The sequence below is a fragment of the Lynx rufus genome, unplaced genomic scaffold (genome assembly GCF_022079265.1).
Source record: "Lynx rufus isolate CCGP_SWC_20201006 ecotype Redwood Valley unplaced genomic scaffold, mLynRuf1.p SCAF_2, whole genome shotgun sequence".
Taxonomy (NCBI): domain Eukaryota; kingdom Metazoa; phylum Chordata; class Mammalia; order Carnivora; family Felidae; genus Lynx; species Lynx rufus.
The window spans coordinates 188,839,735-188,911,823 of NW_025814834.1; the positions used below are offsets into that span (position 1 = coordinate 188,839,735).

General features: G+C 42.4%; 3 protein-coding genes and 1 pseudogene across 3 annotated transcripts; 2 read left to right on the top strand and 2 right to left on the bottom strand.

Annotated features, from left to right (window-relative positions):
* Nucleotides 1–6,665: 6,665 nt before the first annotated feature.
* LOC124516565 (olfactory receptor 2G3-like) lies at nt 6,666–7,604 on the bottom strand. The gene has a single exon (XM_047085945.1). It carries the CDS (start codon nt 7,602–7,604, stop codon nt 6,666–6,668), a length of 939 nt encoding a protein of 312 aa, XP_046941901.1.
* Nucleotides 7,605–25,407: 17,803 nt separating this feature from the next.
* LOC124516584 (olfactory receptor 2A12-like) lies at nt 25,408–26,355 on the bottom strand. Its single transcript, XM_047085988.1, has one exon. The coding sequence runs from the start codon at nt 26,353–26,355 to the stop codon at nt 25,408–25,410; it is 948 nt and encodes a 315-aa protein (XP_046941944.1).
* A 15,923-nt stretch (nt 26,356–42,278) lies between these two features.
* Nucleotides 42,279–43,255, top strand: LOC124516457 (olfactory receptor 2A12-like). The gene is given in 2 exon segments (XM_047085790.1): nt 42,279–43,221; nt 43,224–43,255. Coding segments are annotated over 2 exon segments (975 nt in total).
* A 13,904-nt stretch (nt 43,256–57,159) lies between these two features.
* Nucleotides 57,160–60,867, top strand: LOC124514367 (olfactory receptor 13-like; annotated as a pseudogene).
* Nucleotides 60,868–72,089: the final 11,222 nt, after the last annotated feature.

The following is a 72,089-nucleotide window of genomic DNA, read 5'->3' on the forward strand; positions in this document are numbered from 1 at the left end:
CATATTCACTATACTGTGCATTAGATCTTTATTTACTCATTGCAAGTTTCTTGATTGGGTCACCACACTTGTCAGTGACAATTTCTACTGGCCAAGGGAGTACAAGATATATATTCCCTTGCCCTCCTTGCAAACCAATTTCCCCTGGTAACAGGAACCAGGCAATATAGCACCCCTCTCCTCCATTTGGTTTACAAGAGTGGCCAGCAAGCAATCTCAGCGTCTAATAGAACCATAGATCTCATTCCTAATGAATGAATTCCTCCTTTGAGCACAAACTCAAAGTTGTAGGGACAGGAAGCAAAACTTCTCTTGAAAGCTATTTCTCTGTGTGTCTGACTTGATGGTTCAGTGGTTATGATAACACAGTTTATGATGGGCTATTTTATTTGCCTAGTCATGTGGTGGGTGACCTGCAGTAAGATTTTCAGCTTCTACCAGGGCATGAGATCTATGAAAAAAACAACAACAACAACATTGTATTTTGAAATAATTTACGATTCACAAGAAGTTGCAAAAATAGTGAATTGAGCTCTTGTGTATCCTTTATCCAGCTTCCCTGCATTATCATATCCAGTAAACTGACATCAGTATACCACTACTAATGAAACTACAGATGTTATTACAATTTCACCCTGTATTACATGTACCCATTTGGGGGGATATATGGTTTTAAGAAAAATTTTTATATTCATAGCTTCATGTAACCACAATAAGGATACAACATTGTTCCATTACCACAAAGAGGGCTGGCACTGATTGTCTATGATCTATTTTGTCACTTTAACTGAAAATGTTACACAAACAGGAGTGAGTGGGTAACTTAGTTGGTTAAACATCCGACTCTTGATTTTAGCTGACTCGGGTCATGATCTCATGGTTGAAGGATCAAGCCCTGCCCAGGGCTCTGCGCTAAGCATGGAGCCTACTTAAGGCTCTCTCTCTCTCTCTCTCTCTCGCTCTCTCTCTCGCTCTCGCTCTCTGTCTCTCTCTCTCTCTCACCCCCTCTGCCCCTCCTCCCTGACCTGTGCTCTCTCTCTAAAATAAACAAACATTAAAAAATAAAATGTTACATAAATGGAATCATACAGTATGTAACTTTTTGAGACTAATAAAAAAAAAAACCCAAAAAACCCAGCCTGATGTCTTTGAGATCCATCTAGATTGTTGTACATATCAATGGTTTGTTCCTTTGTATTGCTGAATAGTATTCTCTTGTATGAAGGTACCACAGTTTATCCATTCACCTGTTGAAGTACATTCAGATTGTTTTTAGTTCTTGACTTTTATGAATAAATCTGCTATGAATATTTGTGTAAAGATAAAAAAACAAGTTATTTTTTTTCTAGAACAAATTCTCAGGAATGTGTTTGCTGGGGTTGTATGATATGTGTATGCTTATAGTAATATTCTAACCCAAACCACAATGAGATACCACTTTACCTACTTGGAAGGCTATAGCTTAAAATACTACATTAACAAGTATTGGTGAGGATGTGGAGAAATTGGAACTCTTACACATCGGTGGTAAGAACATAAAATGGTACTGCTGCTTTGGGAAATAATAGTTCCTCAAAATGTTAAACATAGAGTTATCATATGAGCCATCAATTTCAGTCCTAGATGTATAAGAGAAATGAAGACATATGTTTACACAAAAGCTTGTATATCAATATTCCTAGCATCATTATTCATAATAGCCAAGAAGTGGAATCAATTCAAATGTCCATCAACTAAATGGATAAAAAATATGGTATATCCATACAACGAAATGCTACTTTGCAATAAAAAGGAATGAAGTAATAATACATGCTAAATGATGACCCTTGAAATCAGTGAAAAAAAGCCAGTCAGAAAAGTCTGCATTTTATAGGGTTTCATTTATAGAAAATGTCTAGAATAGGTAAATCTATGGGCAGAAAGTAAATTAGTAGTAGTTGGGTAGACCTGGGGATAAGAGTGGGGGAGAAGGAGTGATTGCTAATCGGTATGGAATTTCCTTTTCGGGTGATGAAATGTTCCAGAATTAGATTGTGGTGTTAGTTATATGGTTCTGTGAATATAATAAAAACCATTGAATTTGCACAGGGCCAGTGGGTGAGTTTTATGGTATATAAGTTATATCTCAATGCAGCTGTTTTACAAAAGCATACACCAAACTGTTCTACAGAGAGGCTATACAATTTTGCATTCCCACTAGCTATGATCCTGTTGCTCTGCATGCTTCCTAGCCTTGAGTGTTGTCAGTATTTTTCATGTAAGCCAGTATAACAGGCTAAATAGTGTAAGAGTATAGTGACACCTCCTCATGGCTGTCGTCTGTATTTGACTAACAGTTCATGATATAGAAAATCTTTTCATGTGCTTAATTGCATTTATTTGCCATCTGTATAACCTCTGTTGAAGTGTTTGTTCAAAATCTTGTCCATTTTCTAACAGGATTCTTTATTTTCTTACAGTCAAGCTTAGAGAGTATTATATATATTCTAGATACAAGTTCTTTGTCAGATATGGGACTTGAGAATATTTTCTCCCAGTATATGGCCTGTCTTTTCATCTTTTAACAGGATCTTTTGCAGAGCAAAAGTTTTCCATTTTGGTGAAGTCCAGTTTATCAGTTTTTGAATTTATGGATTACATTTTGGTATAAACATCTAAGAAATTGTTGCCTAAATCTAGGTCATAAAGATTTTCTCCTATTTTTTAAAATAAGTTTCATAGCTTTACATTTAACACTTAATCAAAACAGTAATGCCTCTGATCCTGCAAAATGACTTTGACCGTTAGATGAAGGAGCTGGTTGGGGCTGGACCCTGCAGGCCACAAAAGACTGGCCATGAAACACCACTTAGTACTAGTGGCACTTTGTCATGGACACAGCATCCTTTGTGTCTATCAGAAAAAGACCTTCGTGCTTCTCTGGTCACCATCCCATCAGCTGTAGCGGCCAGAAGGGCCAAATGAGCCCCAGTAGAGACACCAAGGAATCTGTCACTGCAACCCAAGTCTGATAGGTACCACTCTGGGAACAGGCTGGGACAGAACATTTCATCAGGACCCCTTGTAAGAGGAAAGTAATGCAGGAAGGAGTAATGTGCCTGGCACCCCTGCTCTGCAAATCTCTAGTAATCATGAATCTCAGAACGGGAAGCGATGTCAGAGGTTACCCGGGTTGGCCTCCTGGCCTCTGCAAGCCTCATCTCTGTGGTCTTTCTGACCAGGCTCAGAGTAAGCGACCACTTCTACTACCTCATTTGGCAGCCTGCTTCTGAACATGAGTACTTGACTCACATTCTGTTTGACCACGTGTTCATACTGAGCTGTTAAAACATAGAGTATGAACATGGCTGGCTGCATAGAAATAAATATTTTTTTTTCCTGCAATGCTCTGGCCACAGCATGGACTTTGAGAAAGTTCTGGCTGCCATACAATCAGGATCTGGACTGATCGCTAGTACTTGGTTGTGCAAAATATGAATGTGTTTGGAAAAAAAAAGTGGGTATGAACCAATGGGATTTTTCACTATAATGACATTACTCCCCTATTTGTTGATTGATTTGAGGTATCCCACTCATGATAATGTGCACTGTAGCAGAAAAGATCAAGATTAGGACTGAAAGAACCATCACATACAAAACTTTGTAGGAAGCAGTGAAGGCAGTGTTTAGATGGACATTTATAGCTCTATAGGTATTTATTACAAAACAAGAAAGACTGAAAATACTGAGCTAGTCATTCCCATTCTGTTTACTAGAGTAAATATAAAGAGAGCAGGAGGGAGATAATAAAAACAAAAGCAGAAATCAATTTGTAGAAGGTTAATTAACAAAGCCAAAATCTGTTTCTTTGAAAATACAAAATAGATGCTCCTCTGGCAAGATTGATCAAAGAATAAAGGGATACATATTAAGAATTTGTACATATTAAGATACATATTAAGAATTTAAAAAGGGGGATACAGAGCTACACATACAACAAACTTAAAAAAAAGTTTGATGCCGGTAAACTTGAACACCAAGATAAAATGGACAATTTTCAAGAAAAATTTAAATTGCCAACATTGATTGAAGCAGGAGGAGGAAATGGAAATAGTAAATCACCAGAAGCTCTTTGGAAGAGGGGTTAGTTTACATGCTACAGGGGACAGACATGGTCAGAACTCTGGTTAGAGAAGTTTGAGATTTTCTCAATGGAACTAGCTGGGATGGCTCAGTGGGAAAGCTTGTTCCAGAAATGGAAGAGATTTGCCCTATTTGGAAAAAAAAATAAAGTGTCTGTAACAATGTCAGACTGGACTCTATCAAGGCAAACTGTGTGTCTGTGTTCACTGGAATTTCCTGGGAATCCATGATTTCATCCCTGCTGTGTGAATTTAAGAGAAGAGGCTCATAGAGTGGATTGGGCCATTGAAAGCCTCTACTTGCCAGATGTCTGGACATACTGTGATTGGGGGTGAAATTAAATTGGGGTGAGAGAGGAGCATGAGAACGAATGTGAAAACACAGATAAGGTAAGCTGCCTTAATCAGTTTATTAATTCATTAATTTGAAAAGGTGGGGAGTGTGGCTGTGTGTGTGTGTGTGGGCGTGCACAAGTGTGTACAAAAGTATGACTCAGTGGTACTCTCTCCTATTCTAAGCTTTAATGTGTGACTTCAAGGGTGAAAGGGTATTTACGACTATTAATGGTGTGATCATAACATGCTGTTCACCAGCTGTTTCTTGCTTTTATTCACTTAGCATCTTGTGAGCAGTCATATCATTAAATATTCTTATAAAATACATTTTCAATGGCTATGGAGTACACCATTATACCATAATATATTTAAATCACTCATGATGACAGATGTTTTCTGTTGGTTCCAATTTTTTCCTATGTAAGTAACACAATGAAAATGGTTATGTTACTTTTCCTGCCCTTTTGATGTCTATTTCCTAAAATGTCCTGAAAATAGAAGTATTGGGTAGGAAATTATGGACATGTGTAAGGTTCTTGATACATAAAGCCAAATCACCTTGCAAAAAGATGGGTACACTGGCCATGTACGAGAGTCCATGTTTCAATGGAGCCACCTCTGACTCCATTGTTTAAAAACTCTTCGCCATTTCAAAGGTGAAAAAGTGATATCTCATTGATACTTACATTTGCATTTCTTTGGTGCCTACTGTGATAGGATTTTCCCCACACATCTATTGATGATTTGAATGTCTTTTTTTATGAACTGTTCAGATCTGTTGCCAGTTTCCTGGGGTGTTTGTATTTTTCTTACCAATTTGTAAGAGCTCTTTCTATGTTCATGTCATTATCAACACGTCTGTAAGTATGTTGCAATGATATGCCCTGTTTTGTTATCTGCCTTTTAATTTTGATTCATTATTTATGTGACACTCTGGCTCCTGTGTGGTGGCATAGGGCAATATTTTTGAGGACATAGAGACCTACACCTTTGGCATGGACCCTGGTAACCCATGGAGGACATAGGCATTCATGTTGAATTTTCCGGCCAGTCCAGCTGATTTTTTTTTGCAAGGAGTTTCATAGTCACTGTACATCAGCAAGGGGGTAGGAAAGAACAACCTGAAGGTGTTGCCTGTTAGCCTATGGAACATGTATTGCTTTGTTGGGTGCTGGAGTTCCTATAGCAGCAAACAGAGGCAAAACCAGTAAATACAGTGATGCCCAGTAACATGACCCTGCAGATTAATGAAATTTGGGAAAAAACAATTTATGTTTGTAAAGATTCTATGAGGCATAGGAAGAGTTTCAGGGAAGGTCTCTCTAAGCAAGAGGGAGCAGAAGAGAAACTTCCCCTGGAGATTTTAACCTCTCCTGGACTGCCTAACTTTTGCATCTGGGGGGAACGTTATACCCACTCCCTCCCTAATTTTGCTCACCCTCAAGTGGACAGAGTCTCTCTTCCTTGAGATCACCCAAGACAGGCTGTAGTTTTCCAAAATGGACTTTATTAGAACAAGGGGCAAAGGAAAATCAAGAGGTGTAAAGATACAAAAGCATAAGAACGAATGGCTACAATACAAAGGTAGAAGATGAGTTCAAGGTGCACAATTTGTGGATGGGAGATAAGGGCTCACTTCCTCATTCTCACGTCTCTCACCCTAAGATTCTTCACTTCTCAGTTTTTGAGTTTTTAATACTCCCACTCCCTGCCTTTTTCCCTTTACTCTCTAGGGCTCCAGTTACTTCCACAGCCCAGAAGAAGATCATTGGCTAATTCAAGGTTGACAGTTCATCCCTAAGAAATAAATTTTAAACATTAAAACTAGTATCTGTTGAAAGCTGACTATTGCTAGTCTCGTACTAAATACTTTTCACATAGAATCTCACATCATCATTACAACCTCCCTGTGAGGAAGAGATAGATATAAACCTTAGAGAAGTTAAATGGCTTGCAAAAATTCATATGTCCTGCTAATGGCTAAAATCAAGTCTGTCATCCTGGCTCTACCTTCACAATCACCTCTGTCCCAAACCAGGTCACCACAGATGCTGTGGTTGTCTGAGTACTCAGTTCCTTCTCCCTAGGCCAGGGTGAAGGGTTAGCTTTATGGAGTACAGCCCTCCCAGGTCTCATGGAAGAGTCTTTGAGGGGTTGTGGGTGTGAGTCATGCTTTGTTTGGCTCCCCAGGTCTTCAGCTTTAAGGCCTCACTGTGGGGCCCTGCTCCATCCCATCAATTTGAGGAAAGCCTTTTTCACGTCCTTGTTCCTCAGACTGTAGATGACAGGGTTGAGGAAGGCTGTGGCAATGTTATAAAAAAGGGCCATTTTCTTGCCATTGTTTGACAAAGAGTCAGAGCCAGGGCTCATGTACATAATGATGCATGGAATGGCGAACATGGTGACCACAGTGATGTGGGAGGCACAGGTGGAGAAGGCCTTGACTCGTCCCTGGGCTGAGCGGATCTTCATGATGGTGGCAAAGATGTTGGCATAGACGATGACAACCAGGGAAAGTGGGACCACAATGACATTGAAGCCCGTGATGAAGTCCACCAAATCATTGAGGGATGTGTCTGCACAGGCCAGCTTTAGGACAGCAGGGACCTCACAGAAGTAGTGGTCAATTTCATTAGGGCCACAGTAGGGCAGACTCATAGCAAAGAAGGTATAGCACAGGCCACCCACCACACCATAGGCTGCACAGATGCCCACCATGAGGAGACACATCCAATGGCTCATGATGATCTTATACCGGAGAGGATGGCAGATGGCCACGTACCTGTCCACAGACATGATAGAGAAAAGCCAGGACTCAGTGACCCCAAAGAGGAGGAAGATGTACATCTGGGCCACACATCTAGCAAAAGAGATGGTCCTCTTCTCACTGAGAATATGCACAAGCATCTGGGGCACAGTAGTGGTTGTGTAGCACACGTCCAGCGTGGAGAGGACACTGATGAAAAAGTACATGGGTGTGTGGAGGCGAGAATCCTGGTGAATAAGGGTGATGAGGAGACTGTTGCTTATGAGGATTAGCAGGTAAAAGGTGAGAAAGAAGGTGAAGAGCAGAGGGTTGGTCCTAGGGTTGGGAGCAAAACCCAATAGAATGAATTCTGTCACGGAGGACTGGTTGAGTTCTTGCATTGTCATCTGCCTGTTTAAAGAATTTTGAGGGTATGTAATTTATTGAGTGTCTATGCCAAGGGTGTGTAAGGAATTTTCACACTCATTGTTTCATTTATGTTTCTTAATGGGCAGTTTGGATTGGCAGATGGAAGCACTGTGAGATATGTCCCCATAGTAGCTTGGGTGGTATTGGGGTTGGGTTCAGGATTTAGTTGAGGAATATGGGGATGAAAATGGTGAACACCAAATCAGGGAAGCGCTATATGCTGTTTCCATTCTGGTCTATAGGTATCTGTTTTTCCTTCTGACACAGCCTTGCTTTTCTTTCTTTTTTTTTTTTAATGTTTATTTATTTTTGAGAGAGAGAGAGAGAGAGAGAGAGAGAGAGAGAGCGCAAGCAGGGGAGGGGCAGAGAGAGAGGGAGACACAGAATCTGAAGAAGGCTCCAGGCTCTGAGCGGTCAGCACAGAGCCCAACGTGGGACTTGAACTCGTGAACTCTGAGATCATGACTTGAGCCGAAGTCAGATGCTTAACCAACTGAACCACGCAGGTGCCCCAGAGCCTTGCTTTTCTAGTCATCTTATTTTCTGTTTTCTCTTGTAACTACAGGGGTTGCTAATACTTGGTTTCAGATTAGGATCAAGGTAGGACTATTATACTCATTATTTGGGTTAAGGTTTATCTTTTTTAAAAATCACTATTAGGATTGGGACTAGGGTTAGAATTGGGGATTAAAACCAATACTATGCACAATAAGAATTAGAGTTAATATTTAAGATTTAGCCTTTTCTGGTGAATAAGACTTCACCAATGTTCATTAATTATGTCATTCATTCAACAAATTTTTACCAAATGCTTACTGTAACATTGTCTTCCAAAATATAAGGGATATCTTATAGTTAAGGAAAGGTCATGGGTAAAGTGAGTATAGTTCCATAAACAATTTTTAGAGTTACTAAAATAAAAAGAATAACACCAACACATCATGCAAAGAGGATATAATCTTAACAATGTGTATATTGTACAATTACTCTTCATTTATCATACCTCCTTAATTGGAAACTCTTCAAAGATGCCTTCCTTCACACTGTCCATATGGTGCCAATAAATTGGTTTTGCTTTGTTGGAGACGGTGAACATACTGAGATTTAAAAATTTTCCCTGTGGCTGGTCCATCTTTCAATATTCATTGTCTTTTTGGTCTTATGATTCAGAAAAACTTTTATTTTATTCTGAATATATTAAAAATTCTAGTGATTATAAGAAAATGTTCAGAAGTAAATCCACAAAACCCAGAGTTTTGTGAAAGAGGAATTTGTTGAGAGTGGTTACAATTTGTTGGGAAGGGTTTACTAAGCACATGCACTCTGCCCACGTGGCTACCCCAGCCCACCTCCTTATCCATTTCTGACTTGTACACCCTTTGTTCCTATGGCTTCGTAGATTGCTCTCAACTTTCTGTTTTGTGAACTCTCACAGAGACATTTAATACGGCATCTCCAAAAACTCCTTTGATATTATAAAGAATATTTGTTACAAAGAGCCAGCATCATGCTTACTGCTAAAACTATAGCATAGAGGTCACTTAATGGTCACCTGAAGGCCAAGTATAACCCACAGATATATTTTGTTTGGCTTGTATAGTTTTTAAAAGTTGAATTAATTGTCAATATTTTTAAAAGGTGAGCTTACACATAAAAAAGTAGATTTTTAGCATCACCATCACAAGCTAGACTTGGCAATAATGGGCCCATGTTCCTCCAACCAGCAGGAGGTGAGCATGTGGTTTCCCTTTGGATGGAGTGTGAACCCACAAGTTCACCATATTCCTTGTCCTTCCTTATTATTTTTCATAGACTAGTTTTACTCAGTTACACTGCCTGCTTGCCACACCCCAGCCATGCATTTGAATTTATGATCCCTGTTCTGGTGGTGTGCAAAGTGTTTGCTACTATTACTGCTAGTGTGTAAGATTATTCAGAAAGGTGTAGCCAAAGAAATAGTTTAAGGCGAGGAAATAATATAAAGATCAGAAAAGTATAATGATTTGGAAATATCATACTTGTCTCTTGTAGAAATCCAAGACAACCAACTGATACAGTTCTAGAGCTAATTAAAGAGTTTGGTTGAGTTGGCTTAATATGAAAAAAATTGGGGACCCTGGAGCCTGTGCAACACCAGCAGCTGGGCCCTGATACCTCTCCTGCTGGGTCTCCCCAGGCACCGACCCTGCCCAGCAGCCAGCTGCCTAGTGGGTCTCCCCAGGCCCAGTTCCTCCCTACGTCCTGGCATAGCCCCGGGGAACTGAATTAAATTTTTTAAAAAAGGGAAAAAAAGATTTGAAGAACTATATGCATAGTAAGATCTCATGTGTACAGAGATGCGCATGCACACACATTTTTTAAAAATGTATTTTACATCACATATCAGATGTATAGAAAATGCCGGCTCGTTATACACAGACTTGTCAGATTTTTTTATCATTGAGGACTAAGATTTACCATAGTGGTGAGTGAGCAGCTAGCGATGAATGAAGTTCCTTTTCTTTTTCTTTTTCCATTTCTGTCCTATTTGCTATTTTTCTACAATGAGTATGTGTATTTTTTTAATCATTAAAAAACTAAGAAATACCCCAAAACGTAGAAATGTTTTATACCGGAAAAAAATTTAGAAACATATTGGAAAAAAAGATTTATAAAAGCAGCAAATAAACAAAAATATACAAATACCTAAGGATGAGCCTCACAAGAAATGTTCAGGACCTATGAGAGCAATATGAATGATGACAAAACAAACAGAAGATTCCTTAGAACTTTTCTGAAAGACATAAAGGAAGCTTCGATTAAGTTCAGGGATATACCATATTTCTGCACAGAAAAACTAAACTTGGCTAAAAACAAAACAAAACAAAACAAAACAAAACAAACCTCCCCCAAAACCACAAAAACCAAAACCAAACCTTTATCTCCAAATTTATTTTGTTATGCAAATCTAATTAAAACCAATAGAATGATTTTATAAGAACTTGATAATGTGATTCAGAAGCTCATGAAAGAATAAATAGGTGGGTGTCAGAAAGGCTGACATTAACAACTCAGGCAACCACAGATGTTGGCGAGGATGCAGAGAAAGAAGATCCCTTTTGCATTGCTAGTGGGAACGCAAACTGGTGCAGCCACTCTGGAAAACAGTATGGAGGGTCCTCAAAACACTAAAAATAGAACTACCCTATGACCCAGAAATTGCACTACTAGGTACCTATCCAAGGGATACAGGTATGCTGTTTCAAAGGAACACATGCACCCCAATGTTTCTAGCAGTGCTATCAACAATAGCCAAAGTATAGAAAGAGCCCAAATGTCCATCGATGGATGAACGGATAAAGAAGATGTGGTATATATATACAATGGAGTATTACTCGGCAATCAAAAAGAATGAAATCTTGCCATTTGTAACTACGTGGCTGGCACTAGAGGGTATTATGCTAAGTGAAATTAGCCAGTCAGAGGAAGACAAATATCATATGACTTCACTCATATGAGGAATTTAAGAGACAAAACAGATGAACATAAAAGAAGGGAAGAAAAATAATATAAAAACAGGAAGGGGGACAAAACATAAGAGACTCTTAAATATAGGTTTTGGGAGGGGGGATGGGCTAAATGGGTAAGGGGCATTAAGGAATCCACTCCTGAAATCACTGTTGCACTACATGCTAACTAACTTGGATGTAAACTAAAAAATTAATTAATTAAAAAATACAAAAAAATAATAAATAGGTGGGAATAGTCAAGGAAATACTGAAGGAAAAAAGGGACAATGAAGAGGGAGTCAAGATGTCAGATTTAGCAAATAAAAATAAATCTGAAATTCAAATTTAACTGGTTATCCTGGATTTTATTTGTGACCCTCTTCCAAAGGAGTAAACATAACACCATATATTTATGTATGTATGTATATGTGTGTGTGTGTGTGTGTGTGTGTGTGTGTGTGTGTGGTATATATACCACAAAAATGTAGTGTGAGCTCAGAGACAGCTACACAGATGGATGGGACAGAACAGAGAGCCTGGAAATGGACCTCAGCCAGGGATGAAGAGGTGATTATAAATCAGAGCGCAGGAAGTTATTTAACAAATGTTGCTCAACCAGTTGATGATCTGGGTAGAGAAAGTTCTTTTATGCCGCCTACCAAGATAAATTCTAACTACGTGAAACAGTTAAATGCAAAAAGCAAAAACTATAAAGCATCCTAGGGGAAAATATATGGGTGAATGTTTATTTTATGATGAGACAAAGAGAGACCTTTATAGCATAACCTGAATGTTCGGAGTCGTTCAGCCTCGTGGTGATAACTCTTCCTTTTATAAGTACACAAGGCAACAAGCTCCTCATCCCACCTGCTGTGAGAAGGCAGATTCTTTCCCCTTCTTAGTTTTTTAGTAGTTTTGAGGGTTCCTTGTGTATCCCTGGTTACTTTGTTCTCAAAATTTCTCCTCTCACTGAACCCTTGGCCCCCTGCCTTCCTCGGGTTGGGATGGACCTCTTCCATGGCTCATCCCTATTCTCTTTCACCTTTATGCCCCAAACCTCCCCAACACAAGGTTGTCCTCAGACTTGTTCTGAAGGTGTTGTAAGACAAAGATGTGTTATAAGGAAGCACAATTTAAAATTGAATATTTAATTCCATAAAGTCCCTAGACCCTCCATGCAACAGTTTTTCTTCCTCTAGTCCCGAGACAACCATTATGTCATACGGGGGTCTGGGTTCCTTCTTGGAACCTTGTCTCATCTCCCCTTGTCTCCCTTCTAGGACTCCTTATTCCTGTCACCTGAGCAGCCAGCCATAAACCCCACTTCCCTATCTCCCTGCTTCGTGTATCAGAAGCATCTGGAAGGCTTGTTACACACTACTGTGCTTCACACCCAGAGTTTCCCCAAAATTCAGTAGGTCTGGAGTGGAGCCCCAAAATTTGCATTTGTAACAAGCTCCCAGGGAATGCTCACACTGCCTGCTGGTGCGGCCACACTTTGAGAACCACTGATCCACCTAACTGTGCAGAGAAAGTTGACTCTCTTTCTTTCAATTTCCCTGTGTCCATATTATGCCCAATCTACTCACATTCCCGCTGCCTAAATGCCAGTATTTTTTCCTTTCACATAAACACAAAAACAAAATGGTAAAGGAAAAGACAAATATTTTTGGTGATATAATTTTCTTTAAGTTAAAAAAACTAATGATATTTGTGATATATGTGGAAAACAAGTGTCATTAGAATATATCTTCTAAAACATAAAGAAAAACTCTAGCAACTGAGAATGAAATGTGAAAAATTAATTCACAAAAGAAGAGATCAAGTGGCCAATGAACCCACAGAATAATGGTTAAAGATCACACCTTAAGACCTCAATGAAGTATGTTTTCAACCCATAAAATTGGCAAAAACTACTTTAAAATGATAATGCCTGGCACTGGCCAGTTTACAATAAAACAGGAATTCTCATAATGTATTGTTATGGGAAATAAATTACTATACCTTCCTTTCTGCAGGATGATGTGACAGTATGCAGTTTCACTTTTAAGAATTTCACATAGGGAAAAACATCAGGGATGTGGGGAGAGATTTCATCAAGGGTGTTCACTGCAATATTATTTCTAACAGGGAAAACTGGAAACAACATAAACGTCCTATAATAAGGGACTGGGCTAAATAAATTATGGTATATTGATATGATTGAATACTGTACAGCCTTTAAAATCATATTTTGGAGACTACTTCATGTTGTAGGGAAATGCTCCAATAGATTGTTAAGTTAAGGAAACAGAATGTGAAACTATATATGACCCAATCCTAATAGTGTAAAGATTTACAGGCATACACAAAAAATTGGAAAGGAATGTACCAAAATGTTAACTGGTCATTTCTGGCGCTTAGATTTATAGCTGATATTATTTGTTAAAGTTCTTTGAACTTTATAAATTCTTCACAACAAACATGAATTCATTTTATAATAAGGAATAAAGTTTGGGGCACCTGGATGGCTCGGTCGGTTAAGCATCAGACTTTGGTTCAGGTCATGATCTCACAGTTTGTGAGTTTGAGCTCTCTGCTGTCAGCATGAAGCCTGCTTTGGATCCTCTGTCCCTGTCTCTCTCTGCACCTCCCCTGCTGACACTGTCCCTCCTTCTCTCTCACAAAATAAATGAACAGTAAAAAAATAAGGAATAAAATTCAAAATACTTTGAAGTTAGAATACCTAGGGTTTTGGCTTCTTCTTTCAGTTTAGATCAAAGGGTGGGTACAGAGAGGAAGATGGCAGATGGAGAGAGATGCAGGGACTAGAGAAGGGCCAGAGGGAATGGAAGAGAGAGCCCCTCCTGCTGTCCTAGCTCATCTCCTCCACTGGGCTGCACCTGGAATTAGCTTATGCAGTTTATTTGTTTATTTATTTATTTATTTATTTATTTATTTATATATTTTTTTAACATTTATTTATTCTATGAGAGACAGAGAGAGACATAGCATGAGCAGGAGAAGGGCAGAGAAAGAAGGAGTCACAGATTCCAAAGCAGGCTCCCAGCTCTGTGCTGACAGCTCAGAGCGGGGCTCCAACTCCCCAACTGTGAGATCATGACCTGAGCCAAAGTCGGACATTTAACCAACTGAGCCACCCAGGTGCCCCAGCTTATGCAGTTTAATGCACATACACATCTCTGTTAGGGTAAACGTGTTTTGGATAGGAGATGACTTGGGAGGTGAAAACCCAGCTTGACTCCCCATAAGTGGAGAAGTCAGATTGGGAGACAGAATGGTAACCCCATCCCAACGTGGGATGAGACCAGACCAGCTCGCAGAAGCGGGAAGTGTGATCACACAGGAAAAAGGAAGATGAGCTGAGATTCCAGATTCTTCAGGGCGCTAGACCTCTGGGACTGCAAAACTAGGAGAAGTGAGGCTAGATCTGAGGCCAAGGCAGAGCCCTGGATTTGGAGTTGGGCACACCTGGGCTCCAGGAGTATCTTACTGTTCTCGCTGTGTAACCCGTGCAAATTACTTCACCTCTCTGAACCTGAGCAGCTTCGTCTGTACAGCGGGAACTCTGCAAGATGGTTGGAGGTTGGGTGAAGATAGTCCTGGGTTTATGCCAGTGAACAAAAGAGGTGGCAAATAAATGCCAAAAACACCTGAGGGATTGGTGTTGGTGTCTCTGCCTGAGCCAGCACGGGAGGTGGGGACATAAAGCAGACACGTCTCTGCTTCCTGAACCACCACGAGAGTCCAGAGAATGCTCCAGCTCACGAGAGGAGGAACCCAACTTGCCCTGGGGCAGGTGCTCTGAGCTCTGGCCACTCCCGATCCCCCCCCCCCCCCCCGGCCCAGAGATACATACGGGTTCCCACCTAAGAGGCTCACCTCCAGCTGTAGGTCTTCAGCATGGCAGAAGACCAGAATAAGCCTGCCCAGTACCCCCAGCCTACACCCCACCCTGTTCCCCCGACCCCCCTGTCCACCCTCCAGCTAGGGCAAGAAGGCCATTGCTCATTATTAACCATAAAAGAGACCAGAATTCTTAGCGTGCACACAGGCCTTCACATTTGGGCCCAGCCAACTTCCCCGGTCATTGTCCCTCTGCGTCCTATAAGAGCCGAGCCCTCCTGCTCACTGGAGCACTAGTTGGCTGCATGGCTTTGGGAAGTCGCCCAGCCTCCTGGCTCTCATGATCTCATCTATAAAAGGAGGGTGGTGGATAATCTGTAATGGTTCCTCTAGGACAGACACTTGATGCTTTCCTACTTATGCCTGGATTTGGAGGCAACTGGGGCCAGAGGCTGGAGAGATAGAGCAGGGGGTGCCAGGGCCCCACAATTCCATGCCTCCTCGGTGTCTAGGCTAGATGACACTTAAATGTCCTCCATGGAAGATAGTCGAAGCTGAGACAGCAGGGGAGGCATGTGTGACTGAGGGGACACCGTCCTCTAGATGGGCCGTTCCCTGACAACAGAATTGAAAATGGATGTTGGACCACTGAGGTGTTGGGGAGCAGGTCATGGAGTCTTACAGTTCCCGAGCTATGCATTTTCAGGCTTTGTCAAAGACAGACTTCTGCAGGAGCTCAGAATCTACTCCATTCACACCCTCCTTACCCAGACACACGTGACTGCTGGTGGCTCCTCTTACTAGTTACAGACTTGAAACTCAATTTTATAACCACTAGTACAATCTTCTTGTTTTACCAAAGCCCAGAGAGGGGAAATGACTGGCCCAGGGTCACACAGCAAGAGTGTCTCAAGTATGAGCACCCACATGGCTTGAGCCCTAGTCCAGGCTCTTGCACTGCCAAGTGTTGCTCTCAGAGATGAGCCATGGGCCAGGAATGGGACTTAGGGACAGGGGGAACCTGATGCCGCAAACTACATTTTCTCTCAGTTCCTGAGACATGGAGGTCCTTAAACAAGGGCCATAGTGATGAGAGGCTGCCCGGGTCTTACCTCCGACTTGTGCCTGCAGACTGAGGACAGAGGAAGCAGAGAAAATGTGGGTGGTGGGCCTCTGCCCCCAGGACTCCTTGGCCTTTGATGAATTTGTCTTTGTCCAGAGTGCAGCCTAGGGACTGATTTCTTCTCTCACTTTCCTTGGCTGGTTTGCTGTGTGTCTCAGGGTCAGTTGCTCGGCCTCCCTGAGCCTCAGGTTCTGACTCTCCCACAGCCAGGTTTGATGATGACCTGTACCAGTGAGAGGACAGGAATGGGTTGTCTGATTGCAAGGTCCCGGTAAGGGCTGAGCCTCTAATCCCCAGGTTGTCTGTGGCTTGGGGCTGGGGGTGCCAGCCTTGGCCCCTTGTTAGGATGTAATAGAAATTAGAGGAAAATTGTTTGCTTCTTCACTTGGACCCTTATATTTATCTCCTCCTCTCATATCTACTCTTCTGCAGCACAGCTAGGAGATGAAAGGCCCGAGAGTTTTAGGTTTTCACTGTTGCTACTTACTGCCATGACTCAGAGCCAGTAATTATTTCTTATCCATAAAAATGGAGGTTGATTACAGTAATATTTAATTCTGTCAGGTTCTGAAGATATATGGTTTCTCCTCCCTTTTCCTTTCTCCAGCCCTTTCCCCTGTCACACACACGTACACCCTCCCCCAGTGTCAATGTTGACCTGCAGATGCTAAGCATGACCCAGAGAAATAGGAAACTTGACCCAGAAAGCAACAAACGCAGAAAAAATAATGGGAAAAGATAGAGAGGCTCTGGGAGGGAAAAAGAGACTCGCATACAAGTGATAAGGAGGCAGAGAGGCACAGAGAACCAGAATGTGAGGGGCACTGACAGGAGAGAGAAAAGACCAGCACTGAAGGAGGAAGAAAGTGGAAGAATGGTCATTCTTCTCTTTCTGAAGGAAGAGGAGAAAGGACTGAAGGAAAGAGCCATGGAGCAGTGGAGACCCATGGGGAGAGGATCAGAGGGACAGAATGAGGAGAAGACACAGAAGGGAAAGAGGTGGGAGCCAAGGAGAGACAGGTAATGGTCTGCAGTGCTGGGAAGATGGGGTGAGAACTGCAGGAGGGCTGCCCAGGGCCACTGCACCTCAGAGAGCTGGTGGAGACCAAACGGGAGGAGAGGGACAGAGGTCGTAGGGCAGGGGTGTGGAGAGAGGAGAGATAAGGAGCTGGAGGTGGAGAGCAAGAAGGTGGGCGAGTGCAGACCAGACAGTGACAGAGGAGTGGAGGCTGAGATGGCAGGAAGGTGAAGGAGCGATTGGGCCAAGGGTCAGGTTTAAGGGGGAGACCCAGGGAAAGCCAGGGGGGAGATCCATGTGAATCACGGAGACGGCAGAGGCAGAGAAGAGGAGGACCAGGGATGGGTAGAGAGAGGCCTTGCTGCAGACTCATGCTGTGGTCCAGGGAGCGATACACAGAGTCAACAGGGCAAGAGGGGCAGAGTGCTGAAGATCAGTCAGCACAGCCGAGCCAGAGCTGCAGGAGGAGGGGCAGAGAGACAGACACTTGGAGGCAGAGAAACAGAGCAGCAAGCAGAAACAGAGGCAGAAAGAGATGGGCAGAAAGGGATGGAAAGCAAGACAGAGAAAGAGAGGCAGAGACAGAAGATCGCAGGCCAGAGAAAGACAGGCAGACAGACAGTCGTGCGCACACTCACACAGACGTGGGGAAAGAGACAGGCAGCTGGTGAGCAGGACTGCAGATCAGGCTGGGCTCCTCCCCGACCTCGACCTCGCTGCAAGGCTGGGCGAGGCAGAAGCCTCGCTTTTCCCCAGGATGGTTGGGGGCATGCTGTCCTAAGCTTATAATCCCACGGGGAAGGGGGTTGTGGGCAGGACTCCCTCAGACTCAGGGGCCACTCCTGAGTGGCATGTGTCCATGGGGCCCTAGTCAGGACAGTCTCTGCAGCCTTTAGCCCAGGCTCCCACTAAAGGGTGTCACCCCCCCCAGGGACCTCAGGCCGTGCCTTCTGGAGGCCCAGGTCTGGCTAGGAGAGATGAAGCCCAGCCAGGGGTGGCATTGCGGATGCTGGGGAGGGTGTGTGGAGGGCTCAGACAGTGCCCTGAGGGCAGGTCTTTTCTCAGCTATCCCTCCTTTCCCAGGGGGGGAAAAAGAATAAGGCACCCTGGGAGGTCTAAGGTGATGGAGGCCAAGAAATTGTCCTCTCCCCCTGCCAAGTGGCATCCCCAGGGCTGTTTCATCCATTTGGTACTGCAGACAAAGTGTCTAGGGTCTTTGGGCTTTCATAATCTACAGATGTGCCAGAGACCCTAAAGCAAAGAATATTTGCTGAAAAACAGAGATCTCACAAAATAAAAATTAGTAAATATTTAAATGACTTTTAATATAACATTTTGTCAAGTTAGTGTGAGCTCATTCAACTTTTACATAGTTACATAGTAAGTGATACATTAATAATGTCTTTAAAAAATTTTTTTCTTGGGGCGCCTGGGTGGCGCAGTCGGTTAAGCGTCTGACTTCAGCCAGGTCACGATCTCGCGGTCCGTGAGTTCGAGCCCCGCGTCAGGCTCTGGGCTGATGGCTCAGAGCCTGGAGACTGTTTCCGATTCTGTGTCTCCCTCTCTCTCTGCCCCTCCCCCGTTCATGCTCTGTCTCTCTCTGTCCCAAAAATAAATAAAAAACCTTGAAAAAAAAAATTAAAAAAAATTTTTTTTTTCTTAATGTTTATTTATTTTTGGGAGAGACAGAGACAGGATGTGAGTGGATTAGGGGCAGAGAGAGAGGGAGACACAGAATCCGAAGCAGGCTCCAGTCTCTGAGCTGTCAGCACAGAGCTCGATGCGGGGCTCAAACCCACGAGCTGTGAGATCATGACCTGAGCCAAAGTCGGACACTCAACTGACTGAGCCACCCAGGCGCCCCTACATTAATTATGTTTAATGTGGGACATGGGTACATTTCCTCATGTGTCTTATAAAGGACGGTGCCCATGGAGGTCTTAAACTGCTCAGTGGCTCTCAGGCCTCTGCCCTTTGAGAGTATGTTCTGGCATTTCAAATCATTTGTGAGAAGCTTTTTTTCTTCTTGGTGGAGAGAAGAGCAAGAGAGAAGGGGCTAGAACTGTAGCAATAAGTGCTAGACAGGTGACAGAAAGAACTTACATCCTGCAATTTTGAGGCAGCAGCAAAGACCTTGGAGCCTCCTCTTTTGATGTCTTTGGCCAAAGGGTGAGGAGGAGATCAGTCCTGCCTGGAGGGCAAAAGAAACTTCAGACTCTATCCTTTCTGGGCATGAGAAGGCCAGTTGCTCACAGATGGCCCAGGGGGCTGGCATTGCATTTGGAACTTGGCCCAATATGCCCCCAGGAGCCAGACTGGGGTTTGGCTTCATTACATAGGTATGATTTAGTTGAGATCTCCACGAGGGAGAGGCCACTGAGAGCTGAGCCCAAGAGCCTGGCTCCTCAGGCTGGGACACTCAGCTCATATTTGGCTGCCTCTTGGGTGCTGTAGGGTGTGGAAAGCCAGGGCTGGGAGCCCTGGAGCCTCACTGTGCCCTGTACTCCCTGGATGAAGTCCCCTCTCTCTCCTGTAGCCACACCGAGGGCCGGGTGCTTCCTCCTCAGTGACAGGGTCTCTCTCCTATTCCCTGCTCTCCTGAGCCTGATTCCCACAGGGAGTCCACTGCAGCACTGACCAGGCCACAGAGGCCTCTTGCTCTTTTGAGGGAAGCTCAGGATTTGGTGGGGTCCACAACCAGCTAAATCTGACTTCAGCTCCCTTTGAGACCCTCAAGGCTGGAGGCCTTTGCCTGCCCCACAGGGAAGCTCCCGCCCCAGAGACCTCCTCACACCCCTGGAGGCTGTTTCTTTCCCAGCATTTCCCTGGCCCAGCCTGGAATGCCCTCTTCCTGACTGGCCACCCCAAGCACTCAGGGACTGTAGGCGTGTGATCCACCTCCTTCTTCAACTGGCAGGGTGATAACGCTGATACCAAATTCCAACGTGGGTTCTTCTCCATGTGGCCAAGCAGCTTTCCCATACTACCTGGTGCCTACAAGCCACCTTAATTCTCACACAATCTGCCTGGAGATAGAGTCAGATCCCACAGGTTAAGGGCTCAGTCCTACAAGACTTTTCCCACTCTCTTACTTTAGACACCAATCAGAAGCCCAAGCTGTCACCTGTGCATCGGACCCTTCCTTGGGTTCAATTTGCTAATGACTTATAGAACTCAGAGGGACATTTACTTACTGTATTGCCAGTTTGTTGTAAAAGGATGTAACTTAGGAGTAGCCAGATGGAAGAGATGCACAGAGCAAGGTATGTGGGAAGGGGCATGGGGCATCTATGCCTTCTCCAGGTGCACTGCCCTCCCAGCACATCCAGGTGTTCACCAACCCAGAAGCTCTCTGAACCCAACCTTTTGGGTTTTTATGGTGGCTTCATTACCTAGTTGTGATTGATTAAATCACTGGCCGTTGGTGCTTGAGCTCCACCTCCTCTCTTCTCCCAGGAGGTTGAGGATGAGACTGAAAGTTCTCTAATCACATGGTTGGCTCCACTGGTTGTTCAAAAGTCACCTCATTGACACAACAAAGACACCTTTATGGCTCTCATCACTTAGGAAATTCCAAGGTTCTTAGGAGCTCTGTGCCAGGAACCATAAGACTGTATATATATTTCTTATTATAAATCACAATATCACACAGGCTCTGTAGGCAGTAAGTGTTCACATAGCTCCTAAAGTCATCTTCAGCTAACCTTCAGCTCTGATTTGGTTCCTCCCCTGCTCAAGAACCTTCAATGGTTCCAACCTGTGGGAAAAATTATGCAAGATTACCAACTGCCATTTCCTGTCTGATCTTCATTCAGGTGCCTCTCAGGTAGGCAGCTTTCTAAGGTAGCCCCTAGTGATGCCTACCTCCTGGTAGTCACAACTTTGTGTAATCCCCACCACTTGAGTGTGCTTGGAACCCAGCATTTTCCTTTTATTGGAAAATAGGGCAAAAGCAATGAGATAATTACTTCTGAGATTTGGTAATAAAAGACTGACTTCCATTTTGTTTGAACTCTCTCTCTCTGGCTCTTCTCAGCTTTTGCTCTGATAAAGTAAGTTGGCTTCTTGTGAGCTGCTCTATGGGGAAGTCCATGTGGCAAGGAACAGAGGTGGCCGCTGGCCAACGGACGACACGGAACTGAGACCATCAGTGCAATAGCCAGTGAGGAGCTGACTCTTGCCAACAACCACGTGACTTTGTGATACTAGCTGCTGGTCCAAGATTCTGCAGAGCAAGAGTTAATCACATGGAGTGGAATTAACCAATGAGATTATTTGTTCAGATCATTGTTGCTATTGTTTTTAATGTTCGGGGTGTTTTGGATATATGAGAAAACTTTCCTCTTTCCCCTCAAGCTGTCTCTAATACTTGATTTAGTAGATTCACTTTTTTTGAACTGCAGTGAAACATTTTTAACTGATAACCTGATTTTTATTAACTTACCACAATTCAGACACTTAAATTAGTCTCTTTACTTATTAGCATACATTCAATAATTATGTCTTCTTTTTACACAGGATATACTTGGTCAAACTGATTGTTTAACAAAGATTATATTTAAGAAGTATTACCTCTTAAGCAAGCATGCTGAGCTATTATTAAGTAGCAAGGGTTGAGTTGACTTGTGAATTCAATCTCTATAAAGCTCTCCCAGAAAAACTATCCTGTTATCTGGCTTGTAAGGTCCCAGCCTTATAGATGTTAAGAAATGTCACCCACTGGCCAGCAGAAAACTTAAGCAAATTTCAGAGCCTTCATAAGAAAGGAATTCACCCCAAATTTATAGGTACTATGGGAAAATTTGAAGGAGTTAATTTCTTGGGATTGGTTTTCCAGCCTTAGCATAACAAATAATAGAGAATTTTAAAAGTCCAATGTGAGATTTCCATATGAAAACTTACAGGCAGAAATTAATTCTGTGACTTTAGAAGTGGCTCAATACTACATGTCCCTAGATTTGCAAAGCAAACTACAGATGGTCCATGTGGCTAACATTCTGCGTGTTACACCTATATAAACAACAAGGCCAGACATAATGAGACCGGTATTTTTTTAATCAAGATAATTTTTAAAGATTATTTAATATCACAAGGATGGGTGTTGTAAGAAAAGAAAATCATCTGAGACTTGCAAAAAGGCAAAAGGGATTTCTTGGTGTCCTCTTGGTACAGTGCCAGATGTTGTTTAGTAGACCCTCTGAAGATTATCTGACTTTATAAGGGTGTACTATTTTAATTGATTTTCTATGGCCTTGGATGTTTTATAACTCTACAGATGTAACTGTTAAATTCTAGAAAACTGGTAGAAAGAAAAATGATTTCTGTCTATAATAATGCAAATAATTCCTATTTGTAGAAATGCAAATGAAATTTTTCCAGTAGAGAATATACTTTGGCCCAGTCCTAACATCTTACTAGTTCCTTCATGAATTAATGAGCTCAGTGAAATCCTTGATACAAGTTCATTTAAGAAAAGCCATAAAGGAAAAGATTCATAAGTTTATTAAAAATTCTATTTATTAAAAGTCATTATTCTATTCATCAGAATAAAAAGAAAAGAATACTCCTTAGCAATGAAAACAATTCAACATGATAAATGTCAAAACCTATTATTGAGTGAATACATCAAGTTACAGGAAAATATATATTGTATAATTCAATTTAAAAAATCACTACGTATCCATAAAAAGGGATGAGATCTTGCCATTTGTGACAACATGGATGGACCACTTAGAGGGTATTATGCTAAGTAAAATAAGTCAGGCTGAGAAAGACAAATACCATATGATTTCATTCATACGTGGAATCTAAAACACTAAAGAATAAACATACAAAAAAAAAAAGCAGAATCTGACCTATAAATACAGAGAACAAACTGATGGTCGCCAGAGGGTAGGGAGGTGGGGGGGATGGGCAAAATGGACAAAGGGAAGTGGGAGATGCAGGCTTCCAGTTATGGAATGAATAAGTCATGGGAGTAAAAGGTATAGCATGAGAAACATAGTCAATGATATCGTAATAGTGTCCTATGGTGACAGAGGTAGCTACACTTGTGGCAAGCACAACATAATGTGTAGAGATGTTGAATCACTATGTTGTACACCTGAAACTATGTCGTGTGTCAACTATTCTAAAAAATAAAATAAAATAAAATGAGATATGACCAAAAATAGAGTGTTAAAACCTTTTAAGAAATCATGAAAACACATAATAGTTTAATAATTGTATCATATTTCTTTAAAAATATTAATAAAAACAATTTAAAATCTTTTAAACCCTAAAATATAGACATTGAGATGTTTGTTAACAGTAATTATCTCCAGGTCTAAGGAGATAAGTAGACTTCACACCCAACGTAGAGCCCAACATGGGGCTTGAACTTACAACCCTGAGATCAAGACCTACACAGAGATCAAGAGTCAGACACCCACCCAGGCACCCCCCTCATTGTCTTCTTTTTGTTTGCATCTGTTTTATAAAAGTTTAAGAATAAATATTATATTACTTTTGCAATAAAGAAAACAAGCAACAAACTGAGGAAAAGATATCTTCGATGCATGTAACAAAGAAGCAATACCCAAAATATATAATAAACTACAAATCAAGAAAAGAAAAGGCAAACAATATCTCATATTCACTGAACATTTACAATTTGTTTTTCACTATGACAAGTGCTTGACAGTATTGTCTCATTTAATCCTTCCAACAAACTTCTGACGTCTATACTATTTTCTTCCTGTTAACAGATGAGGAAACTGAGATTCAGAGAAGTTAGGTACCTTGCCCATCACCACTGAGTTAGTAAAGGGTAGGGCTGGGATTAGAACACAGTAGTCTGAGTCCAGAACTTACTACCCAGTACTACCAAGAATCTTATGAAAAATGCTAAATTCATTAGCAATCAGGGAATTACAAATGAAACAAAAAAATGATTTTTACCACTTTCCATCCATGAGATAGGTAGCAAGTTTAGGATGTTTGAGATAGATAAGTAGTATCAAGTGTTGATGAGAACTGGAGGTGTGTATCCGTATAATTATTTGGAAGAATAGGAGTATCTGATAACTTGAAATTGCTTTGATCTACGATCTATAATGCCAAGTCCATCACTATATACAAATCCTAGGAAAACAGTACTTACAATGGAGAAATGTTCAAAGAAAAATTGGAAAATAAATGTTCAACAATATAGGATTAGGTAAATGAGAAGTGTTATATTTAAATGCTCACTGCAAAGAATGAATTAGGCTTGTGTATATTGAATGGGTAGATGTCAGAAACAGGATGTTGAATTATAGTGTTTTCAGAATAATATGGATATCATGCTACCATTATAAATTTTCAAATTCATGCAAGAACAATTCTATGTGTTGCTTATGGATGCAATTGTCTGTAAGCAAAAGTTTAAAGTTTAAAACTACATGGAGTAGACCTCAGTTTAATGATAGTGGTTGACTCAGAGGAGCTGAGAATATTCAAAGGGCACTTATTTTTTTTAGATTTATTTAATTATCGAATGAGAGAGAGAGAGAGAGAGAGAGAGAGAGAGAGAGAGAGAGAGAGAATCCCAAGCAGGCTCCACACTCAGCCCTGAACCCAACACAGAGCTTGATGCCACAAACCATGAGATCATGACCTGAGCCAAAATCAAGAGTCAGATGCTTAGCTTACTGAGCCACCCAGGCACCCCAACAAGTGTTTATTTGGGATTTGGAAAAATGGGGTCTTTGTTATTTTATTTCTATTACTTCTCTCTGTGAGTCTCTGCCTCTTTCTCTCCCTTTCTCTCTATATAGAGGTAGATATATGCATACAGATATATAGAGATATATATACACATGTTTTTATTTTATGAAATACATATAGTATTTATTTTCTCAAAATAAAAGTGAGATTTAAATAGTAAAATCAGGTAAGAGTTAGTATCAGAAGCTGAGTCCAGGTCAAATCAATTATTAGCCACATTGTTACACAGATGTGTGTAAAATAGTTCTAGCTTGGAATTTATAGCTCCTAGTGCAAAAAACAATGTTAATTATTACTTGTAAGTGCATGTCAGACAGTAATGCAAGACTGTGCTTCCGTATGATCTGTCTACTCTTTACATGATTTTTATCCCAAATCCTCTACACTGTAGAAAAGCACGTGTGCATGTTAAACATTTGACTGTGATCTGATTGAACTGACAGAAACTTCCAGAGGGTGAAGAGAGAATCCAGGAAAAGCAATAAAGCGATGGCCTTGAACCATGACATAGTCATTGTTGTCCATGACTCTGGGCAACTCTGAAACATCCTGGGTCACTGAGATGCCCTTCTGTTACCAAATACATTCAGAAAGGCCCCCTTTACATCTTTGTTCCGGAGGCTGTAGATGATGGGGTTGAGGAAGGCAGAGACAACATTGTAGAACAGAGCTAGCTTCTTGTCCCGCTTTGGGTCATACCAGGAGCCAGGCCTCATGTACATTATCATGGCTGGCCCATAGAACATAATGACCACAGTAATGTGGGAGGCACATGTGGAGAAAGACTTGAGCCTCCCGTGGGATGAGTGGATTCTTAAGATGGAGGCAAAGATGCAGACATAAGAGACCAGGATGAGGGAGAATGGGACCAAGAGCAGGGTGAAACCCAAGATGAAGTCCAAATGGTCATTGAAGGATGTGTCTGCACAGGCCAACTTTAGGACGGCAGGGACCTCACAAAAGAAGTGGTTTATCTTGTAGGGGCCACAATAAGGCAGACGCATGGTGAAGACAGTGTAGATCAGGGCCCCAGCTATGCTAATGGCCCAACAGCCTGTGACCATCTTGATACAAATGGAGCGGCCCATGAGCAAGGGATAGTGAAGGGGGAAGCAAATGGCCACATACCTGTCATAGGCCATAATGGCATAGAGCACACACTCAGCAATGCCCAGGACCAAGAAGATGAACATTTGGGCTACACAAGCTCCCCAGGAGATGGTTTTCTTTGGACACACCATATTAATCAACATCTGGGGCATGGTGGTAGTGACATAGCTCATGTCCACCAAGGAGAGGATGCTGAGAAAGAAGTACATGGGTGTGTGGAGGTGTGAGTCCATGTAGATCAGGGTGATGATGAGTCCATTGCCCAGAAGAATGATGAGGTAGAGGAGAAGGAAGAAGGAGAACAGGGCTATTCTGACCTGTGACTCACTGGAGAAACCAAGGAGGATGAACTCAGATACAAAGCTGTGGTTCTCCTTGCCGAGGCTCTGCATAGTGATCTATTAAGGAGACAAAGACTTCCCTGTTCTGTCCTTGGCCTTGGGGGAAGGAGGACAGAGTTGACAGAAGCTGAGTCATACACACATAGCACCTTTGCACAGTAGCTCACATGGATTTCATCAAACCTTTGTTGAATTGGATACAAAGGGAAAGAAAGATGGGCAGCTCTGTCAGTGGCAAGTAAGTCAGGAGATCTGGATTCATACCTGTAATATTATATAGGATGCCCGACTGCCCACCGGTCCTTCTCTGGAAACTATCCTCACCCATAGAAGGCAAGGCATTAGGTAGCCATGTTTGTAGCAGGGGACCTAGCCAACCCCTGGCCACTGCTGAATTCTATCAAGGGTGTACACCTGCCCCAGTCTGGAGGGCAATTCTCTGAGAATTCAAAATGACAACACTAGAAATCTATGTCAGTGAGCTGTGGGTGCCTGAGGTACTAACAACCAGAGTCGGTGTGGTGGTAGCCAAAGTTACAGGGGAGTCGACACTATAGAGAAAAAAAAGTGGATATCTTGCAGAAATGATTAAGAGTAGACATGCTGGGCAGCAGAGAAGAGACCTCACAGAGAAGAGACCCCAGTCACTGAGAGCATGACTCTGGCTCCTGACTTGCTACCTCCAGTTCCCCCTTTGTTTCCTGTGTTTGGATACCTGTGGGATTTTCTGTTGAATCCTTACAATTACTACCCCATGACCACATTTTATTTTATTTTTTTTTTTTATGAAGTTTATTGACAAATTGGTTTCCATACCATGACCACATTTTAAATTCAGCTCTTCTTGAATGTCCCAGGGTTGTCACTTACCCAGCTGTGTGACCTTGGGCAAGTACCTTCACTTCCATTGGCCTCAGTCATCCCACCTGTTAGAGATGAAACATCTGTGGTACAGAGTAATGGCAAGGAGCATATAAGATTCTGTATGTCAAGACATTTGGCAAAATATAAAACACTAGACAAGTAAAGGGGTTAGTATAAGTGGAGTGAGTCTGGAAATCAGAAGACCAAAAGGCTGGTCCTAACTCTGTCCTGGATTTGCTATGTTCATAGCCCCATTTATTTTTACTTTTATTTAGAGAGAGAGAAACGGGGGAGCAGAGAGAGAATGAGAGAGAATCTTAAGCAGGCTCCATACTCTGTGTGGAGCCTGAGGTAAGGCTCAATCCCACAACCCTGAGATCATGACCTGAGCCAAAATCAAGAGTCAGACCTCAACCGAGTAACCCAGGTGCCTCAACAGCCCCCTTTTTAAGTGAGGCTGTTGGACTTGCCCACTCCAAAGGAAACTTTCAGCTCTGCTATTCTTTGATACAGAAATACCAGCCTGGAGCCCTGTGATCACATCAGTGCCATGAACACCACGGGGAAGCTTGAGCTGGGAAGTCAGCTGAACAGGATTGTGATTGCAAGAGATTCCTTCTGGGAGTTGGAGACGTGAGGCCAGAGCAGAGTACACAGAGCATAGATAGACTTCGTGTCCACAAATCTGAGTCTTGTAGCCTCTTTACCTGCTCCTAAGTCACTTAGACTCCAGAGTCCCATATTCTTCATCTGTAATACCTCCTCCATAGTGGAGGTTGTGTGAAATATACCTGGTCTATTGACAGTGCTCCACAAAAGGGAGGGATTTAGATAATGGGCAACTGAGTGGAAGGAGCAGAGAGGAGCTATCCTGGCATTTTCAAGTATCTGAGGCTTCAGAGGACAGGGCTGAAAACACAATTGTGAGGACTGATTGCTACAGGGTGCTGGTGGGAATCTGGAAGGTGGGAATGTTGTTTGAGGCTGTTTGGGCAAAAGAAGATGGTATGATGGTATGTGCAGAGCTTTAGGGAATACCAGGAATTGGATGAAGAAGAAAGAGGGCTCCTATCAGGAGTGGTTGTGAAGGAGAGAGAAGGGAAGCTCAGAGTCTTAGACATTGAGGGGAAACTTCCAAGACATAAGAACTGGTCAGCAGTGCCAGGCCAACCCCAAAGCTGGATGATGAGGGCTGCAAAGGAGGAGGAGATCACATACTTCTTTCCATCTGTCCATACCCCAGAATGGGCTTTTTCAGGGGCTGCTTCCTGGTCCCCTTCCTAGTCCACCCACCAGCCACCAGTACTGTCTCATCTGTTATGTCCTTTCTCATGGTTCCTTAGCCTGGACTTTAAGGGCTCTCCCATCTGATTCTAACCAATCTTCAAGTCTGCGATTCACCAATACCTAAATGAGACTTCTGAGCCATGATATTAACAGCATGGTTACCAAAAGGATCATAGTCTGGGCAGCTGGGGGGCCCTCCTATCTGAGCTACAGATCTTCCAAGGTACTGGCTTTTTCAGTATCAGCCATACATGCCATGTGGATCTGTATCTTGCTTCCCTCAAGCTGTTTATCTGCTGGGAATGCCTTCTATAACCCTTTTTGCTTCTCCACATCCCCCCTACCTTCACAGCTCAGCCTGGGGTTTCTTCTTACTCAACTATCTAGCCTTGTAGATCTTTCATATTGTGTTCCCAGCCAGGCTGTGGGCAGAGGCTATATCTCTTCAAGATCTCTCCACAGTATCTAGCAGGGACTGCAGACTGCTTTGGGAGCCTGTTCCAGTGCTGGGTCTCTGGCTGCATAGCCTGCCAGGTTCTAACCACTATGCCTACTGCCTCTCTCAAAGGACCCATGAAGAAATTATTACATCAAGCCCTCAGGCTAGGAAAACACCATATTCATACCCATTCTCCTTTCTCCACCTGCCAACACTTATCTGTCCCTTCCTGGCCTCTGCTCTTTGGGTGCAGAAAAAGGAAGAGAATGCCTTGTCAGGGGCCCCAGCACACATGCTGGGCATGGGGCTGGTATGGTGCTCCTGAGAGGGACTTGTGCAAGGCTAGAAAGTGCACTGGAGATCCCACTCCTGTTCAGTGAGGGCAGGCGCTCCCTACACTTCTCACCCAGTGAGCTGGACAGAGAAGACTGGGCTCCTTTGTCATTCTTGGGGGTGCCCATGGAAGGAAACCCTCCAACCCTTCCCTTAGTCCCAAGTACAAATGACCAGCACCCTGTTCTTCTGCTTGAGTAGCCTCCTTCACTCCTGTGGCCCCAACAGCCTGCTTTCTCTTGGTCTCATACAATATAGAAGCAGTTCACTCCTTCACCTTAGCACTGTGGCCCTTCAGAGGACACCTCGTCCTCTCTTAAGTGTGCTGAATGCAGAGCAGTCCTGGAGGGAGGTGCTTCCAGCTGGCAGACACAGAGGTCCTCTTTGCATTAGCATGGGTTGGAGAGTGGATTTCTGATCCCAAGTAAGCCCTGAGGATTCTCTGTCCATGCTAGTAAATGCAGCACAGAGCCCCTGGGCTGGATAAAAGCCTCAGCCAGGGAGTTTAATGCCACAAGACACTTTGGGTGTGGCCCCTGGAGCTAGTGAGCTGGGCATCCTTCTTAAGTTTCCACTGGGGACTGAAACTTCCCCCAACTGAGACTCAGAGGAGGGAGGAGTCCTATGGCTGAGCTGCCACATCTCTGTATGACACAGTGATAGTACTCATAAGATGTGTTTGTTTCCTTCCAAAGCATGTGTGTGTGTCTTTATGTCCTCAAGCATCTTATCCATGGCTGCATGCCTAAAGCTTGGGTGTGGATAACATAAATGCTGCTAATACCTCCTAGTGTCCTTGTCACTGCCATTTATTGAACTCTACTATAATCCAATGCCACAGATCTCCTTGTTGTGTAAATGCTACCAACCCCATTACTGTAGCAATAATTGCCTACTACTGAACACTCACTTTTATCAGATGGTACACTGGGCACTACACATATTCTAACTACTCCTCACAACAAGGTCAGTAAGCCATTTGATAGTAGGAGTATAAGAGAATTAAGTGGCTTGCTCATACCTCCTAGTAGATAAATTACATAGTCTGAATTTTAACCTAGATCTGCCAAATTCCAAATCATTCTACTGTAGCATCTCTATGACCAAGGTGAAGTTCTGGTTTACAGGGTGTGTACAGTCAGGCTGTAGAGTGTCTATAAGGCTGGATGTAGGAGCCAGGTGGTCAAAGGCCAGGACAGATGTACAGTTTTTCTCAGATCCACTTGGAAGATACTCTCCAACTAAGTTCTCTCTTGGGTCCATGTAGAATTCCAGGAGAGAAAGGCAGAAGACTGGCTTAGCCTCATTAAGTGGTGCAGGACAAGGCTCACTTGAAAGGAACATGCCTCATGGATGGGAGGCACTGACCAACTATGACAGATGGTGTAGTCCAGCAAGGTATAATTCAAATTCTGAGGGGTGCAGCAATGAAGGTGAAGTTCAGGGTAAAGCCAAATCCAGTTTGGGCACTGGGGGACTTGAGGCCAATGGGGAATACCTTTATCTTGCTAGAAGACAGTGATGAGGAATCCAGGTCAAGTGATACTTAGAGGTCAAGGATGTCTGTCTACAGGACACTGGATGAGAACTGAGGGGCAGAACTGGATGGGGCCTGGTAACTGGGATGGGTCCCAAAAAGAGCAAGTCCCCCTAAAGGACAGGTTCTCAAGGCCAAGACCAAAGAAGTCTTGTTAATATATTTAGAGCACAAAGTTGGACAAGCCAGCAGCTGAACAAAACTGGATGTTATCTCAGATCTATTGTTTGGGTTCTTAGAGATGCAGCACATTTATCCAAACAGCATGGATTTTTAGGGCCAACAAGTCTCAGTTACAGTACTTGGCTCCATTGGTGGGGAGATAGGTCAGGCAAAGATGGGATTGGGTAGGGTGATCTCATATACTCGTTTTCACGGAACAGTTCTGGTTTACTCCTGTTGTAGATCAATTAACTCCTTTCATTATTTTAAACACTCCCTTTTACTCTCAAAATGTGTCTGACTTTGGGCTTTATGTGGTCTCCTAGATTAGGGGCCTGACATGGGGCAGCCATACCCAGGGCACAGGAAGCAGATGTTGCACGGTATAGTCATAGATTTTGATGTATTTTCTCTCATGACTATTTATCCCTACATCATTCCCTTCCCCAGGCTTAGGTTCTGAAATTCCAGAAGACACAGAGCCAATGTTTGTTGTGTAACACAGGGGGAAAGAAGGCCAAACAGATTGGTGGTTGAAGGCTGTCTCTACCACTCTCTAGCCACATGGCCTTGGGAAAATCACTTCCTCTATCCGAGCCTCATTTTCATCATATTTGGAACAGAAAGCAATACTCTGAGGGTTAAGGAGGTACATGTAAGTGTGAGCACAGGTTTGGGTACACAGAAAGGGCTCAGTCAGTGGCAGATCCCATCCTGACAGCAATAAGTGAGCAGTATGAAGAGTCAGGTTAGATCTTACCCAGCTGGGGGCCAGAACACCTGTAGCGGGGGCAGGAGCTCAGATGCCTACAAGCAGAATTGAGGCCCCTGCCCACATCACACTTCTCAAGCAAGAGGGAGGGAATGGTGCCTGTGTAGTGGTAATTTCCTTCCTCCCTAAAAGAGGATGAACCTTTGGAATCTGGGATTTTTGGGACCTGAAGCTCAACATTCAAGAGGGGACTGCACATCCATAAATGACTAAGCAGGTAAGGGAGTTTGTCTAATGTGCCAGGCAGTGCTGTGCCAACCGCTTAATGGTTGTCTCATTCAATCCTGGTTGTGGTTCAAATCCCAGTCTTCTCTCTACTAGTAACTCAGGCAAGTCATTTAACCTTTTTAAGCTTCAGTTTCTTAAACTGTAAAATTTGGATAATAATATGAACTTCACATGTTTTTTCTGAGGACTAAGTGAGATGAAGTGTTTAAGCACCTGACACCATGAACATAGCATGTGATCGAGGGATGGGAGAAGTCATTGTCATCATGATCATGATCATTACTGTTCCTCTGAAGCCAACAGCTGCAAAGTGGTCTACATGGGGCTGGAGTCCAGACCCATGCCCCTCTGGCACCTGTTCCTTCCAGTACACTTCCTGCCTCTCAACTTAGTTTCTTTTCACCTGATACCTGGCCATGATGTATTGTTGGCTTGCATTTGTTGAAATTTTGTGAAAAAATTTTGCATCTGTGTTCATGAAGGATATGGTTGTGTAGTTTTCTTTTCTTGTAATATTTTTGTTTGGCTTTCATATCAGGATGATGCGGGCTTTACAGTAAGTTGGGCACTATTCCCTCCTCTTGTATTTTCTAGAAAAGTTAGTGCAGACTTGGAATTATTCTTTCCTTAAAGGATTGGTGGAATTCACAAGTGAATCCATCTAGTTCTGGAATTTTCTTTGTGAAAAGGTTTTAACTCCACACTCAATGTTTAAAATGGACATGTGGTTATCAGCTTACCTACTTCTTTTCCGATGAGCTTTGGTTCGCTAATGTCTTTCAACAAATCTGTCCATTTTATGTAAGTTATTTAATTTATTGGAATAAAGTTGTTCGCAATGTCTACAGAATCTTTTCAATATCTATGGAGTCTGTACTGGTGTTACCTTTCTCATATATGACGTTGGAAATCTGTGTTTTATCTTCTTTTTCCTGATTAGTCTATCAGACCATTACCAATATTATTCATCTTCTCTAAAAACCAACAAACCAGCTTTTGGTTTTATTGATTTTCTTCATTGTTTTCTGTGTTCTGTTTCATGGGTTTCCTGATCTTTATTATTTCCCCTTTTTTGCTTACTTTGAGTTTAATTTGCTCTTCTTTACTTAGCTGCTTAAGGTAGAAGTCATCGATATGAGATTTCTTAGTTTTTATGGTCATGTTATCAAGTTTACTAATCTTTGTAATCCCATCCAGTGCTTTTCTCATGTAACATATTATCGTCTTCATCTGTAGAAGTTAGATTTATATCTTTCTCATTTCTCCTTAATATGCTCAGTCTTTCCTGTAGCTTTATAAACACATGGAATATAGATATAACTTAAAACAATTTTTAATGTGTATTGGATTTTGAGAAAGAGACAGAGTGCAAGTGGGGGAGGGACAGAGAGAGGAGGAGACACAGAATCCAAAGCAGGCTCCAGGCTCCAAGCTGTCAGCACAGAGCCAGACATCAGGCTTAAACCCATGAACCATGATATGATGACCTAAGCCAAAGTCGAATGCTTAACCCACTGAGCCACCCAGGTGCCCCTAGATATAACTTTTTAATGTCCGTGACTACTTATTCCATCATCGGTTGTACTTCTCAGTTGGTTTTAACTGCGTGATTTTTCTCATGGTGGTTCATATCTTCTCAGTTCATTACATTCCTGGTAACTTTTTATTGGATGCCAGACATTTTGAATCTTACCTTACTGAGTGTCAGATATTTTTGAATTCCTGATGAATATTCTCAGGCTGCTTTTCTAGAATGTAGTTAAGTTACTTGTAGACAGTTTGATTCTCTTGAATTTTGGTTTTAAGTTTTGTTGGGCAAGACCAGAGCAGCACTTAGTCCAGCAAATGAGAACAGGAAATATCTCTGGCCCTGAGAGAGCTCCGAGAATGGTTCCATCTAGCCTTTCCATTTGTCTTCCCCCTTCCCCATCCTCTGATGCTTTCTTCACACATATACACTAATCAGTGCTCATCTGAGACTTGCACAGGACCCTATGTATACCTCCAGAGCTCTCTTTTTCCTAGTACTCTGCTCTGTGAACTCTAGCCACCTTGGCCTCCATCTCACTCAGTTTGGACAGCTATAACTGAGTAGCATAGACTGGGTGGATTAAACAACAAGCATTTATTTCTCACAGTTCTGGAGTCTCAAAGTCTCAGATCAGGGTGCTAGCATGGTCAGGTTCTTGGTGAGAGCCCTCTTGCTGGCTTATAAATAGGTCTTTTCTCCTTGTGTCCTGATATGGTGGACACAAACTATCTCCTGTCTCTTTCTCTTTTAATAGGGCATTCCTCTCATCATGAGAGCCCCACCTTCATCACCTAATTACTTCCCAAAGATCCCACCTCCAGATACCATCCTATTGGGGATTAGGATTTCAACATATGAACTTTGAGAGTACCCAAACATTCAGTCTATGGCAGCCACCCAGACTCTCAACTCTATCTCTTCTGTCCAGGGAAACCATGAGCCTCCTCTATGTCCTCGCTTCCTGTGACAGCCTGGTAACTTTGTGAGCAGTAAGCTGGGACAACTGCAGGGCTGGACCCATTGCTTTTCCTCTGTCAAAATCACTGTTCTTTGTTGCCTGACGTCCAATGTCTTGGAAAACATTATTTCATGTATTTTGTCTAGGTTTTTAGTTATTACAGGTGGGACAGTAATTCTGGTCCCTGTTACTTCATCTTGATTGGGAATGAAAAGTCTTAAACAGGCGTCTCTTTTTTTTAAATTTTTTAAAAAAATGTTTATTTATTTTTGAGAGAGAGAGACAGAGTGTGAGCAAGGGAGGGACAGGGAGAGAGGGAGATACAGAATCCAAAGCAGGCTCCAAGCACCAAGCTGTCAGCCCAGAGCTTGACATGGGATTCAAATTTGCAGACCATTAGATCATGACCAAAGCCAAAGTCAGACACTTAACCAACTGAGCCACCCAGGTGCCCCTAAACTAATGTCTTTCTACTTTGTAACTAACTCAACTCAACAAATTTCTTGTGCCAGGAAACCAATATATTATGGTGATATACAGTTTGGTATCATCTATAATAGAAAAAAAATGGGACTAAAACTACATATCCAACAATAGGTGAATAATTCCTTGACAATAATGGTTACAAAGAATATATGGGTAGATGGTAAAAGGGTTAGCAAATAATATTAAGTTTTTTAAAAGATAGATACTTAATCCATTAGGATTTGCATACAAACCCCAGAAACCCCAACTTACAGTGGTTTAGACATAAAGGAATTTTTTTTCTTCACCGAACAAGAAGTCTTGAGGCAAGACATTACTCATATTAGTTCACAGCTGGATGGTGTTAGTGGGAGAACCCATGTGATTCTCTGAGCCTTTTCCTTACAGTCTCAAGATGACTTGCCCAGTTGCAGACATGGCATTTGTATTCATGGCGATAGGAAGGGAGTTTTAGGGGGAGGGGTTGTATCACTGTCATTCTATCCCTTTTGTTAGGAAAAGAAATTTTTTCACAAAAACTCCTCAGCTGAGTTTCCCTTGGGTTGCACTGGACAGGACCAAATTATGTGACTGCACCTCACTAAAAGGGATTCTGGGAAAGGAAGAAATAGCGCTGTCATTTGGGCTTGGACCATTCATGAGGTATTGACTGCCTCAACCAATCATTGGCAGCAAGAATGTGGTTCTGAGAGCGAAGAAGGGGGAAATGGAGAGTCAACCAAGTAGCATCTGTCACAATAAAATTGTATGTAAAGTGTGATATGAATGAGATAAGAAAAAAGAAGACACTATCATTTACACACAGAATAAATTAGAGAGAAACATCTAGAAGCCATTAGTGACATCGAAGGAACTGAATGGTAATTATTTTCTTCTTTCTACCTTTCTATGTCTATGAAATTTCTCTGATGAACATGCGTTACTTTTGTAATTCAGAAAACAGAGAAGACTCTGTCAGGGATTGTTCCAGATATAAAGGAATCCACAGTAGAATGGCCTCTTGACCGAGAACAGGAATCACTATTTCCCACTCAGATTCTACCACCTTGTAGCTCAGAATCTGACGTGGAAGTCTCAGAATCTGGACTCCTGGAAAGCCTGGGGCCCAAACTGGGGGAATCAGAAAAGCTTAGGGCAGACTCTATCCCCAGAGGAGAGACTTGGGTGGTCCTGGCTTGTGATCCTCCCCCACCCCCAAGCAGTGTATGGTAGAGGCACTTTATGATATGGCAGACCTAGATTAGGATCCCGCTGCCTCCAACTTATCCAATGCCTTGGGTAAGTCATTTCTCTTCTCTGAACTTCAGTGCCCTTGTCGATACAGTGGAAATAACTTGCTTCTTGGAGAATTACATGAAACAATGCCTGTGAAATACTGGGCACACAGGAGGTATTTAATAAATGCTGGCCCCTTTCCCCTTTTCTTTCCCTAGCCCCAGGAGAATGTATGCCTAGCAGAAGCCCCTGCAGAGCCTGTGACCCTCAAAAGTGCTGCTCTGGGGTCTAGCGTTCATTAGTCAACCACCTCCCACTGCACATGAGACTGCCCTTCCCCCCTGAGATGCCTCAGCGCTTCCTGCCTCTGGTCTGCCTTGTGCCTGATCACAATACTGGGACCAGCACTGGTTAGGAACACAGCCTGTGTGGTCAGACAAAACTGCGTTCAGTGTCCCAGCTCCACACAGGCTCCTTAATGCTCTGAGTCTCCATTTCTGTATTTGTAAAATGGTGATAATCATGCTGCAAAGGTATCAAATGTCTGGTCCATAATGACTACACAAACCCATACCCAAACAAAACCCAATAGCAGGTATTATTATGATTTAGGGAACACAGCTACATTCTACAGAGAGGAAGCAAGGGCTCTGGGAAGCCAAGTGGCTTGTCCAGGTCACAGTGACTAAGTCTGTCTGACTGCAAATTCCTGGGTCTTCTGTGCACCAGTTGCTTCCCCAGAGGTTGCTCATTGGAGCCCTTAGGTGCTGAGCAGAAGGGTGGGGCCTTCCCTGTGCTGTGAGTGTGAAGCGTCTGCTGGGGGTGCCTCCCCACATTAGAGATGCTGGGTATGACAGGGTTCCAGCTTGGGGAAAATGGGCTGATCAGAGCATGAGGGCTTATCAAGAGCAAGGAAGGCAATGCAGACAGCCCCACGTACCCTCACAAGGAAAAGTAGGGCAGGTAAGGGCTAGCACATTGTAACACAAACGGGGGATTCTGGAGGAGAGAGGAGGCTGTGGTGAGAGGCAGGAGGGTGGAGGGGCAAAGAGGTATTTAAGAGAACACAACACTGATATCAGAAGTACTTGCTTTTAGTTCAGTACAAGGATTTCCTGAAGGGCAGTCAAGGCTACGTAAGCTTCCTTGAAAGGTAGTGAGCCTCCTGTCCTTGGGAGATTATGAACAGGAGATGGAGCATCCTTTGCCAGGGAGGCTGCAGAGAAAATGTGTGCCCTGGCAGGGATTAAATTCTCCAAGATCGCCTCCAGTCCCAAGGTCTGGTGAATGTCTGAAGTTGTCCAGAGCAGATCGGTGGGGTGTTGTTGAGGGCTCAGGGAGGGACTGGCAATCCAGAGCATATGATAGCAAGACCCAGAGCCTGCTTGCTCTGGACTCCTGCCCAACCCCACCTTCAGGCACCTGTTGAGCTGGGACTGGGATTGCCCTCCCTGGCTGGGAGGGCAAGACCAGGCTTGGGAGTGCCATGGGCTGGGGCAGGGTCTTACTCTGAAGGCGGCATCTGCCAGCAGTGCTTGGGGAGGCTGTATGTTTCTGGCTTCCGTGCTCAGTGTGCTCTGGCAAGAGGGGGTGAGTGAAAGTGGAAGCCTCCTGGCACAGCTGCCAGGGACCCCTGAGGGCCAACACCTGCTCCCTGAGGCCAGCCTCCAGGTTCCTCTCTGACCTGAAGATTCTGTCTTCACTTTCCATCCCTTTCCAGTCTAGTGATACTCTTTCCTGCCACTGTGGTCCTCTGTCTCCTTGTCTGTCCATCTGTGTACACTGATTCTTCCTGATTTGCTTCTACGTCTCTGTTATGCCCAGTCTGGGTCTCTGGTCTATGCCCTCATCCATTCTTGCTGCCCTTAGATAAGGAGCTGCCACTTCAGACCCCTACTCACACCTGCTCTGTCTTCAGTCTCTCAGGATTCTCTGGATCCCACCAGACTCCCATGGCTCATCCCACCCATCCCCTGGTGCAGCAGACTCCAGGCCCTCAGAGAAGGCCCTGATTACCCTCATGCCCCACAGCAATGCTCTCTCCTCTTTCCATACAGCATGGAGGCTTCTGGAGGCTACTTGATGCAGTAGAAGGAGGACATGTGGGGAAGGGCCAGCTCTGGCATCACCTGCCTGTCTGCTGACCTCTCATCAGGGTGCTCATTCTCCTCCTAAAGCTCGTTGGGAGGACAGAGACCATGGGAAGGAGAGCAGAGGGGATGCATGGGCTCAGGCAGGGTCACTATATGGCTGTGTCACTGTGAGCAGAGCAGGCAGCAACATCTTTAGGAGCATGGCTAGCATTGTTGCCTCCCTGCATCTGCTTGCCCTCAAGGGCTGTCTGCCCCAGCTTCACTCACCCTGCTTTCTGGCCATGGTTTCTGCTCTTCCTGTCCCCTTTCCTTTCAGCTTCCACCATGGAGGAGGCAGGAAATGAGAAAGCAAGTGAGAAAATAATTGGTGAGGAGAAAACAGGAGAATCTGTTTCCAGGTGGGTCAGTCCAACTACATTCTTGCCAGAAATGCTCACAGAGGCAGTTATGAGCCCAAGTTATGAACCCAGGCTCTGGAGTCGGCCGAAGCTGTGAGTCTGGGCAAGTTGTGTCTCCACTCTCCTCACCTGTAAAATGGGCACAGCAATAGCACCCACTCGCAGGGTGGCTTTTCCTGTTTCCTACAGCAGGTGTCTGTTCTGATCAGAGGGTGCCAATATTTATTATTAAATCTTTCAGCTATCACCCCAGCTACAATGCATGTAAAACATGTATTACAGCGTGTGGCACACAGTGAGTTGCTCAAACAATAACAACACTAATATTTTATTATATTAAATTATTATTCATTATTACACAGTTTTGTACATATATACATATATGACATAATATATATTATTAGCTATTACATTAGTTATTAAATTATATTATTTAAATTAATATTATGGTTTTTATTATTTATTAAGATAAGAGTTGAGAGAAACAATAGAGGTTCATAACACTTGGTGCAAGCTTTCCCAATCTTTTTCCCTCAACCTACTTGTGCCCTGACTTTTCCCAAGGAGATTCGTGAACTCCGGACACAGGTAATTTTCTTCAGATCTCTGATAAACTGGAAAGAAAAGTGTAGGGAGAGAGGCAATGCCTGTAATCTCTTCTTCTCTTTTTTATTTTTCTGCTTCCCAAGGTCTCTCGGTCTGTAGATCATTCAGCAAGCAATTATTAGGTCTTACTATGCTGGGCTCAATATTAAGTAATGAGATTACAGCGGAAAACCGGAACATTGTGCATTGAGGCTGAGCTGCTCATGGGGCTGTGTCTGACCTGCAGAATTTCCCAGTTTGCTTTGGCTCACGTTGAACTAGCATAGAGTCCAAGGTGACCTGCTGGGTTCCAGGAGTTACTCTGTGACAAGCTCCTACTATGACCTGCGATTTATCTCCTTCCTAGGTCTGCTCTCTGCACATGGCATCTTGGGCCACGGGGATGCTTTCTGTGTCAACCCCTGCAGTGGCCAAAGAGCCCTTCAAAGTGTCAGCCCAGCAACTGCCTTGGAGCCTGGTGATCAAAACAAAGTCTGACTTTGAGGAGTGAAGCCAGGGTATTTGTCTAACTATCTTAGACTTTTCCCAGTAGACAAAGGAGCCACTGAAGGATGGAAGAAGTGGCCGAGTCAGAGTTTTGTTTTAGGAAGAATGCTCTGAGGGCTAGTGTAGGGTATGGGCTGGGCAAGTACCCAGCTGGAGGACAGAGATGAAATCAGGTGAGAGACAGGTGCCAGTGTCTGAACCAGACAGTGGCAATGGGGTAGGAGAGGGTTGGGTAGATGTGAGAGGCATCTTGGAGGTGACAACAATAGAACCTGGAATCAGAAAGGATGTAGGGGATGGCAAGGGAGCTGAGGAGATTTCCCGAGGTTTCTGACTGGCATGACTTCGTTCACCTTAAAAATGCCATCACTGTGTGTGTGTGTGTGTGTGTGTGTGTGTGTGTGTACGCACTCATGCATGCACACATCTATACCCATACATCAAAACATTAAATTAAGTCCAGCACAAGATTCTCTGCCTTTTGTTTTGCCTTTCCCCCTAAGAATCAAAAACAGAAAACATTTGAGTAAATTGAGGACTCAGATTAGTTTGCTTCTGATTAGCTATGGTTTTGCTACACATAGGAAACCTGATCACTGCTGCAGAATGAGTGATACTCCATTTTCCCCATATATTCCCTCTCTGAGCCTCAGTTTCTCATCTGTGAAGTGGAGATAATGACGTCTATCCTATACATCTCACAGAGTCATCGTGAGGCTCAAAGAGGGAGTGAATGTCAAGATATATTGTAAGCTACAGCTCAAAATCCAAATTCTATATTTTTGACCCAAATAGTGGAACAGAGGCCAGGATCAGGCTCATCACGATAGATAATAATGTCTGCCTTTGTTCTTCCTCACATGGGGCTTCTGGTTATAATCACTGAGAGTCAGGCAATTTTTCTTCCCAGGAAAAAAATGTTTTGCCCTCAAGACAGTCAGGGGAAGAATGATGGGGAACCAGGGGTTCAGGGAGCCTGCATTTCTGACCCAAGATCCTGGTTATGGGACAGTATCCTTGGGCACACTTTGCTGGTTTATAGACAGCTCATTCCAGTTGCCCTCAGCCTCCCTGCATGGATCAACCAGATTAAACACTCTTTAACATAAGACTATTAAAGAGTCAGTCCATTCATCAACTGTGTGTAAAAAATTAGAAGTAGAAATGGCAGCACATTTTCCCACTATTGGTCCCAAGGTAGAATATTCCCATCTTGGGTCCTTAGGAAACTTCCTCTCAGGAAGAATTTGGCTTACAAGATAGGTATTTTTTTCCTGTTTTATAGGTGAGGAAACTGAGGCTTAGGAAACAAACTAGCAGCCCAATGTCACATAGCAAGTAAAGCCAGAGCTAAGATTCAAGCAGAGCCCACTATCTCTACCCTATTCCTTTTTCCCCTGGGGAAAGAATGTGACTTACAAAGACTCTTTCATGAAAGGTAGAAATTTAATAAAAATAGGCATTTTCCAGCTATCTGACAGCTATTGAATAATGTCTGTGAAGACTCTGGAAAAGTGCTTAGCATATAGGAGGTCCAAAGTGTGTGCAGTCCTTCGGTCAAAGTCAAGAAACCATCTGATGTATTGAATGTATACCAGGCTCTTGTACAGACTGATTCATGGTGCTCCAAAGGAGAATAAGAAGATTAGAGAACAAGTAGGGTTGGTTGGATAAATTGGTGCCAGGAAAGGGAAACACTGACACCATGAAGATTACTCCTGTTCCTAAGAACCAATGATGCACATGACATCACTTTGGTGAGGCTGTCCTTTCCCTGTTCTCCGTGAAGAAGCTGAGGCTCAGGGAAGTTAAGTTGAGAAAGAGCTGAGAGTGAGTAAGAAGCTAAAAGAAAGAATGAGATACTGGCTGTTGTGGGGAGAAGTGACAGAAGGTAGGCATCTGGGACAGTGAAAATTGACTGTAGGCTTCAATGATGGTGGGGTACTTCTCAGGAAATTTGCTTGCATAGCTCCAACCTGAATCTCAGTCCTGTGTGTGGAGAACCATCCAGGAATGCAGTTAACATTCACCATGCACCCACCCCATGGTAGGCCTTTTGTGTGGTGCTTTTCATGACAAAATATCACTCCTTGGTATCATATATCATGGATATCATATTCTTGCAGCAAACTTGTATCAAGGAGACAACTACTGTCTAATTTTGTACTTGAGGAAGTAGTCTCAAGGGGGCAAGGGTGTGGGGTAAAGGACTTGCTCAATGCCATTCACTCAGTCAACTATAGAGCCAGGACTTAGAACTCAGTGAGCCTTCTAACATACCATGGCCTGGGAAGGGGCCAGTGGGTAGTCAGAGAGATGGCCCAGCTCAGGCCAGACTGAAGGTAAAATTAAAGTGGAAAATAAATTAATGTCTTCAATAGGACATCTTCTTCTTCATAGATCTCCTGAGAGTAGTGGCAGTGGCCCAAGAGCAGGTAAAATAGACAGTCATTGTGTCTAATCATAACTGGACACTGACCACTACTACCACAACCCCATCAGTAACTCTCACCTTGGTGCATAGCTTAGCTAGTTCTCTGTCTGAATTGGTTCCTTTCTTTTTCATTTAGAAGTAGAACATGATGCAGGAGACTAACCAGTCCTTTGTGGCTGAATTCATCCTTCTGGGCTTCTCCTTCAACCCCAGCACCACTCCTCTGCTCTTCTCAGCCTTCCTGATGACCTACCTGCTGATTATTCTGGGAAATGGCTTAATCACCATCCTCATCTGCCTGGATTCACACCTCCACACACCCATGTACTTCTTTATTGGCATCCTTTCCATATTAGATGTGGGCTATACCACTACAACTGTGCCTCAGATGTTGGCACATCTAGCCAGCCAGAAGAAGACCATCTCTTTTGCCAGCTGTGTGGCCCAAATGTACATTTTCTTGGTGCTAGGCATCATGGAGTCATGGCTCTTTGCCATCATGTCTATAGACAGGTATGTGGCCATCTGCCACCCACTCAGGTACAAGGTCATCATGAGCCCATGGTTATGTGGAGTAATGGTCATTTTCTGTGGACTCTGGGGTGTCATTTCTGCTCTTGTCTACACTGTTTTTGCCATGCGTCTGCCATACTGTGGCTCCAACAAGATCAACCACTTCTTCTGTGAAGTTCCTGCAGTCTTAAAGCTGGCTTGCGCAGACACCTCAGTCAATGACCGAGTAGACTTCATTCTTGGCTTTACTGTCATCCTGGTCCCACTCTCCCTCATTCTTGTCATCTATGTCAACATCTTCATTGCCATCTTGAGGATCCGTTCAGCCCAGGGGCGACTGAAGGCCTTCTCCACTTGTGCCTCCCACATCACTGTGGTCACTATGTTCTGTGTGCCAGCCATGGTCATGTACATGAAGCCTGGCTCTGAGGCTTCCCTGGAAGAGGACAAGAAGTTGGCCCTGTTCTACAATGTTATCTCTGCTTTCCTCAACCCCATCATCTACAGCCTCCGGAACAAGGACATACAGAGGGCTTTCCTCAAGGTGACAGGCTGGGGCAGGGCCTTCCAGGGAAGGACAGCTGGGGAACAGAGAAGCAAGACTCATGATGCACAGTCAATGTCCTAAACATTCATTTGCATGACCCAGCAACACCAGGACACACACAGCCCTGGCCCCAAATCTCAACTCTACAGCCAGTGGCAGACAGCCCATGATTTAACTGACAGACTAGTCACTGTGACATATCTTCCAGATACATCAGTCTTTCAGCTTCCTTTTGTTTTAAAGTCTCAACAGGTAACAAAAGAAGGGGCATCCTAAGCCATTAAAGTCTATTATCAAGACAAAAGGAATAAGCTTTGGGGTATGCCCTGTGGCTGAATCTTGAGAAAGTTTCATTACCCTACAGAAACTGCACACAAGGTGTTAGGTTAGCTGGGGGGAAGGGCAAAGGCACTGACATTGGAGGATTCCTGGTGTTAGGTTAGCTGGGGGGAAGGGCAAAGGCACTGACATTGGAGGATTCCTGGCCCTGGAAGGAAGAATAAAGTAAATGTCATTGCAGTGACTTGGGGGTGTGGTGTACTTGTTTTGGACATGCAGATTGGAAACAAGCTGGCATCCCTGGAGGCTAACTGCATTTGGTCCCAGTGACCTCCCCCGAGACTTATTTCAGGTCTCTCTGTTCCTCCTTCCCTCCTTACAAGTCAACTGGACTTCTGTCTTTGCCATTTCAAGGCTCCACATATGCTCTTTTTTCTCTCCTCACCCTTAACTCCACCCTACCTCCATCCTATCCCGTTATGCTATTATCTCCTGTTCATCCATCAGATCTTGGCTTAAACTGCGGCTCCTCAAAGAAGTCTTTTATTGAGCTCCCAGAGTGAGCGTTCCAAAGCACCCAGTACCTCTCTTTCATAACAAAGGCATGCGGTTCAACATATGAATTCTCTGCCGGATAGCAACTTCCATGAGGCAGGACCATGAGTATTCAGTTGATCCCTAGGATCTAGTCCCATGCTACCCACATACTGGCATTCAACAGGTATTTTATGAATGAAGGAATAGACACTTCACAGGAAAAGCCAGAGAGGGAAGACAAAACCAGTAAGTGCTAGAGTTATTGAATTAGGACTAGCAAAATGTAGGAAATAGGGGCAGGTACAAAAAGGAGAGGATATAAAAAGGAGTAATGTTGTTCAGCTACAATCATATGGAAAAAAGTTTGCTTTCATTATTAATAAACATGGATTGAATAAGTGGGATATCATTTTCCACCTATCAAACTAGCAAAATAAGAAAAATGGTGATACTCAATTCTGGGAAGGACACCCACACTCATTGCTGAAAAGATTATCCTTGGTTCTACCCTTCTAGAGCAGTGCCTTCCACATAGTAGGTACTCAATAAATCTGTTATATGGAGAGTATAATACTAATAATCATGCTTCTATGCATTAAACATTTATGTACCAATACAGTTGTGAAAAATTTATATATAAATTAATTCATTTAATAAAAATATATATCATGAACCTTTACAATATTTATATGCTTGAGTCCAAAAATTTCACTTCTAGGACTTTGTCCTAAGAACAAAATCAGAAATGCAGACCAAGTTGGATCTAAAAATATGTTCATCAGAGAGCTATTGGACACAACTATAAATACAATATATCAACTCTACTACATGCTATTCAATCAATACCATATATCATGTTTTGAAGCAATATTTAGTTACATTGAAAAGTGTGATATAGGGGCGCCTGGGTGGCGCAGTCGGTTAAGCGTCCGACTTCAGCCAGGTCACGATCTCGCGGTCCGTGAGTTCGAGCCCCGCGTCAGGCTCTGGGCTGATGGCTCAGAGCCTGGAGCCTGTTTCCGGTTCTGTGTCTCCCTCTCTCTCTGCCCCTCCCCCGTTCATGCTCTGTCTCTCTCTGTCCCAAAAATAAATAAACATTGAAAAAAAAATTAAAAAAAAAAAAAAAGAAAAGTGTGATATAATGTTAGGTAGAAAAAAGTCAAGTTATAAAGTTATGTATATAAGGTTAATCCAACTTTTATAAAATACTCCTACATTCGTTTATAAAACCTTGAATGGATATATGTTAACATGTTAAAACAAGATATCCCCAGGTAGTAAGATAGTAAGTGATTTTTATTTTATTTCTTGCTTTCTCTACTTTATAAAATTTCTACAATCAGTATATATTATCTTTATAGGGGAAAGAAATTAAGATGACTTGAGAAATACTTATCCTGTCAGAGAAAAGAAAGTTAGCTATGACGCTGGCACCATTCATTCATTCATTCACTCATCAAGCGTTCATTGATGCTTACTATCTGGCAAGCCCAGTGCTGGGCCCTGTGGGTGCAGACATGATAATCTAAGTCCCAGTCTAGTGGGTGAGAGACAAGTATAAGACAAGGATGCCATAAGGTACTAACTGTGATGTTCCAAGCTCTGAGGAAGTGATGAGGCCATATTTCTGCTGGGTGCTGGAAGCATGAGTAGAAGCTTGATAAATGGAGAAGAGAGCAGAGAGCAGGGGCAGGGGATCCCAGACAGAGGACACAAGGTATTGAAAGCCTAGAGACATGGGATTATGAAGAATGGGCAAGATGGCTGGGACCCAGACCCAGGCAGGGGAGAGAAGATATGACAGATAGGGACTGGCATGCTATGGTAAAGAGCTTCAAGTTTCCCTTCTAGACAAGTATTTACCAAGGACTGTTACCTGGAACTTTGGTCCTGTGAAACATTCTGTGAGGAAAAGATTTCTTGTCCAAACAACCTCAGAGACACTGATCTCCTCTTCATGCTTCTCAGTGCACAATATAGGATGTTAGACTCTGAGAAGACCAATGGATAGATAGACGAACAGCTAAACACAGGAAAACACCTATGCTAATTCGACTTAACACAATATTTACCAAACTTGTTGGATCACAGAGTTTTTTCCTCTTGGAACATTTATTAGTCAAAGAAACTAGAATTTTCTAAAAGTGTACTTTAAGAAGTGCTATTGGGGGCACCTGGGTGGCTCAGTCGGTTGAGCATCCAACTTTGGTTCAGGTCATGATCTCGCAGTTTGTGGGTTCAAGCCCTGTGTCGGGCTCTGTGCTGACAGCTCAGATCCTGGAGCCTGCTTCAGATTCTGTCTCCCTCTCTCTCTGCCCATTCCCCACTCACACTCTGTCTCTATCTCCTTCAAAAATAAATAAACATTAAAGAAAATTTTTAAATAAAAAAAAGAAGTGCTATTGTATGCATGGATGTATTTGAGGGTGGAAATACAGAAAAATATAAAGCCACTAAAGTATACTTCCAATATCACCCCTCAGACTTAACTTTCTTAATATCTTTGTGTATTGCTTTATGTCTCCATGCACCAGTTGTCACAGTTGAGATCACATGTAAATATTATTCTATAGCTTTCCATCATGGCCTATGTGTCTCACACATGTATTTTCCGTAATTTTATTTCATCATGCTTCAGTTTCTGTTTTTTCTTTTGACTTGCTTTCCAGTTTACTAGTTTTTCTATTCATCTGGGTCTAGTGTGCTGTGAAACCTAGAAATGTATTTTTAATAACAATTACATTTTTAACTCTAAAATCTTAATTTTAGGGGGTGCCTGGGTGTCTCAGTCGGTTAAGTGTCCAACTCTTGATTTCAGAGGTCAAGCCCCATGTGGATCCTGCTTAGCATTTTCTGTCTCCTTCTTTCTCTGCCCCTCCTCTGCTCACACTCTCTCCCACTATCTCTCTCTCAAATATAAATAAATAAACATTTAATGGGAATTCAAGCTGGTGCAGCCACTCTGGAAAACAGTATGGAGGTTCCTCAAAAAACTAAAAATAGAACTACCTTACCACCCAGCAATTGCACTACTAGGCATTTATCCAAGGGATACAGGTGTGCTGTTTTGAAGGGACACATGCACCCCCATGTTTACAGCAGCACTATCAACAATAGCCAAAGTATGGAAAGAGCCCAAATGTCCATTGATGGATGAATGGATAAAGAAGATGTGGTATATATATACAATGGAGTTTTACTCGGCAGTCAAAAAGAATGAAATCTTGCCATTTGCAACTATGTGGCTGGAACTTGAAGGTATTATGCTAAGTGAAATTAGAGAAAGACAAAAATCATATGACTTCACTCATATGAGGACTTTAAGAGATGAAACAGATGAACATAAGGGAAGAGAAACAAAAATAATATAAAAACAGGGAGGGGGACAAAACAGAAGAGACTCATAAATATGGAGAACAAACTGAGGGTTACTGGAGGGGGTGTGGGAGGGGTGATGGGCTAAATGGGTAAGGGGCACTAAGGAATCTACTCCTGAAATCATTGTTGCACTATATGCTAACTAATTTGGATGTAAATTTTAAAAAATAAAAAACAAAATTAAAAAAATTAGGAAAAAATAATAAACATTTAAAATATATAATATTTAAATTTTTATTTTTATTCTTTTTTAGTTTCCAAGTCTCTGCCAAAATTTCCCACCTTATTATTTAATCAGTTATTTTAAAGTTCATGGCTGATATACTCCACTATCTAGATGTCCTATAGGTCCATTTCTTATTGCCTCTGTTTTTCTCTCAATTTTGAGTGAGTTCTTATCTTTTTGTGTGCTTGGTAATTTTTTATTGAATTGCAGACACTAAGTATAAAAAAGACTTGTAGAGATCATTTGAGGCTCTGGATGAGGCTGTATCCCTTCAGAGTATATGTACTTGTGCTGTGACAGGCAGTCTGAGCAGTGGAAAATCTCCATTGGTTATTCAGGGGTTGAGCTGACTGAAAGCTGAGCTTCAGTGTTTGTATTTATTGGTATATTTCTGGTGGACTTTACTCACACTCCCCTGGGAGTCCCAACTAAAAGTGTCTGATGTTTGCCAGGGCCAGCCTCCTTAGACCCCCTTAAGTCCAATTTTTGTCCTTTCATTGCCTGAGCTCAGCTTCTCTGTTTGTCCTCCTTTTCTCACAGATTATCATGAGTGTTCCCTTATGACATGAAGATGTTAGCATTAGAGGGGATGACTAACCATCCTCCTATTTTTACTGTATTTTTCTAAGCAGGGATATAATGATCATCTCTGTACATACATCCTTAGCTGAATTTTTAATTTTTATTTTTTCAGTGAGTATCTTAGTTTGGACTGGAATAGGTTTCCACTTGTGTTTTCTCCTAGGAGTTTTATGGTTTCAGGTCTTATGTTCAAATCTTTGATCCATTTTGAGCCTTTTCATTTTTTAATGTTTTTAAAAGTTTTTATTTAAATTCCAGTTAGTTGGGGTGCTTGCACGGCTTAGTTGGTTGAGTGTCTGACTCTTGATTTTAGCTTAGGTCAGGATCCCAGGGTTGTGGGATTGAGCCCCAAGTTGGGCTCCCTGCTAGCATGGATTCTGCTTAAGGTTCTGTCTCTCTTTCTCTCTTCCTCTGCCTCTCTCCCCCTCTCATGCTTTCTCTAAAAAATAAAATAGATAAATAAAAAATAAATTCCAGTTTTTAACATACAATGTTATATTAGTTTCAGGTGCACAATAGTGATTCAACACTTCCATACAACACCTGGTGCTCATCACAAGTGCACTCCTTAATCCCCATCATTTACTTCCCCTGTCCTCTGCCCACCTCCCCTCTGATAACCATTAGTTTGTTCTTTACAATTAACTGTCTGTTTCTTAGTTTGTCTCACTTTTTTCCCCCTTAGTAGTATTTTTGATAAGTGGAAGTGTTTAATTTTGGTGAAATACAGTTTACTAATTTTTACTTTGTGGGAAAGTTTTTTTGTTTTAATTTTTTTTTAAGAGAGAGTGTATGTGTGAGCAGAGGAAAGAGGTAGAGGGAGGGAGGGAGGGAGGGAGGAAGGAAGGGAGGGAGGGAGGGAGGGAGGGAGAGAGAGAGAGAGAGAGAGAGAGAGAGAGAGAGAGAGAGAGAATCTTAAGAAGGCTCTATGCTCAGAGTGGAGCCTGATGTAGGGTTTGATTCCATGGCCTCAGGATCATGACCTAAGCCAAAACCAAGAGTCAGACGCTTACCTGACTGAGTCACCCAGGTGACCTTATTATAAATTTAATTTCTGTAATGTACATGGAACAATTTTGACTTTCTATTTCTTTGTAAGCTGTATTTTTAGTAAGCTGTATTTTTCAAGGAATTTGTCCATTTTATCTAGTTGTTGAATTCATTGACATAAAGTTGATCAGAATATACCCTTATCATTCTTTTTATATCTGTGAGACCTGTGTGATAGTTCCTCTCTTCTAATAGTGATAATTTGTGTTTAATTTTTTTCTTCCTCAATGACCTAGAGATCTATCAATTTTATTGAACAGTTCAAAGAATTACCTTTTGGTTTCATTGATTTTCTTTATAGTTTGTCCATTTCTATCTCACTGATTTTTTTTTCAGTTTATTTAGGTGGAAATTGAGATTTTTTAAAAAGGACCATTCATTTTTTCTAACATAAGGACTTAAAGCTATAGATTTTCTAAGAATTGGTTTAGTTGTAGCCACAGATTTTAATATGTTGGTTTTTTTGTTATCAGTTCAGAATAGTTTCTTATTTCCCTTGTGATTTCTTCCTTGATACATGAATTATTTAGAAATGTATTGTTTGGAGGCACCTGGGTGGCTCAGTCGCTTGAGCGACCAACTTTGGCTCAGGTCATGATCTCATGGTTTGTGAGTTAGAGTCCCACGTCAGGCTCTGTGCAGACAGCTCAGAGCCTGGAGCCTGCTTCGGATTCTGTGTCTCCCTTTCTCTCTGCCCCTCCCCCACTCATGCTCTGTCTGTCTCTGTCTCAGAAATAAACATTTAAAAAAAAAGAAATGTATTGTTTAACTTCCAAGATTTGGGACTTTTCTAGATATCTTCTTTTATTGATTCTTAATTTAATTCTATTGTGTTCAAATAACATACTCTGTAAGATCTCAAAATTTTGAAGTTTTATAGCCCAATATATGGTCTATATTGGGGAACATTCTGTGTGCCCTTTAAACGAATGCTGTTTTGGGCTATAGTGATTAACAAATGTCAATTAGATTAAAAGAGTTGACAGGATTGTTCAGATCTATGTCCTTGTGATTTTTGGTCAAATTGTTCTGTCAAGTACTATGACATGAGTGTTACAATTGCCACTACAGTTGTGAAATTGATCCATTTTCACTTTATTCCTGTCAGTTTTTGCTTCATGTATTAGCTAAATGCACATTTACAATTATGCATTTTAAGATGCATGTGTGTTTGGCTGTGTGAAATTTTATCTCACTAATATATAAAATAATCTTTTTTTTTAGCATTTGCTTATTTTTGAGAGAGAGACAGAGTGTGAGCAAGGGAGGTGCAGAGAGAGAGGGAGACACAGAATCCAAAGCAGGCTCCAGGCTCTGAGCTGTCAGCACAGAGCCTGATGTGGGGCTCAAACTCTCAAACCATGAGATCATGACCTGAGCCGAAGTCAGACATTTAACTGACTGGGCCACCCAGGCACCCTGTAATATGTAAAATAATCTTAATGAGACTCAGGCTCAAAAAAGTAACACATAAAAGACAGCCTATGAAAAAGATGACTTGGAAAAAGACTGAAATGGAAATGAAATTGTCTACAGCTTGCTTCAGTTTGGTTTTTTGAGATTTTCCCTAGCCCATTATGAGAACTAATGTCAAGGTCTAAGAATGATTACATTGATGTGAGTTTGGGTGTAGGCAGAGTTAAAACCTTTAACTGATGTGAAGCATTCTTTTCTGGTATAGTACAGTATGCTTCAGCTTAAAAGACTTGACTCTAGGGGCACCTGGGTAGCTTAGTTGGTTGAGCGTCCAACTTTGCCTCAGGTCATGATCTTCCAGTTTGTGAGTTCAATCCCCACATGGGGCTCGCTGCTGTCAGCACAGAGCCTGCTTCAAATCTTCTGTCCTCCTCTCTCTACCCCTCCCCAGCTTGTGCTCTCACCAAAATAAATAAATATTAAAAGAAAAAAAAGGCTTGGCTTTGGATGATCTTCTCTGTAGTATTTAGCTCTATTTGATGCTTCTTGCTTAAGATTTTATCTTCTCCTTTCCTCCTAAGCAAATGTTATGGAACTGAATGAATAGATCCTTATAGGCCAATGTAACCCTGGGCAGGCAAGCTGAGGTCCCCTATGGAGAAGACAGAAAGTATAAATAGCTCTGAAAATGAACTGTCTGGAAGGACAAAACTGCTCACCCTTATGTCTGGGTATAAATAAAAATTGTTCACTACAGAGCAACTGAAGTTCTTGCGGTGAGGGCAGAGGTTTCCGGATTCATGTTCAATGTCAGAAAAAGAAGGAATATGTGTGCTGGGGAGGATGAGAGGTAAGATGCAGGGAAATTCTAAAACCCTATATCATTAAGTGAAGTTAATTCCATTTGAATATTTGGATTCAGGTTAGTAAATCTTAGCCTTCTATAGTGTTAAAGTTAATGAACATATATCTGTGTCCTTCTGCTTGACTGACATCTTAATTTAGTATCTCAGAGGCAGCTCAAATTTAACATGTCCAAAAGGAAACTCATCACTGTTTACTTCAAACCTGTTCCTCTCATGGGTTTTCCATTTGAATAAATGGCATCATCATCCACCCAACAGCCCAAAACAACTGATGTCCCACATCCAATTAGTCTCTACTAAATCCCTTTGATTATCTCCAATTTGTCCCCTTCTTTTCATCCCTTCTATTCCTGGACAGTAAAGCCTAATAATCTCTCAATTGAACTCTTTTAATAGACTCCAATTGGTCTTCCTCCTTCCAGTTTTATTAGCCAAACTGGCTACTAATCTTTCAAAAACTCTAATCTGGCAATCCAATGGTATGCTGGTAAATATTTAACAATCAGCTCTCTGGGGAAAATAAAAAGCTCTGATTTGTTGTGTTTGCCGATTTCTTTGGTGTGAATGCTTCTACCGTGACCAATTTCAAGCTACCAATGTGATATCGCTGAACACAGGGTTGGGAAGAAGTAAGCACAATTGGCTCTCATGAGCCAAGTCAGCTACAGAATGCCACTAAACCATGTCACTCTCTCTCTCTCTTTTTTTTAATGTTTATTTATTTTTAAGAGAGAGAGAGTGTGGGAGAGGGGAAGAAAGAGGGGGAGACTGAGGATTGGAAGGGCTCTGCACTGACAGTGGAGAGCCTGATGTGGGACTCAAACTCACAAACCATGAGATCATGACCTGAGCTGAAGTCAGACACTGAATGGACTGAGCCACCCAGGCGCCATTCTTCAATAATAAATTTCAATAGATCTTTGATGCCCTCAGGATATACTATAAACTCTTCAGGCTGGTCTACAAGACTCTCCATGATCTGGCCCTGGTAATTTCTCCAGACTCATCTCCCCCATCTCCCCATTCCTACCCAACACCCACCTTGCTCAAATCCTCACTTTGTGCTTTAATCAATGGGCACAAAGATGGGAAGAGATTTTTCCAGACTCCAGAAAGGAGAGCTAAAAATGGCTGGGACAGGCATAGAAATGGGAAAAGGCCAAAGGCAGGTGTGCAACCAGCTCAGCCTTCAGTGGGACACAACAATCACTGGACAGATGAGACAACATTACCTACTGAGATCAAGATACCTGACTCCTAGACCTAGTTCTGTCTGACTTTCCACAGTTATTTCTATCACTAGGCCTCAGTTTCCCCACATCTAAAATGAGGGTTTGGGGTGGGGGTGAATACCTAAGAGCTTTCTAGTTTAGACATTCTTTTTCTATGGAAGCCTTAAATAAAGTTCAAATAAGACCAGCAGAGCAGCTAGAACTTGGGTCCTGATGTTGGCTTCCTGGCTGCACTCACATACAGGCCCTAATCATGGAGGCCTGAGTTAAAGTACCAATTTCCACACTCCTCTTGTAGTTCTAGTTCTTCCAAATATTTGGTGTCCTTTGGGGCACATATAGCCCTTCTCTGCATCCTGATTGCTCACTCTTTGCTGAACCTTCCTGTGAGTAATGGGATCCCTCAGGATTGGAAGGCTCCTGAGGTGATACTGGCATCTATTTGGCTATACCCTTAAGGACTCCTTGGTCCCTGATACCTGTGGGCCTCATTAAAACACCAACCAGGTATCTCCCAGGTTGCTGCTGAGATGCAAGAGCTTCTGGAAAGTGGCTAACATAAGACCCTCTTATAGACCAGTATATGATGATACTGGAGCTGCCCAAGGCAGTTGTGGGACATGTGTGTGGAACAGTGAGTACTAAACTTGGGATCAGAGTGGGAGGATAGTCAAAGGGCACGAAGGACAAGCCCAGAAGCCTGAGGAGGCTACTCCCACCAGATCCCTGCCAGCCTTAGCTCTGGCACAGTGTCATCTGTAGGTAGTGCAGAAGCAGCAGAGCCCAGTGACACAAGGTCCTTGGTGAAAGACACATCTGGGTTGTGTCCTCTAATACCATGCAACATCAGGAGAGTTACTTTCTCTGAGTCTCAATTTCCTTTTTCCTATGAATTTAGATTTTTTGAAAAACACTTGTCATGAGAGTGAAATACTATACCAGTAATATCTATGCTTGTTGGAGCACTAACTACTCTGCAAGCACTTCACATGTACTATTTCACATGTTGAGCAACTTCACATGTACTATTTCAATTAATCAATCAGAGCAATCCTTTGAGATGAATGTATTATGATCACTAGTTTCCAGAAGAGGATGGAGACATATAACGTTTAGATAACTTTCCCAAGGTCATTATGCAAATTAGCAATGGAGTCAGGGCTAGAACCCAGGTCTGATTCTAGTGTCATGCTCTTAACAATTATCCTATCTTGGATGTAAAGGAACTGGTCTGTGGTAAGTGCTCAGTGAAACTGGGTTCCATCCCTGCCTCATCCCACACTTTAATGCCATTTCAAGTGACACAGACTAAGACTAGAAAAGACGCATATTTAAGGAAGATAATACCAAGGACTATTCATGCGTTACTGATTTCATTTCTCCTATTTTTTCATTTAGCTTTATTTGTTTCAGCTAACAAATTGCCAAGAAGAGGATTTTCGTTGTGCCAGGTTACCAGTGGGTAACCTGGGTAGAAGTCATCAGAGAAGAAGACCTTGACATTGGTTTTGAAAGAGGAAGTGATGGAGAAACCACTGGAATTCATCCTTGCAACAAAACTCACTCTTAAACCATCAGTATAACTTCACAAAGTCATTAATCCAATGTTTATTAATCGTTACCCATACCCTGTGCTAAGAACTGGAGATAGAAAGGTAAGACATGGCTCTCCAATTAAGGAACTCCACAAACCAGTGTTCATACCAGCCTGTGTATGAGGAATAATAGAAGCACATTAAAGGTGTTATCATAGCCCAGAAGTATGGTAAGGATCACAAGAGAAGTGTGGTGGGAATCACAGAACAATTCTGTGATTAGGATTTTACCAAGAGGAGGAAACAGAGAAGGACATTTCAACTGAGGAGTCATTTGATAATAGAAGTAATATGAACGACAGATGTTTACTGCTATATTGTTACATATACCTAAAATAATACTGAATCTCCACAAAAACCTTCAAGGTATATGTTATTCTTCCAATTTTGCAAATGATGAAATGAAGGTTTAGTGAAATTAATGACTCTCTCAGTTGTGCTGTTGGTAAGTGGCAGAGTTGGATTCAAATCTAATTTTCTTTGACCCCAGAGCCTCTCCTACCTCCTTGATACACACTGCCTCATGGAAAACAGCTTTGTGAAAAGTCCTGGAATATTTGGAGGATGGTGGACAAGTTGGTTTGTCTTCAGCTGGAGCCAGCAAACCTTGCCTATAAAGGGCCAGATAGTAAATACTTTAGGCTTTGCGGGACACATACAGTCTTTATCACAGCTTCTCAACTCTTGTCATAGGCAAAAGCAGCCACAGACATCAATGAATAATTTTTTCAACCATGTTAAAATGTAAAAACCATTCCTAGCTGGAGAGCCATATGAAAGCATGAGGACTGAGCAGAAGGATAGGAAGTAACGGTAGGATGCCAGGTAGATAGGGATCTGATTCCAAAGGGCATTGGGCACCCTGCTAAGGACTTTGGGCATTATTTCATGAAAAACTGGAATCCTTGAAGGACTTTCAAGGAAGGGAATATCATGGCCATCTCTGCTTTTTTGAACAGTCTCTCTGGCAGTGTGTAGGATGGGATGGATGGAAGAAAAACTAGAACAGGAAAGATCAGGGAAGAAGCTCTTGTTCTTCATCAGTGGAAACACTCTTTTGGGATGTTTCCTGTCCACACTTTGTCTTGGATCTTGTATAGTCCTCTTGTGATTTAAATACAGCTGCTACTTAACAACTTGTTAAGTAGTCCATATTTCCCTGATTTGATTCTTAGAACATTCTTTCAAAGGAGACAAGGACCTTAAGAAACTTAACAGAAGACCATGGGGGAGGGGAAGGGGAAAAAAAATTACAGAGAGGGAGGGAGGCAAACCATAAGAGACTCTTGGATACTGAGAACTGAGGTTTGATGCGGGGTGGGGGAGAGGGGAAAGTGGGTGATGGGCATTGAGGAGGGCACTTGTTGGGAAGAGCACTGGGTGTTGTATGGAAACCAATTTGTTGATAAATTATATTTTAAAAAAAGAATGAACTATTTTAAACAGGAAAACATAAAGATTTAAGCCAGGCTTTATAACAATATTCTCCCTTTAGCTTCTAGCCTGCCCTTTTTCTCAGGGTCCCCCTTCTCCTTCCTGAATAAAGCCATTGTGGGCCCTGCTTAGGAGGTGGGAGAGTAACCCCTCCTGGGTACCAAGGACAACCCCCAAGGGAGGACCATTTTTGCAAAAAAATAAAACAATGAACTTCAAATTATCCTTTAAATTTTTACACTACTGTTGACTAATACTGCATTCCCACTTTCTTTCAGGTTTCCTTGGTTCTCATCATTACCATATTACTTTGTTTTGACTCCCGATTGTGTTATGAGGTTGGGTGCATAGTGAGAAGTCACCCCCTAAAATCATAGATTCTCTGAATCTTGGTGTCACTGAGCTTTAGAACCTTAGGGTGTCTGTGGTGAAAGGGACTTTTAAAGTTGTACATCTGACTTCACTTCCAAAGCAGCAATAGTACCCCTGAATGATGTGGGCTTATAATTATGCTTGAACACTTCTGAAAATGGAGCACTTGCCATTTCACCACCATCACCACCACCACCACCACCACCCACCAGCAGAATGTGTCATTACTGGGAAGATCAATCACCAGAAGCTTTGTTTTTGTTTTTGTTTTTCTAAACTAAGTTTAAACTTGCCCCCCTGCAACTTTCACCAATCACTTCTAATTTTTTGATCTTGGGAACACATAACACACATTTCCACCTTTCTCTGTATGACATCTTTGGTGAGGTCTCTACAGTTCCTCATAAGTCTCCAAGCTAAGCTTTCCCAGTATCTTCCACTCTTCCCTAAGTAGCATGTTTTCATGGGTCCTTTACTAATAAGTTCTTTTCTCTGTATAGACAAGCTAGGTTGCCATTTTTCCCTTCTAAATTGTAGGTCCAAATATTAAAAACTGCTCTGGGCAGCCCTTGGTCTCTATGTAGTTAATAGCAGGTATTGACTTTGTGGCCTTGTGGGGTGACTATAAATGATGTCTGTAAATGGTCTAGGCCAGTTCCTGTTTAGAAATATGTTGAGAGCTATGTATGTCCAAGGGAAAGCCCAAAATGAGCTCGGCACAATGGCTAGCTTTATAAGCAGCAAAGTTCAGCACTAAATATAGTTCCACCATGAGTAGCATCAGTGGCTTGCCCCCTCAGAGGCTCAGCTTGGATTCAGTCCATCCACTTATCCAACATTTATAATGCCTACTCCATGCCAGGCATGGTTCTAGAATCTGATGGTGCACAATAATCAGGAAGATAAAAATTCCTGCATTCTTGTGAGGGAAACTGACAGTTGAAAAAATTGTATCATACATTAGAAGATGCTAAGTACTATGAAGAAAGAAAACAGGAGATGGGTATAGAGTGTGGGGGATATTTCAGTGTTAAGCAGGATGGTCAGAAAAGACTCAAGTTTTTCCTGAAAAGATGGACATTTGAGCAAATACTTGAAGGAGATGATGGAGTAAAGATTTCTAGGGAAAGAGAATTTCTAGCAGTGATAACAGTAAGTGCAAAAGCTCTGAGGTAGGAGCATGCCTTGAATGAGGAGCAGCAAAAGGCTGGACGGCTGGACAGACAGAGTGAGAGATGGGAGGTAGGAGATGGAGCCCAGGATGTGATGGGGGGCACTTAGCTCCTCTTCTGGGTGTTACCAGAAGCCACTGGAGGGTTCGAGAAGAGGATTCACATGATGTTTAAATGATCTGAACTATATATTTTTTAATGTTTATTTATTTTTGAGAGAGAGAGAGAGGCAGAGCACAAGCTAGGTGGCGGGGGCAGGAGGCTGTGCAGAGAGAGAGATGGAGACACAGAATCTGAAGCAGGCTCCAGGCTCTGAACTGTCAGCACAGAGCCTGGCATGGGGCTGGAACCCATGAACTGCAAGATCATGACCTGAGCCGAAGTTGGACACTCAACCAACTGAGCCACCCAGGCACCCCAATCTGACCTACACTTAAATAGGATCACTCTAGTTACTGTGCTAAGAATAGACTGTAGGGGAAGATAATGGGAATCCTGGAACTGGTTAGGGGATATCACAATATTCCTGGCAAGAGCAAATGATGATCTGGACCAGAGTAGTAATGGTGTAGAGGATGAGAAGTGATCTTTTTTGGGATACATATTTCAAAGAGAATAGCAATACTGCTGATGAGTTACATGGGAGAAAGAGAAAAGTTAGAAAGTCTTTGAGTTGCTTTGTAAAAGCTCTTAGCCACATCAGAGGATGGAATTGCCATTAATTGAGCTGAATGTGAGAGGAGGAGGTTTATAGGGAAGTGGAAGTTTGACTTTAGAAAATTTTAACATGCCCCTTAGATATCCAAATGAAGATAGGTGGCAAGTAGGCAACTGGACAGATGAATTAAGAGAAGACATCTAGGATGGAGATATATTTCAGATTTACCAGCATACTCTAGTATTTAAAATCTAGGTCATATCTGCAAATCAGAGTGAGGATTTATTATTCAAATCCCACTAGCCACCATTCTATTGCATTGTCTTCCAAGATGAGTATCAATATTATTTTTCTCATCCATCTGAGCCTGAGTCCTGCTCATGGCTTTATATGACATTATATTAACCCAAATGGACAGCTCTCTGCCTTTTCACTACCACTACAAAAATGTCTCAGATATTGAAATCTTGATCCAAGGTTTTAGGGTTCTCTATGAAAAAACCTGACCATCTGCAATGCTGTACGATATGCACTTTCTGCCCCCTACAAGTGTGATTACACAGTTTGGTTTTCGCTCACAATGCCATCTAAAGTGGGCCTATTTTTGTGCTTGGTGACCTGCTAAACCCTGCATGAAATCTGATGGTGTGAGAGACACATTTCAGCTTAATGTTGTGGGACTTGTGGTTTGAGTCCTACTCTGTGTCTGACCTTGGATAGCTGGTTGTATGAAATGAGAATAGTGATAATGACCTTGGTGGGTTGGGGTGATAATCTAATTACATTTATCAAAATGCTTTTATAGATTGCCATTCTATAAATAACCATTTCCTTCTTTGGGGTCTGGAAAAGGTGTACAGCCAGCTGTCCATGTTCTGTTGCAGTCATATAGGGACTAGCAGAAGGATTAAGAGAAATGGACTGGTCAGTAACATGTTCTGTCATCCAGGCCTGTCCAGGAAGGATCAAGGACTGAGTCCAGGTCAAACCGAAGACCAATCCCACCCACCACCCAACTCTCTCCTGGGAGCAACATGGCCTAGGAGGAGTCTTTACTAGTTTTTAAGAAAAGCTTCCTGATGCATAGGCACATAATTCCCAGGTAAATATGCTTCATTTTCTTGAGAAATGCCAAGAGCATAAAAGTTTTCTCTAGATTTCAGTTCTTGAGTCTCTGGCAATCTTTACTTTTCAATTTTTTCTTTATAATTTTAAACACAATTATAGTGATTAAGTGATTACAGTGATTACACTACAGGAAAGTGGGGATAAAAAAGAGGATATACACTTCCTGGAAGGTGGGGTATAAAAGGGGATAAAAGTTCTTGGGGAAAGATTCCTCTTCCCCAGAAAGTTTATTTGAGAGTCTCTTTTTTTCCTGAAAACTTATGATGTGTGGGTTTTCAAAGTGACAGCAGCAGAGAGGAAGAAAGCTAAGAGAAGAAGCTAGGGCTTTTGTTTGTTTCACATTTATACCGTCCTTTGTAACACCTCTTAGTCTTGATATTTGAAAGAATGACTTTAAGAACTATAGAGACCTCTAGAACTTTTTGGTTTACTGTAAAACATTTTTTTTTTATTTTTCTAGCCTCTTTATTTTGGTTTATGGTGTGGGGGTGGGGGGTGTAGGTGCACGTGTGCACGCGTCCTTCCAAATAGGACTTCGGCTGGTACAATTCCTTCCATAACACCCATGAAATTTTACCAGGGCTAGTTAGTTAGACAAACCAATTCATATTTATAGAATCTCTACTAAGTACCACACTGGCCCAACTTGAATAGAATGTTCCCTGGTTGTGGAAGTGCATATCTTAGTTTGATTGTTTAGCTCTGAGATGACTTTGGTCCTTGCATCTGTGGCTCTCACATGGTGTTCTCTCATTGAGACTGCAAGGGATTAAGGAGTATGTTCTCTTCTTTCCTCAGAAGGAAGGCAATACATAGCCAAGGCTGGAGAAATTAAAGTTCTGTAACCGAGTTTATCCTCCTGGGCTTCTCCAGAAATCCCTGGACCAACTGGATCCTTTTCTTCCTCTTCTTCTTTCTTCACTTATTTACAGTCCTGGGCAATGGGCTCATTGTTACCTTGATCAGAGTAGATGCACACCTCTACACCCCCATGTACTTCTTCCTCAGCATCCTGTCTGTACTGGATCTCAGCTATGCCATCACCACTGCGCCCCAGATGTTGATCCATCTAGTAAGCAGAATAAGACCACATCCTATATTGGGTGTGTGGTCCAGATGTATGTTTTCCTGATCTTGGGAATCACTGAGACCTGAATTTTTGCAGCCATGGCCTATAACAGATATGTTGCCATATGCTATCCACTCCAAGACTAGCCAAACCCTGTGTATAGTTCTGGTAGTCAGCTCTGCCCTTTGTGGTCTCACCTGTGTCCTCATTTACACAGTCTTTGCAATGAATCTGCCCTACTGTGACCCCAATGAGATCAACCACTTCTTTTGTGAAATTCCTGCTGTCTTGAAGTTGGCTTGTGCAGATACATCCCTCAATGACCAAGTGGACTTTATCTTGGGTTTCATCTTGCTCCTGATCCCATTATCCCTCATCCTGGCCTCATATGTTTGCTTTTTCATGGCTATCCTAAAGATTCATTCCACTCAGGGATGAATCAAAGAGTTCACCACCTGTGCTTCACACATCACTGTGATCATTATGTTCTGTATTCAATGCATGGTCACGTATATAAGGTCTGGTTCTGAAGCCTCCCCAGAGGATGACAAAAGTTGGCCCTGTTCTACAATGTCGTTTCTGCCTTTCTCAACCTCATCATTTACAGCCTCTGGAACAAAGATGTGAAGAGGGCTTTCTTCAAGTTAATTAGAATGAGTAAGGATGCTCAACAGCCATAGACGAGGACAGCCTGCAGTGCCTCTGATCTCTGTCTATCCCATCCATACTTCCACTGAAGTCATTAGACTGGATGAGGAACCCAGAATGAAGGAAATGTCTAGAAAAAAAAAAGCACTTTTGCATTAATTTGGCCACTGGACACATTAGGGAAGGACTCAGAGAGAATTGTGTTCAGGCTTAAATATATCATTGATCTTCTTTGGCTTTGGAAGAATCACCTTAATTCTCTGGGATTTAATTTCCATATCTGTAAAACGTGTTTCATGATATTTATTGTGCTTAAGTAATAATAACTGACTCTAACGTCACTATGTGTTTTATATGCACTTATTATTTTAATTCTTATAACAACTCCAGAGGTAGGTATTATCATCCTCTTCATACAGATAAAGAAACTGAAGCACAAGAAGATTAAGTAAATTGTCAAGTGCTACCCAGCTAAAAAGTAACACAATTGAGATTTGAACCCAGGTAATACGGTTCCAGAGCCCAGGCTCTTATATATTATATTACGCTGTTTCTTGAGTTGTTAATAGAGACTTTTAGGATCAGCTGAGATAACAGATGAGACGGTATTGAGGAAAATTTAAAACACTTAGGATTGTTATTCTAAGTCACAACTATAGAGTCAGACCCATGAAGTCTAGAGTTCTATTGGATACTTATGTTTTTCTCACTAGCATTTGGTAGTCTAAGCAAATAGCATTGTGCTATGAACTATTAACTTCTCAATAAAAGTTTGTTGAGTGAGTTTTCCAAGCCCCACCTCTATCCTCAGTCTGCCATCTCCCCAATTTTTCTTTCAGCTCCTCTTTACTTTCATGGGTCTCTCTTTCACTTCACTATACCTATCCCCCAAATGTGGCTTCCAGCAACCTAGAGTTTTATTCACAAGGAGCATGCCTTGGTATCTACAACTAACTTACCCTTAAATTTCATTTGCCACCAGAGAGATCAAGGGAACAATGGGAAGAACCCTGAGCTTTAGTCCTGCCTTAATTTGTTGAGAACTTGGAAAAAACGCCTAATCTACCTGGAACTCAGTCCCCCAATCTGTAAAATGGAGACAGTGGCCATATCTGACCCTGGCTATACCATAATATTATTTTTAAGTTCAAATGGGAACAGACCTTAAAACTTAAATAATTATATAAATTATCATTAGAGAGTCATTACCTTTAAAGCTAGATACCTCAGAAAATGTTCATTATTAATGGTAGCTTATATTTCTCAACTATAAATGTTAAGATCAGGCTTATTGTGAGGTCAGGATGTATGGGTTAGATAGTCATGATGGTAATTGACTGCATTTACAGAGTCATGCCTTCAACATACACACACACACACACACCCCAAAGTTAGTGAAACACAATCACAACATCAGCTGCCATATTAACCAGGAACTAAAATATTTCTAATGCTATCAAAGCAAATCAAATTTCTACTACTCTGAATTCAGACAAATACTGAACTGCTTTCCAAAAGGCAATAAAAGATACAAATCTCTTCTAATCAGCTGCTCTCTACATATCTTTCTACTAGGATTCCATTAATAAAATATTCCAATTGCTCTTAGCTGCTTAGAAACAAGTTTTATTTGTAAACCAAGGATCATCTGAATGTTAAGAAAGCCCAAAAGATTACTAAATGCTAAGAGTGTGTTTTGCTCATTAACAAGTTTTTCCAGAAGACAAGTTTAGGGGAATTGCCAGCCTAGAGTGCTCTTAGCATTCCCCAAGCATGAAAGAAATGGGAGCTTTAAGACTGATGTGGAACTGTGAGGAGGGAAGGGTCTGTAGTTCCAGGGTTTCCCCCATGAAGGCCACAGCCTCTAAGGAGAGAAGCCCTGGGGAGGAAGGAGCCTTGACTGCCTGAAGAAAAAAAACGTTTAACAAGACATGATGATTGTGTTTCTGGGGGGCTTGTTATGAAAATTGCTCTGGGGTCATTAAAGGTGGCAAGTAAGGATCATTTGTTGGAGCTAATGGGACTTCCTTCTTCAGGCTCTCAGAGCAATAGAAACCCATAGCAGTCCCACATCATCCCCCCATATCCTGCCATGATCCCTCTCCTCCAGCTAGTCCTGACTCCTCAGGTCTTTGCATGGGCTGATCCACCCAGAGAGCTCTCTCCTCCATGTCTCTTCTTCAGGAAGCATCCTAACTACTTTCTGTCTAGATGAAAGCTTTTTCTTTCCCTTTGCCCTACAATAGAACACTCAGCTGGGAGAGATCTTAAAGGGTCTAACCCTTATGTTGGCCTTGAGTCTCTCTGACATCAAGAACTACTAACATGTCATTCAAATATATTTACATAAGACTCAAGTCATGTGGCTTGGGATGTCCTTTCTCTCATTCATAATTGGAAAAAAAAAAAAGCAAGATGAAATCTCAGCAAATTGGGAGCAAAAAGATATTTACTCTCTGTGACAAGAAACACTTAACTAAAACCCTGCAGTTAACATCATACATAATGGTGAAAGACTAAGTGCTTTCCCCCCAAAACCAGTGCCAAAATAAGGATGCTTGCTTTCATAACTCCTATTCAAAATAGTCCTGGAAGTCCTAGCCAGTGCAATAAGGTGAGAAAAGAGAAGATAAGAAAGGAAGAAGTAAAACTGCCTCCATTTACAAATAATCTAGTTGCCTATGTAAAAAAAAAAAAAAAAAAGGGCAAAGGGGCACCTGGGTGGCTCAGTCGATTAAGAGTCCCACTCTTGATTTTTGGCTGAGGTTATGATCTCACGGTTTGTGGGATAGAGCCCTGTGTTGAGTTCTGCACTGACAGCAAGAATCCTGCTTGGGATTCTCCCCATCCCTGTTTCTCTGCCCCTCCCCCACTCACACTGTGTGCTCTCTCTCTCTCTCAAAATAAATAAATAAACATTTTTTAAAAGGTGAGGATTCTACATTAAAACTCTTAGAACTAATTAACGGTGGCTGCAACATTACAGAATGCAAGATTAACACAAAGGAAGCAATTATATTTCCATATAGTAACAATGAACAATTGGAAACTAAAATTATATAATGTTATTTACAATAGCTCCTTAAAAATTAAATACTTTTAGGTATAAATTAACAAAACATGTACAGTATCTGTGCTGAACTGTAAAACACTGATGAAAAGAATCAAAGAAGTAAATAAATGGAGAGACATTTCATGGTCCTGGATTGAAAAATGTAACATAGCAAAGATGCCAATTCTCCCTCAAATTATTCTGCAGTTTAATACAATTCCTATAAAAATTCCAACAGGATTTTTTGTTGATATGAACAGTAAATCTGAAAATTTATATAAAAAGGCAAATGAACTAGATTAAAGCAATTTTGGGGAAAAAAGGAATAAAGGTAGAAGAACCTGTATTCAATTCTAAGACTTGTATAGATCTTGTAATCAGTAGTGTTGGTATTGGTACAGATAGACACAAATATCAGTGAAATAGATCAGAGAGTTGAGAAAAGGTCACAAAAGTATTTAAAAGTATTTATTCATATTTAATGAAACTGGAAATAGTAATTGAATAGAGAAAGGATAGGATAGTGGTTTTTTTTTTTAATGTTTATTTATTTAATTTGAGAGCGAGAGAGCAAGGGAGCAGGGGAGGGGCAGAGATAGAGGGAGACAGACAGAATCCCAAGCAGGCTCCGCACTGTCAGCATGGAGCCCAATGTGGGGCTTGAACTTATGAACTGTGAGATCATGACCTAAGCTGAAACCAAGAGTCAAATGCATAACCACTGAGCCACCCAGGCACCCCTTGGTAGGATAGTGTTTTTAACCCGTGGTGTTGGAACTATTGGAAGTATAGAGAAAAAGATAAATCTCAATTTAAACCTCTTCCTTATTCAAAAATTAACTTAAAATTGATCACAGAGCTAAATGCAAACTGAGAAACCATAAAACTCTCAGAAAAAAATAAGAGAAAATCTTTATGACCTAGTGTTAGGTAAATATTAGACATTACACTAAAACATGACCCATATAATGGAACTCTGTGCATGACCAAATTGATGGTTCAGTGGGTATGGTAACACGATTTATTATGGGCTGTTTTGTTTGCCAAGTCACATGGTGACTCATAGCTGTTCAGTATCCACCAGGCAGGGCACAGGAGCTATTTTTAAAATAATTTATTTGAAATAATTTAAGATGCACAAGGAGCTGCAAGAATAGTACATAAAATTCTGGTGTGCCCTTTAAAATTCCAGCTTCCCTCAATGATAACATCTTACATAATCATAGTACATTGTCAAAAGTAGGAAAAGAACATTGGTTACAATACTAAACTAGAGACATTATTCAGATTCCACAAGTTTTTTATATACCTTCAGTTTTTTGGGTAGTTTTGTTACAAACTGAATTGTGTCTCCCCTTTCTTCCACCAAATTCATATGTTGAAGCCCTAATCTGCAATATAACTACATTTGGAGATAGAGCCTTTAAAGAGATCGTTAAAGTTGAATGATGTCATATGGGTGGGTCTTCATCCAATCTGACAGGCACCCTAGTAAAAAGAGGAAATTGAGACACACAAGAGACACCAGGGATGCTCGCACAGAGAGAAGACCATGTGGGAACACAGCAAGAAGGCAGTTGTCTACAAGCCAAGGAGAGAGGCCTCAGGAGAGACCAAATAACTTGACCTTGGACTTTCAGCTTCCAAATCCATGAGAAAATAAATGTCCTTTGTTTAACTCTTCCAATCTGCAGAGTTTTGCTATGGCAGCCCTAGCAAATCAGTACGAGTTCTATGATATTTTATCACAGACTATTCCATTTCCACAAAGCCACACATATTACCCCTTTGTAGCCATCCCTCCCCACAATTCTCACCCCATTACCTATCTATTTGTTCTCTATCACTTTAATTCATCATTTCAAGAATTGTACAGAAATGAAATCACACAGTATGTGTATAGATGCCCTCAAGTGTGGCTATACATTATTTCATGGGCGGTTGCTAATGGGATGGAAGATTGGCCAGGAAGAAAAAGATTAGAGGATTCATGATGAGGGGTCTAGAAGAGGTTATGTGGATATGCCTCTCACAGACCCAGAATATGAGGATAATCATGTGCTAACACAGTGAGCATCCACTGCGGGGGTGTCTCTCGATAATCAGGTGGACTAGATGATCCACCTGTAGATCAGTCACCCTCTTTCCCTAACCATACAAGTGCTTGCTCTACAAAGCAGCCACTGTAGCATGACAGAGGATATGTGTGGACTCAGCCACATGAACTCGGCCTCATCAAGGCTGAGTCAGCCATTGCCACTGCTGTGTGCCAGGCCCCAGCAGCAGAGACAGAGGCTGAGCCTCTGATGTGGTACCATTCCCCGGGGTAGCTGCCAGCTACCTGGTGACACATAAATTACATTAGACCCTTTCCATCACAAAGAGGCTACAATATGTCATCCCAAGGATAGTCTCATATTCAGGTTTCCTGCCGGCAGCATGTCTGACAACCCACGATCAGTGGTCTTATAGAGTGTCTTATCCATTGCCATAGTATTCCATGCAGTATCATCTCTGACCAGGAAACACACTTTCCCTCAGAGAAAAGTATGACAGGGGCACCTGGGTGGCTCAGTCACTTAAGCGTCCGACTCTTGATTTCAGTTCAGGTCATGATCTCGCAGTTTGTGGGTTCAAGCCCCGCATCAGGCTCCGTGGGGGCTCTGTGCTGACAGCGTGGGATTCTCTCCCTCCTTTTCTCTCAGTCTCCCTGCCCCCCACCCCATCCTCTCCCTCTCTCTCTCTCTCTCAAAATTAAACATTAAAAAAAAAGGTATAACAGTGGCCTTACACTGACAGAACTCAATGGCCACCCACTGTGCCCAAACACCCAGAAATATCTGGGCCTAATAGGACGAAGGAATTACCTACTGAAGTCTCAGTTATCTTGCCACATGGGAGAAAACATCCTGTAAGGTTGTAATGCCATCATAAAGAGTGCAGTTTATGACTTAAACCAGCAATCATTATGTGGTATTATCTTCCTCTGAGGGGACACACAGGTCCAGGTGTGATGCGAGTGGTCCTTCTCTCTAATATATGAATTAACACTCCAGAGAAATCTCTGCTTTCTATCTCTGCAACTTTGGGTTTGGTGTGTTTGGAGGTTTTAGTGCTCAAACGGGAATTCCTTTCACTAGGGAAGAAAATCTTGGTTCTGTTTGATTAGAAGCTGAGATGGCCTCTTGGCTGCTGCTGCTAAACCAACAGGCATAGTGACATGATGGCAGTGAAACCTGACTGCGGTGCATTTAGGAGAGAATGTAGGACAGGAAATGCACACCACCCTCCCTAGGAGACTTCCTCCAGAGCGGAGAAAAGAAATGAATGGGTGGTAACTGTCAGGGAAGTGGGCCACAAGAAGGTGATTTTTCTTTAAGACAATATAAAAAAAAATTAGTGCTTTCTTCCCCTCCCTCTGCTCTGTCTCATATAACGCAATGCCTTCTTTTTCTTTCTCTTCAACAAAACTAAAGGGGGAGCTTGCAGATAGAAGGATGAAAGCCAGTGGAGGATTCCCCTGGATGAACACAGGCAGTGTTAAGTAGGGGACACACTTTACTGAGTTGCATTGCACATGCTAATAGAAGGGGTGATGAAAATTTCAAGGGGACTTTTGAAACACCATATTAACACCTACATGTTCCGCTAACCTCCCTCCAGTGCTCATGGCAGGTGTTACTGAATGTCATGGCAGTCCCTCTCCATGAGCCTGAGGTTACTCAGTTTCTGCCTCGATCCAGTGTTCTAGGCAGTTGCCACCAACCAGAGTTTGAAAATAAGATGACTCCATTACCATCTCTGAGTAGCCCAAGTGTTTGACTCCAGCGATGGTGATTTCAAATCAAAGAAGGTAAGTTCAGACTTCTCACTTCATGTCATCCAAGGGGCTGTCTCTCCCATCTATGATGGGGATGGATTCTGACCACAGTTAGGAGGTACCTGCTGTGTGTCCTGTCCCAGGCAAGAAGCAGAGCTGGTGGCTGAGAAGGACACGTTGTGGTCCCTCACCACTCTAAGTCTCATTATGAAAATATACGTTTGTGGGACAAGCAGATCAACCATCTGATATATACTGGGGAGCTATGTCAAGCATAAATGATATGCACCTTTTACTACATCTGTTTCATACTCAATCATATTTAATTCCCACAGCTACCCTATACTGTTATTGCCTCATTTTACTGGTAAGGAAACTGAGGTACAGGAAGGCTGCTATCTTGTCTAATACTACACTATTACTAAGTGGAAGAACCAGGATTTGATCTCAGGCCTTCTGACTGTTCAGGGCTTTGCTCCCATGTGGAATATTTATCAGTTGTTTCATCCTGAGCCAGGTTCTGTGAAATATCTCACAATTGTTGGTATATTATCTTCGGTGCAGGGAGCCACAGTCTTTGGGGACCACAGGATGTCAGAACACAAAACAGGCCAGGATCCAGCAGGGCATGATGGAGAGAGTGGATCAGGGTCCTGGGGACTGAGGGCAGAGCAGAGCTCTTCTCTGTCATTCCCCTTTCCCTCAAACACCTGTGGATTCTTTATGGCTCATGGAAGCCTTCCCTGGTCTGCATGCTTGGCCTTCACCTCTTGCACTTCTCAATCAATGCACTTACAGTAATTGACACCCACACATCTGTCCCCTTGGACTCTGAGGTAGAGTAAGAAGCCCATGGGGAGCGAGGGGTGCTGAGCTGGGAGGATCAGGGGACCTGGGCGTGTAGGCTTTGAGTGCCAGTCTGGGGAGGAGAAGTGTGGTCAGGGCTTGGGATGGCTGTGATGGGGCCTGGAGAATCCCACGGCACAGAAGCTCATTAAGAAGCTACCTGATTTGCCTTCCCTGAGGATCAGGAGCAGATTATGAAAGAGGAAACCAACAAGCCCCTGGCTCATTCCACACTGAGCCCAGTGACAGGTAAGGAGTAAAGGGGCAGAGGCAGGGGCCTGAGCCATGCAGTCCCACCCCTGGGCATCCTTGCTTGATGCTTTTCACTTGTCCCCGCCTGTCTCACTGGATGCCTGCCTGCCTCCTTTCCATCCACATAGGTCCTCCTGGGCATCTGCTCGATTTCCTGACCTCTGTCCTCCTGTGTTCATTGACTTCTCTCTGTACAGTGATCAGTCTCTTTGTCTTTCTCTCTCCCTCTCCCTCCTTATTTGTCTTTTGGGTGTGCTCCTCAGTTGAGGGGGAGAGAGATGGAAGGAAGTGAAGGCTGCTGCTACAGAACTGAAGCAGTTGGCTCTCCATAGAGGATTTAGGATGAGGCCCTGGTAGGAGAGATAAAAGTGGGGGTGATGAGTTATAGAAGGTGGGAGCTGGAGGGAGATGTGAGAACTGAGAAGATCTGAAATGCTCTTATTTGGGAAGGAGAGGGAGGTGATTGCTTCCAAACAGGATACTGATATCCTGTCATTAAACCCCGTGGGGTAGCTGGAGAGGAGGCTCACAGTGGGCTTGGAGCCCCCATTAATCTATTCCTGGCCTTTCTTTCTCTTTCCTTCTATACTCCTCTTTTCTCCAATTCTGTACCATATTCTGGTCACTGAGTATGTAGCAAGGACTGGGGATGGGAGGCCTATTGAGAGCCTACTGCAATAGTCCAGGCATCAGATATCAGGTCCAGGTGGAGCTGCCAGAGGGATGTCAAGGTCTTCAACTCTTCCAAATAGAGTAGACCAGAGACACTCCTTCTCTACCAGCAGGTTGGTCACAATGAATTTTGACATTTTGTTTGATCCTCTCACAGGATGAGCAAGTTCACTACCTTTCAGGACAGTTGATTCTATCTGTGGACTGCCCTCTCTAATGTCAGCTGGTTGTATTACATTGGATCTTGTCTCCCTAGTGTGACTCCCAACTATACTTCTTAAGACCACCCCGGACAAGTCTTATCTGTCTTCCACATGAAAACCTTTCAGAGAGTTGGCCCTCAGCTTCCAGAATGCCCTTCACCTTTTATTACACATGGTAAACATACCCAATTGCTCCAACACTTCCTCATATGATATGGTTTCCAGACCCTTCTTTATAACCTATTTCAACATATCCACACTCCCTTTAAAATGTGGACCCACCATTGAAAAAGATGCCCTACATGAAGTCTGGCTACCCCAGACACATTCCATGACACCTTGTGTCATCTGTTAGCATCCTTTCTCAATTATGTCACCTCAGTGATGACTTTTTAGAAAGTTTACTTACACTGATCCACTTTCGGTCCTCAGTTATTGCCCAATGAACTGCTACTCCACCTAAACTGTTGTGGTTGGCTTTTTGAATCCAAGGAAGGGACAGAGGATTTTAGCTCTATGCTATAACATTTCTTTTCTTGACATTAGCTTCTTGTTCTACCATTTGAGACTTGAAATTCTACTTTCAACCACTGGATCAGATTGTCTTCCTCACCATCTACATGAGAGGCTGTGAAGGAAGAACCCATGAGACCGACTGGTCCATGGGAAGGTGATCTTGAAATTTCTGGTGGTCACAAGTAAAAGATCTATATACAACTCATTCTTACCTCCTTTCCTTCCATTGTACTTTTCCTGAAGCTGCCTATCATGACTTGGGCACTTAGTCCCGTTGCTGTTGCCTCCTCAGAGACCTTGCAATATCACCTCTTTCTCTCTCTCTTTTGGCTTCCCCCCTCCCCCGTGTATATATCTTTAAAAAACAGCAACACAAATAAAACACTCTTTCCACCTTTTGTCCATCCCAATCTTAGATATCTCTTCATTACTCCACTTTACAGACCAGTTCACTCTTCAAAACCCACTGGTGTCTGATTTTTACTTTCATCACTTCATCAAAATTTCCCACTTTCAAGCCAAGAATAATTTCCACATTATTATATTTTTAAAGTTTTATTCCTCCTGCTCTCTCTGTAGTGTCTGGCACCATAGGCCCTTTTGGAGATGTTAGCTTCCTTGGTTGGTGGAACCAAGTTCCCTGCCTCCCTGATGCTCTTGCTCAAGCCCCAGCTCTTCTACTGCTGATCTCTCTTGTGTTCATGCCCCAGGCTGCAGATTTTGATTCTTTGCTCTTTCTCTAGACTGTCCTGGTTAGTTCTCATCCATTATGTGCCTTGATTACCTCCCCAATTTTTATCTTCCACTTAGATATCCTTCCTGAGTTTGAAGGCTATCTGACTTATTCTTTGATAGTCAGATCCTCAAGGATGCCTCATGTTCCAAGCTCTATGTCTGTAACAGAGTTAATCATTACCTTCCAGTCATTTCCTGCCTCACGCCATCTCTCCCTCCTCCACCTCCACCCAGGTTTTGTCTTGTAATGGTTCCCAAACCTGAAACCTCAAGCTCATCTTTGTCCCCTCCCTCTTTCTCATCTTATGTACCCCTCAGTTACCAAGTTCTGTTGATTCAATTTCCCACACCTCTCTCTAATATCTCTTCTCTTCTTTATTGCCTATAATGCTATGCTGCTTCTGCCTTTTTCCCATACCCCTCAAATGGTCTTCCTCCAATGCCTTCTTCTAACTTCCACCCAAGTAGTGACATTTCTAAAACCTAAGCCTCAATGAATTACTTTTCTGCTTAAAACTTATCTCCAAATTGTCATGGCCTAAATGATCAATTCCATGCTCCTTATTAAAGTACACAATACCCTTTTCTTTTCCCTCTTGCCCTGTGAAGACCATCCTACCCTCAGATTTTATGTCTTGTGCTCCATGGTTGTACAAAACTCTCCCTTAGTTATGGTCCTTTACACCTGCAACTCCATCTTCTTGCAAAACTCTTCCTTAGGATCTTTGCTTAGCTAATTTTTGCTCAGCTTTTAAGTTTCACATTATGTGTCCTCTTCTTGGAGAAGTCTAGCTCCTAAAGGCTACCTAGGTGCTTCTTTAAGGAAGCACAGCCTATCCAGGCTCCTGTGACACTCTGTACTTACTCCCATCAGCACTTATCATTTGACTGTCATTTATTGTTTACCTGTCTCCTTCCTGTGCATGCGTTTTGAGGGCAGAGATTTTTATTACTGTATCCCTGGTGCTTAGCACAGAGCTTTGAATGCTAGCCATATTTCCATCATAGTGCTAAGCACATTGGGATGTGGTTTGTGCCTCTACTCTTCTATCTCTCTAACCAGACTGTAAGCTCCTTGAGAATTAGGAATAGAACTTATTTGTCCTTGTCTCTTCAGCTCTTAGAATAGAGCCTGATAGGTAGTAGGTGCTCAATCAG

What these genes read in the sequence shown, in the direction of transcription:
- LOC124516565 (XM_047085945.1), bottom strand. Translation starts at nt 7,604, where the DNA reads ATGCAAGAACTCAACCAGTCCTCCGTGACAGAATTCATTCTATTGGGT.
- LOC124516584 (XM_047085988.1), bottom strand. Translation starts at nt 26,355, where the DNA reads ATGCAGAGCCTCGGCAAGGAGAACCACAGCTTTGTATCTGAGTTCATC.